The 72089-nt window shown below is 47.4% G+C and overlaps 1 long non-coding RNA gene across 1 annotated transcript; it reads right to left on the bottom strand.

The window, feature by feature from the left end:
- Window positions 1-6565: 6565 nt before the first annotated feature.
- LOC146058708 (uncharacterized) lies at window positions 6566-40606 on the bottom strand. The gene is made up of 3 exons (XR_014469908.1): window positions 40246-40606; window positions 40119-40154; window positions 6566-10172 (listed from the first exon to the last, which is right to left on the bottom strand). It is a non-coding gene; the product is annotated as an uncharacterized LOC146058708 (long non-coding RNA).
- Window positions 40607-72089: the final 31483 nt, after the last annotated feature.

The following is a 72089-nucleotide window of genomic DNA, read 5'->3' on the forward strand; positions in this document are numbered from 1 at the left end:
GTGAGATTCCCATTCTCGCTTATGTGTCTGATAATTCCTGGGGTTTCCTAACCTACAATGAGCTGAGTAGTGACCTTCCCCATTGCAGTTGTAACAGATAATTGGTTTTCTACCTGTGTCCCTGGTGTTTCGTTGGTATGCAGTTTTGTTTGGGGCATTAGTAAGGGCTTGGATGCTAACCATCATCAGTTTGTCAGTTTGCAGTTCCCTGTTCTTTGATATGTTTTTGTCATGGGCTACGGCAGATTCCCGTAGGGCATCTACTGTCATTCCTCGCCAATTTGGGAATGATGTTTGGACCCTGTTCTTCAATTTCTCTCTCAGCCCCTCCACTAACACAGAGACAACCATCTCCCTCAGGTGTGGGTTATCCTTAAGATCGGCGACACCAGTGTGTTTTGATACCGTCATCAAACCCCGGTTGAAATATTCGCTAGCTGATTCACTATCTTTTTGTTTGATAGTGAATATCTTGCTATATTCCACTGCTGCGGGAAAATACACTCCCAACTGCAAGTTGATTAGGCGTATATTTTCCTGGTTGATCTCATCATTTATCTCCTTGTCCACCTTCAATCCACTATCCTGAATGAATTTCGGGATATCGATGTGAGTGGGGAGACAGGCCCTCAACATGATTCTCCAATCCTTGTTGGTGGGCTCATCAGGGTTTCCCAGATCCCTTACAAATTTCTGACATAATGTCAGATCTTTCCTAGGATCAGGGAAATCTGAAATGATGGACCGCAGCTCTAACCGTGTCCATGGGTTTAGCATGGTCATCTTTCTGGTAGGTATCACACCCTCTCTGTCTGCCTTACCATAGGGAACTTCCAGTGTGCGCATAGGATATGTTTGTACCACATCCGCATTACTGGGACCTGCTTGGGAGTCGTCTGTGTCCGTGCTGTGTAGTGCCTTCTTACCTGGGTCCAAGACTATGCTGTTGGCATCAGCCGTCTCCTCTTCCTGTGCTAGAGCCCCAGCAGCAGGTTTAGCCGGTTCAGCCTTTCCTTTAATCATATTAATTGCATGGGAGACGGCTAGTGCCAACAGCTGCTCGTTTTCCTCTCGGGTTTCCTTATAAGGGGATAAGACAGGGTACAAGTTAGCAACAGGTAAATTACTACTCAGGTCTCGCTTATTAGTCATTAACCCCTTCGGCACATATGGGGGTGGGGGAGCGGTTGCGGCTACGGTTGCATTTTTATTGTGGCTGATTGTATCTGGCACTGCCAGACATTTGATTCCCCATTGTTCCTGCCCTTCCTTCTGCCACAATTTAAGAATTTCTATGTGCTTAACTCTCTTCTTACGATTGGAGAGCAGACATATTTCATCTTTTACTGCCGATAAGATTTCCGGATCGAAGCTACCAACACTGGGAAATTCTAATTTGCTGCCTTGTGTCATTCTTCTCCATTTATTTTGGTAAACAACTGCGCGTTCACCGTGCTTACAGCACATTATGAAAGCCGCCGACCCTTTGGGTCGACTAGATTCCTCCCTAACTGACTCGGTATCCCTGTGTGAACCGTTATTACCCATAATTACAGGAATAAACGTTCACAGCTAGCAGAAACCGGAGGGCCGTTTATCAGTGAGTCACTCCCAAATCACTCCTTCTCCACAAAATGGCACTATTCCGCAATCAAGCGTGAAGCCCACTATGCGAGGTAATGTACTCAATCACCAAGTCTTTCAACTAGTAGCGAACTGCTAGCCAACTTGCAAGGTGCGGCAGTTTTTCCAGGGCACAGCAAAACTTGTTTTTCCTGTACCCCCAAAAACTGGTATTTCTAAAGTAGCTGATCGGATCACTGGGTTCCGATTTAGCCTCTTGTACCCTCCCAGTGGATCAAAATAGGTAGTTCCACGGAAGGGGCAGTTCCTATGGGCACGTCGTCACGTGAACCCGGTCCTAACTGGACTGTCCTACACTGGCTACACTGCGCTTGAGTCGTGTCGTCACACACCCGTTCGCCTCAGTTATTTTTCACACTGGGCGCTGGTTACACCTTGGTCTTATGCATATATTTGAAATATTTCTGTACAGAAAAATCTTCCCAGGCTGGTAGCTTTTCACTAGATACTTATGCAGGTATAAATCCCTTATAATACGCTATAGGAATCTATTAAAATAATGCTTGAGTTGCTTGCTTAATGAGAAAATGAACAAAAAGAAAAAAAACTTATTTTCTCTTTATTTAATCACCACCTTATCCACAGTATATTGCTATACTGTTTAAATAAAGCTAGTGGTTCAATACTGTTCACCTTTGAGTTCCTATGTGTGCTGCATGTGCAGTACCAATGAACAGCCACGTGTGTACATGCGCTGTTCACAGGCCGCCGATGAATCGGCCACCCACGTGTTCTATAGTATATTTGCAAGGTTGCACTCGGGTTTCGCTATACGCAGTAATTGCGCCTAAATGTGGAATAAATCCCTTAACTCCGTCCGAAAGTTACGTATCAAGATGCAAAATAAATCCCGCACTTAATTCGTAAATCACGTACAAAGATGCGAAAATTTCCCGATATGGGCACGTGCGCGCGCACCTTGCGTAATACACAATAGACGCTTTACGTTACTGCAAAAAGGCCCAGGGCTTGTCGCCACGTGGCGGAGTCTCTGGTTTTGCAGTAACTAACAATAAAAGTTATAGTTTTGCACAGAGGGGATCCTCTATGTACTATAATAAACACAGACTCCACGTGTGCGAACCTTATCGCACGTGGTACTTATACTGTAATAAACAAGCAACCCAAGACACTATACCCCGTTAAACTACTTGTGGCAGGCAGAAGTACAGTTTACTAAACACTCAGGTATGATATGCTTTAAAACACGTGGCTTTCACTTATTGTGCTCCGGGTTCAGCGCTAGCACTTCCCGAACCCCGCACCGCCGCGGACTCGGCCTATCCAGCAATGGAAACAAATAAATACTTCCACCCTTTTGCTGGTATAGGTCGAGTCGCACGCCTGGTACTGAGTTCTGGAATGTGGAGCGGACGGACGAGCCCTCAATTGTTAATGACGATTAAATATGACCAGAGAGACAATAAGTGAAAAGCGCTGGTTACGTAATAAGTCCGCAACCAATGTACCCTTTATACCTAACTACGTGCGGACAAAGCGTAGCGCAGCGTAGCGTACCTTTTACTGTATTATGTATACCAAGAACCAATACCTTAATCAGAGATTCTTTCGCAGTACTTTGTCTCTAATCTGCGAATATACCTTAAAGGACAGTGTCCGTAATATACCTTATCGCTATTATGCGAATAAACAGACACGACCACTGTATAGAAATAAGGAGATAAGAACTCCGTAAAAAGGTTGTATTTAAGTCCTTAATGGACAAAAGGGGGTTACAGAAATAAGAATAAACAGGTATAACAAGTAATACAATATACTAACAATGAATACTAAACAGACTCTGCTAAGGGGAAAGAAAACAGATACAAGACACAATCAGCCAATCAATACAATAAGAATAAATACCGTTAATGCAACCGTTACCGTTCTCATCAAATATGCGAAGTGTAGTCCGGTCAGAGCTCGCTATCGTTCAGGAATGAACTATAGCCCGGTGGACAGTCAGGGAAAGGTAGATGTGCCGAAGAGACTTTGGCTGCTCTGGGTCGTCTATCTTATAGGGTCAGAAAGGGGAGGTCAAAGGCCGTTCTCATTGGTCAGAGGTCGAATGTCAGGTCAGCTGTGATTGGGAGGTAAGATGATACACCTGGTTTGGCTAGGTCCAGGGGAGTGAACTTTAAGAGTCCTTTGTTTGGTGGTTTCGGCGTCAGCAGTGATAAGAACCGGTTTCATCTAGATTCCTTTGTTACATACTTTTAACAGAAACTGTCCCTGGAATATGGATTATGTCCATAACTGTCGAGCCGTGTATATTGCGGAATATTCGCAATGACCGGAATACTTCGCACAATGAACGGAACGGAACGGTACTAAACATGATACAGACAGATGTATGCAGGGCTAACTAAGCTATGTGTGGCGTTCTAAACCTTTAACTATATTTTACTTAGTGTCAGTATGTATTTATGAATTTATGTGTGATAGTATGGCTACTCTTCTGGTCCACTTTGTCACACATACTCGGGTATGGAAACTTTATTTGCGCAACTCTGCGAACCAAAATGGCGGCCATACTATCTTAAAATGGCGTGTGTGTAACTCGACTTCCATAAAGGAGCACTACTACTGTGGGCATTATGTGTATAAGGAGCACTACTACTGTGGGCATTATGTGTATAAGGAGCACTACTACCATGGATGTTATGGGCCAGATGGACTAAGCTGTAAAAGTGATAAAGTGTAGAGAGATAAAATAACAACCAGCTCCTAACTACCATTTACCATATCAGCCTGTAACAGGGCAGTTAGGTGCTGGTTGGCTGGTTTTTTAATCATTCTCCACTTTATCACTCTTTAGAAGCGTAGTACATCTGGCCCTATGTGTATATAGGGGCAATACTGCGGAGATTGTGTATAAGGGGTACTATACTTTGTGGTGTAATGTGAAAAAGGGACAACACTGAGGTCATGTGTTCGATTCCCACCATGGCCCTAACTGTGTGGAGTTTGTATATTCTCCCCGTACTTGGGGCAGGGACTGATGTGAATGCTCAAATATTCTCTGTAAAGAGCTGCGGAATATGTGTGCGCTATATAAGAAACTGTTAATAAACAAATAAAGGGACATTATGGCGGTCATTCTGATCAACAAACATCTCTGCATTCACACGGGGGTTCAATGTTGAAGCTCTGTGTATGCGCATATTCGATTATGCGCATGTGGAGGGCTTCAATGTGGGCCACCTATGTAGATTTGCATACTCTCCATGGCGCTCGCAAAGTGGGGGGCAGAACGGGGCATTCTCATGTGAACGCGTCCAGGTACCTGCCTTGCAGGTGCGGATGGCTGACATTTCAGGCCCACGCGCTAGCTGGCGAATGGATGTTTATGCAAAACATCCATTCACAGTGCATCGGGTATATTCCCTGGGCGGGGGACGGGACGTGTTCATTTGTACGCCCAGTGGGCGGGGTTACAAGGCTCACTAAACATTGAACTAACACTGCTTAGAGAGCCAACTAGAATGACCTCCTATGTGCATTCAATTGTGCTGCTGTGTGGTATAATATGCAGTGCCAGATTAAGCCTTCGGGGGGCCCGGGGCACTTTAGAACAGGGGGGCCCCCTTGCACTTGTCATTACTGGCCGCAAACTGCATGGGGGAATATTACACTGTCAAAACACAGAGTAAAGGCAGTATAAACTTGGTCAATGGGTAAATTCAAGGGATATACACACACACACACACACACACACACATACACACACACACACACACACACACACACACACACACACACACACACACACATACACACATACATACACACACACACACACACACACACACACACACACATACACACATACACACATACACACATACACACATACACACATACACACATACACACATACACACACACACACACACACACATGGAAAAAGAGTGCGCCACTGGTAAATATCACCACCACAACCGCTGTAATAATTTACAGAGTCATAAAATTTAGTACATTTTAATACAAAATCAAATAAAAACAATTGGTAAAAGATTTTGTCTTGCAATTCATCAATTTCATATGACGGAAGTGTCTTGTTAGATTTCACATAGGACAGAAAACACCCAACGCGTTTCGTCAACAAGTGACTTCCTCAGGGGTAACAGTTCAATATGCAGATCTTTTTAGCACTGGATGCGCAATTAGCGTATACCAGTGTCCTATCGATATTACAAGTACAGGGATCCCCAGTGGATCCTAATGGAATGCACAATAAGCAGTATCCAAATGGAATCAAAATTTTTTCTAAAAAAATCAGGTAATCCGGCAGGAACAAGAGCAGGCAAGATTTTCCCAAACGCCTTCAGTGTAGTTAGCAGGATGCCAGTCTGTCATCCCGTGGATGACATGCTAACTACACTGAAGGCGTTTGGGAAAATCTTGCCTGCTCTTGTTCCTGCCGGATTACCTGATTTTTTTAGAAAATTTTTTGATTCCATTTGGATACTGCTTATTGTGCATTCCATTAGGATCCACTGGGGATCCCTGTACTTGTAATATCGATAGGACACTGGTATACGCTAATTGCGCATCCAGTGCTAAAAAGATCTGCATATTGAACTGTTACCCCTGAGGAAGTCACTTGTTGACGAAACGCGTTGGGTGTTTTCTGTCCTATGTGAAATCTAACAAGACACTTCCGTCATATGAAATTGATGAATTGCAAGACAAAATCTTTTACCAATTGTTTTTATTTGATTTTGTATTAAAATGTACTAAATTTTATGACTCTGTAAATTATTACAGCGGTTGTGGTGGTGATATTTACCAGTGGCGCACTCTTTTTCCACTTTTTTCCATTCCCCTCTCTTTCCTCCACTAACAGGGAGGACAAATTGAGTTGCTGCCGTATCATATAGTCATTAGCGCATTGAAGGGGTACCCCATTTTTCTATACATACATACATACATACATACATACATACATACCACATGAAAAGCCTGTGTTTGTCCCTCTGCATCTTACTCTGTGGTAGACCTCACAGCCCCAGTGCTGCCTCTGATTAAAAACCCTCCCATGACTAGGCTGCTGCTGCTGCTGTTATCCATGGGCCTGAGAAGCATGTAATGAGCTCCACCAATCAGAGCTCAGCACAAACGTCTCAGCCTCTGCCCTCTGGTGCAAAGTGTCATGGGACTTAGTCAACTCCCAGTAATGCACTGCACACTTGGCTCCCGATGCTCAGCACCATTAATCATTGTCACATTGGCAGATAGGTGAAGCTACAGCACTACCCCACTCCCATGCACAAAACCTTTAACTAAAAAAAAAAAAAAACATGCCAACCACAGGGGGCCCCTAGCTAGAGGGGGGGTCCAGGGGCACTGAACCCTTGTGCCCCCATTATAATCCGGCCCTGATAATATGAATTGGGGATATTACTGTGTGGCTTTGAGAGAGCATGGATGGGGCAACAGCCAATCACCAGCACCGATTATGATTACATCACCCAGAAGCTATTTTGTAGTATGTTATGTTGATGTAGTAAGATCTGCTAAAACAGTTCCCCATCTTGCGTCTCTATCCCCAGTGATCCCTTCAATAAAATATTTTGGATTCTTTATGACTCAGTCAATGTGGCGAAAGAGATTAGGAGAGTCGGAATTACACTTTATTGCCATGACTTTAGTCTATATTTTATTCTAAATCATGTCCAGGTTCCCATGGCAACTGCCATGCTTACAACCTCTGCTTTCTGAAGGCAGCAATTTATGTAAATTAATTCAATCACTTTATTACCTTTTCACTGATTTAGTGATCAGTTACTAGGCAAAGTTTAATTCAGCTAAAACATAATGTAGCCTCATGCCGCGAGCGTGCAGCTTGTCGTCGGTGGAATGAATGAAGGGCAAAGCTTAAATACAGTATGGAAATTGCTATGCTTTAATATAGTTGGAGCCAGCTGCCAAGATGTTGTTCCTGCCAATGTAACAATATTAGTAGCAATATATGGAGAAACCCGGGGTCTGCATTCTGAAAGAGCTGTCTGGTCGGGTCAAATGAAAGCGCTTGGGAGTTAATGAAAGCTTCTGGGTACGAAATCCCTTGAAAATCAGATTAATATTCATCTGTTTTAAATGGGATTAAAAAGAGCAATGTTCTGTCACTTTGGGGGTCGCCACTTCTCAAAACAGAAACTATGAGGTCCACCTTCTGGATGGCAAAGGTTTATAGGAATTACCCCTGATGAAGTCATACCGACAGCTCATTGTCATAGACGAAACGCTTTCATAGTTTCATAGTTACATAGTTACATAGTAGGTAAGGCTGAAAAAAGACTTGCGTCTAGTTCAACTTGGTATAGATATCCATTGCTGATTTGGTAGGTTCTGATATTTTACAGACAGATTATATTTCTTATTTGTACCCATGGATGTTTTTATCCAGTAAATGTTTGTCCAACTTTGCCTTGAACGCATGTAATGAGCCAGCCGTTACCACCTCTCTGGGAAAAGAGTTCCAGAGTTTGACTGTTCTGACCGTAAAGAAATTCTTTCTACTAGCTGAATGAAATCTTTTTTTCTTCTAATCTATACTCATGTATGTATACTCGTGTCCTAGATTCCTTTCTAGTAGAAAAGAGGGTGTGTGACAGTTCCTTATATTGGCCCCTGATATATTTGTACATGTTGAGCATGTCCCCCCTTAAACGTCTCTTTTCCAATGTAAATAGTCCCAAATTGCTTAATCTCTCCCCGTAGCTTAAATTCTCCATTCCCCTAATAAGCTTTGTTGCTCGCCTTTGGACTTTTTCTAATTCTATGATGTCCTTTTTATAGTGTGGGGCCCAGAACTGCACTCCGTACTCGAGGTGAGGTCTCACCAATGCTTTATATAGTGGCATAATTACCATTGAGTCCCTAGTTTCCATTCCCCTCTTAATACATGCCAGAATTTTGTTGGCCTTTTTTGTAGCTACATTACAATGGGCACTACATCCTAGATTGCTGTCTATTTGGACTCCTAGATCCTTTTCAAGTATGGAATTACCCAGTTCCTCTCCACTAAGGTTGTAACCTGCACACTGGTTGTGTCTCCCAAGGTGCATAACCTTACATTTATCTACATTGAACCTCATCTTCCATTTTTTTGACCACTCATCTAGAATTGCATTTGGGGAGGTGCATTCGCCGGGGTGCCGAATCAGGCCCTTTGGTACTCTATGATTCAATGGTTTCCATCTCTTTGGGATCTTCCATTAAATAGCTGTAAATATGGTCATCTGCGAGGAAACGTTCTAGGGACTGAGATTGGGAGAGGAGCAGGATGCCGGATGATCTGTGACTATTTTTTTAAGTGCCAATCATGATTGCCGCTTTAAAAAACAAACAAAAACATCTGAGATATCGGACGGATTGCTCCTTCAGCAAACTCAGACCCTAGAGCATTTCCTCACTGGTGTCTCAAAAATGATGATTCAGATAAGTACATCTGTTTTTATGAATGGTAAGTTCAGGGCCTATTTTATGCAAAACCTGGGTACACAACTGACCCCGGAATGCTGGACCAGACACTACAAGCTCCGGAATGCAGAGTTTGATGTCCGGTTTTTACTTAGTCCTGATATGCGTGCCTCAACCATTCTGTGCACACGCAGTGTGATCATACAATTCATGTTCTGCAAAATGACACAGTACTCCCTCTGGATAAGCATGAGTGTGTGCTGCATAGAGGGGCTGGTAGATCAGAGCCGGGCAGGGTACTTATAGGTGTGAAGACCTAGTTTTGGTATTGTGGTATCGTCATGTGGTTTCCTTTATGCCGTAGGTGGTTTAGGAGTTTAACACAGACAGTAAATCTAGGCTCATAACATAAAAAAAAAAAAAGTTTTGGTGCTATAAATGACATTATGTTGTGTAACGGGTTCAAATAACGCACCAAACGGGACTGCGATAAATGTCTTTTTGTCCTATTCTAAATCAGTTGACTCGATGAGATGAGCTGGAACAGAGCGGAAAAATAAATCAATGACATTAATTAACTATTACACATGTTGCAAAAGTCAATAGTGCTCATTTACTAAGATTAAAATAAGATAGTATTAACAACCAATCAAATGCTGGCTTTCAAAGTAAATGCACTACACAGATCAAACGTAAATGCTGATTAGTTGCTTTGGTCCAGTACAAATGTTGCATCTAAATGTAATATTGGTAAAACTTTAATATAATAATATCTAAGTAACTGTAATAAAGGTACTCTTACAGTTTGTCTGTTCTTGACAAATGACATAATAAAGGTGTAAGGTATTGCTTAAAATAAGTCAATGTACAGCTAAAGGGTAGATCACACCCCAGCGGCTAATTATACAGTGACAGGGTGACTGAAAGTGTTCCCAGATCTAGCCCATGTACTAAATATATACAAATGGCTATTGTTCATTTAAGGCTTAAATTGTAACTTAAAATAAGTTCAGCGGTATTTGCAACACTTGCCTGAAATAGCCCTGGAGGCGGCCATCTTGTTCCACTGCTCAAAATGGCTCACAGACTTAAAACATGATCTAAAAAGAAAACAGGTGAAACATCGACAGTAGACAAATATGTATATTCTCAGCATGCAGATTAATAATGTGATGTATTTCTAAAAAATGAGGATTTACTCATTATATAAAATGGTGTAAGCATGCAGCTGAGCCGTCCCCTGGCTTTATTGATATATATGCATACATATGCCAGTGTTCCTACTGGCATGGCCTGTGCACCCAGGCAGGCCTGGCAGCAGCAGCACCTTGCGCCAGTCCTCCTTCCTGCCCACACTAAGGGCATTTCCCCTGGGTGAGCGCACATGGCAGAGGTGACGGCCCTGTACCTCTGCCATGTGGTGCAGCCACCACCACACCTAGCAACACAGCTGACAGGACGTGGCAGGACATTGCAATTGCTGGAGGGAGGGATGGAGACAGAGGGGAGAAAGCAGCATCAATAGCACCAGGAGAGGAGGAGGTGGCTGCGTGCAGCAGTGGAGGCAGGGCCATCTTAACACCATTATGGGCCCTCAGGCAAAGCAGTGCAGTGGGGCCCCTCCAGCAGCCCACACAAATCTAAAACCAAATGCAGGGGGTGGCGCTTCATAGTGGCATATCATTTATTTGTAAAATAAAACTACAGTGTATTTGTCAGCATATAAAAAAATCGGACTCAGAGAGTGTTAGACACAGAGGGAGAGGGTGAGAGGGCGTCAGGGATAGAGAGAGGTCGGTAAGACAGAGAGTTCCCATAAGAGAGAGAAAGGGAAGAGAAATGGGGTAAGATACAGAGAGACAATGGGCAGTATTCAATGAGAATTTTGACCTTTTAGGATTCGCTGCACATTCGCCACTGCCCGCCGCGTTCCAGAGCCTCGCCGGCTCCAGTATTCAAAGAGTCAGGGGCTCACTGCCCCTGACCGGCAAATTTTTACTCCTGCGGCAATGCCGCAGGGAGCCTGAGGACGGCGGCAGGCAGGGAGATGGAAGTCTCCCTGCCTGCCCCAGAACGTTTGTGGGATAGCCAACAGGGGACCGGGTATTCACTGCACCCGATCGTGCATATGTAATGATCGGGTGCAGTAAATATATGAATATTTAATGAGCGGCTCGGCTCCGGCCCCCTGCTGGCTGCTGTGTAAAAAAATATATATATATATTCATGTGCTTACAGCACATGAATAAAAGTAGCATGCCCCTCCTCAGAATAAAATTCCTGATTTTTTTACACCAAATGTAAAAAACAAAACACTTTATTTTAAAAGTTCACATTCCACTTCACCATAAAAAGATAGCGATTGCTACTCGGTGAATCATGGCGATAAAAACCTTGAAATGTATTCGCCATCTGGTCATTGAATAGGGCGATTCACCATTTTAGTCAAAAAAACAAAAACGCTGTACAGCACGAAAATAGCACAAAATCGCCATAAAACATGGCGAATCAGCCTCATTGAATACTGCCCACTGTCAGGAAGAGAGGGAAGCGATAGAAGGGGTTGAGAGAGAAAGGGTGTCAGGGATAGAGAAGGGGTGAGAGAGGGTCAGGAATAGAGAGAGAGAGGGTGAGGGAAAGAGGGTGTCTGGGAGAAAGAAAGAATGTCGGAAATAGAGTGAGAAGGGGGTGATAGGGGGGCAGGCGCAGAGAGAAAGAGACGGTTGAGAGAGAGGGGAATCAAGTACAGAGACAGTGGGGTTGGGTAGAAAGAGAGGGATGAGAGACAGGGATCAGACACATAGAGGGGTATTCAAAGGTTTACTTTTGGGCGTCATATTTTTCACGCCTTTCAAATTCACGCATCTGACATCTTTTGAAGTAATGGTCGGGTGTGCTATTCAAATGTTTCTTCTTTAGATGCCTAATCTGCTGTAGTTGTCTAAATTATCACACCCATTTATTCTCCTGTATTAATCACATGCCCATTTTATCCCTTTTTATTTTTAATATCACGGATTACATATATTTTATTTGTGTGCCATTGTATTCTTTATTTTGTTCCACCCTGTTTTACCCTGCCCAGGCTCTGCCCAGCCATACAAGTTTGTCTCCATTCTAAAAACAAGAAGAAAGGTTTGTGTGTGGTGCGCAATTAGGGGTAGTCAATCCCTGACAAAAAGAAAAAATATAAATAATTTTTTTGTGCTGGCGCTGGCTGAATAATATACACAAGATGGTAGATCAATTAATAGTTTTTACTATACACAATAAAAATGACACCTCACAAATGACACATATAAATGAAAAAAGATTAAAAAAAAAGGAAGAGAAGATTAAATGTATAGGGACTCAGTCTCTCAATTCTAATGGTATATTAGTGGTTAAAAGTCATACAGTATGTCAGTTGTGCGGGGATATATAACATTACCATCCTTGGCCCTCCTCACAGTTGTTAATAGAGGGAATTTGTAATCCAAGGGTTTTTGGTTAGATAGACCAGTGTTTCCCAGGGCTCTATGATTTCAAGAGCTCAGGACTCCCGTGATGCGGCTCACCCTGACCTCTGATTAATTAGGGATTGTGCTTTTATCCCACAGCCTCAGCGTTTCTCAGATGCAGTTCAGCGTGGTGTGCTCTTGGTTGGAAGTGGGTAGGTCTCCAAAATAAAGGTCCATGTCAACTGACAATCAAAGTGCTCAACGCGTTTCCCCAGTCTAGTAAGTGTCCGGCTTCCTCAGGAGCAAGTGAGGAAGCCGGACACTTACTAGACTGGGGAAATGCGTTGAGCACTTTGATTGTCAGTTGATGGTGCAGGGAGCCAGAGCCTGCCGCCCACAGGAGAGAAGAGGAGCTGCTGCGGTGTGCAGGGAGACGGAGCCTGCCACCCGCAGGAGAGAAGAGGAGCCGCTGCACTGTGCAGGGAGCCAGAACCAGCAGCCGCTGACCCATCAGGGATGATCCAACATGCATTGAGCCAACCACTGAAGGTCGATAGGGCTTAGGTCAACATGGAAAAGTTCAACACAAGCATTAGGTCGACAATGGGAAGGTCAATAGTTAGTTAAAGTGTCAACATGGGTTTTTCATGGATTTTCTGAGCTGACATGAGCCGGCAGGTGGTATTTCATGCCCTGCCATCCACTGGAGCAAGATGGGGAACCCTGTCCCGCGGGCCATAAACGGCCCCTGTAGCCAGTCTGACTAGCCTGACAGCTTGCTCGGGAGTCCAGGAAGGGGGAGTTCTCGCGAGAGCCCTCTTATTCAGTGGCAGCCGCCGGAGCAGCATGGGACGGGTGAAGCAGGGGAATTTGTAAGGATTTTTTTTTACATTGCAAGTGGCCCTTGCCAGAAAAAAAGGTTCCCCACCCCTGCACTAGAGCGTGGAGGGAGAATATAAAAGTGTGCTGAGTGCATGGCGAGCACACGCAGGGCACTTTTTTGGTGTCCATGTCGACTACTGTATGTCAACATTAGGGACATGTCAACCTTTTGACTGTCGACCTTCCCATTGTCGACCTAATGCATATGTCGACCTTTTGACCCTGACAATCTTAGCCATGTTGGCCTCTTACAAGTGTCGACCTAAGTCCTGTTGACCTTTAGTGGTCGACCCAATGACCCATGCGCGTTTTGCCGGTGTGCCTATACTCTATAGGGGGGAGGTGTGTCTATACTCTATAGGGGGAGGTGTGCCTATACTCTATAGGGGGAGGTGTGCCTATACCCTATAGGGGGAGGTGTGCCTATACTCTATAGGGGGAGGTGTGCCTATACCCTATAGGGGGAGGTGTGCCTATACCCTATAGGGGGAGGTGTGCCTATACCCTATAGGGGGAGGTGTGCCTATACTCTATAGGGGGATGTGTGCCTATACTCTATAGGGGGATGTGTGCCTATACCCTATAGGGGGATGTGTGCCTATACTCTATAGGGGGATGTGTGCCTATACTCTATAGGGGGAGGTGTGCCTATACCCTATAGGGGGAGGTGTGCCTATGCTCTATAGGGGGAGGTGTGCCTATACCCTATAGGGGGAGGTGTGCCTATGCTCTATAGGGGGATGTGTGCCTATACTCTATAGGGGGAGGTGTGCCTATACTCTATAGGGGGAGGTGTGCCTATACCCTATAGGGGGAGGTGTGCCTATACTCTATAGGGGGATGTGTGCCTATACTCTATAGGGGGAGGTGTGCCTATACCCTATAGGGGGATGTGTGCCTATACTCTATAGGGGGAGGTGTGCCTATACCCTATAGGGGGATGTGTGCCTATACTCTATAGGGGGATGTTTGCCTATACTCTATAGGGGGATGTGTGCCTATACTCTATAGGGGGAGGTGTGCCTATACTCTATAGGGGGAGGTGTGCCTATACCCTATAGGGGGAGGTGTGCCTATACTCTATAGGGGGATGTGTGCCTATACTCTATAGGGGGATGTGTGCCTATACTCTATAGGGGGATGTGTGCCTATACTCTATAGGGGGAGGTGTGCCTATACCCTATAGGGGGAGGTGTGCCTATACTCTATAGGGGGATGTGTGCCTATACTCTATAGGGGGAGGTGTGCCTATACCCTATAGGGGGATGTGTGCCTATACTCTATAGGGGGAGGTGTGCCTATACCCTATAGGGGAGGTGTGCCTATACTCTATAGGGGGATGTGTGCCTATACTCTATAGGGGGATGCAGAGCCGGCCCTAGCCTAAATGATGCCCTAGGCAAGATTTTGGCTGGTGCCCCCTAGCACCGCCACTAGTTCCGCCTCTGACACTGCTCCCCTTTCCCAGCACCATCAACCCTCATCATAGCAGTCATCATTTTGGTGCTCCTACCTGCAATATTTTAAATAGAAACAGTGCACACATTTGGTGCGCAGCCCAAATAGGGGTGCGTTCTTGCTGGGAAGGGGCATGGCCACACAATTTTACCCCAAATTCAAATTATGCCACACAGTAGTGCAACTTTATTCACATTATATTATGTGAGAGTGTCCCTTATTCATGTTACATCACATTGTAGTACCACTTTACCTTATATACATTACTCATCAAATTATACCCTTAGAAAAAAATCCTGAGAAAATATTGTATTTTAACCACCTCCATGGCCACACTGCAACCCAGCACAAAGCAGTGTGTGCTGGGCAGAGGAGAAGAGCTGCAGCTGCTGCTGTCACTTAAGGGGAGGGGGCCTGGGGCCCCCAGTGGGCCCTTCCATCAGACTTTGGCCTGGGTAATTTGTACCCCCTACCCCTTTCTCTCGGCACCCCTGATAATACCACACAGTAATGCCCCTTACACATGACACACATTATTTATGTCCTTATAACCATAATGCCCCTTACACATTATGCCAACCTTTATTAATGCCCTTCATACACATGACACACATAATGCCCCTTACACATATGTTTCACATTATTAATGCCCTTATACACATGAGACACAAAATGCCCATTACACATGTCGCACATTATTAATGCCCTTATACACATGACACACATAATGCTTGTTACACATATGTCGCACATTATTAATGCATTTATACATGACACACATAATGCCCCTTACACATATGCCGAACACTATTGCACAACCAACCCACCTGCAGACCGCACTCGCACAGCCGCTAATACTGTGACCTCTGCCTCTGCTTGGATTCAGATGTTTCCTCATACATCTTGTCTCAATAGGCCATGCAGCTCCTGGCCCTTCTGCTAACGTTGGGTGCCTTTTTTGCTGAAAATTCGTCTTATTTGCATTGTTATGACCAGCACACACAAGGAGCTTCCGATGATTAAAATGATATGCGGCATGCCTATATTGTGTGTGCGACTGTGGCTGTACCTGCATACGGAATGCTATGTTACAGTGATTTCCATGAATACACTATTTCATATGCAGATATAGCCTCACTCACACACACAATATAGGCATGCTGCATATCATTTTAATCAGCAGAAGCTGCTGATGCCCCTAGGAATTCCAAATGCCCTAGGCAATTGCCTAGTGTGCCTATGCCTAAGGCCGGCCCTGGGGGGATGTGTGCCTATACTCTATAGGGGGATGTGTGCCTATACTCTATTGCACAGGTTCTCGACCTGGGTCCACAGGACCCTACACAGTGCATGTTTTGCAGGTCTCCTCACAGAATCACAAGTGAGATAATTAGCTTTAACTGTGGATCTTTTAAAATGTGTTAATGAGTAATGAGTGCACCTGTGAACCTGCTGGGTGACCTGGAAAATGTGAGTTGTGTGGGGTCCGCAGGACCAGGTTTGAGAACCCCTGCTCTATTGCATTTTTTTTTTTAAAGTTTATCCTTAACCCTTTATAAAAAAAATCTCATTAAATAAAACTTTCATTTAAAAAAAATTAAAATAAAAACAATAACATTTTTATCACCACCCGACACCCAGGGGAATAAAATGACGAGAAAATTAAGAAAGTTTAGACAACTAGTAAAATGCGTGAAACTTATCACCAGGGCCGGCGCTACCCACTCAGCAGCTCCTGCAAAGCAGGGAGGCGCCATGCTGAAAAGGCGCTGTCTCACTGCCTGCTCTGCTAAAGCTGCCTCAGCCCTCACTGTCACTGCCTCCTGCATGCCTGTCTGACAGCGGGCGGCAGTATGGAGAGGTTGAGCAGCTCCCTGCACCGCGCACACACTGTCCTCCTCCTGCGACCTGCCCCCTCTTCCTCACAGACACTTGCGCTGAGGCATGTAGTGCTGTCTGAGAATGCCTAGATGACATGTCGGGGGAAAGTTACTAAAGGAAATTTGTAAAAAATAGGTGTACAGTATTTGTATCCAGAAATACACTTATTTTTGACATTTACTATCCCGAAAATACAGCAATTCGTATTCGTATTGATAGTACATCAATACGAATACGAATTGCCGTATACATGTACTGTACATGCACCCGAGATCCTCCATACAGTAGGATCGCATGTTGCATACACTCCCACAATCGGGCTGCAGCTTGTTGCAATGGCAATGTGAAAGGGCGCAAAATGTATGGTTTGCAGGAGGGCGCCGGATACCCTAGCACCGGCCCTGCTTATCACCAAACATTTGAATAGGACGCCCATTGAAAATGACTGTGCAGTAAAAGATGTTCAAAAAAACTGTCAACTTTTAAAAGACGGGGAAGAATTGAATAGCAAACTATATAAATATTGCACGACATATAAATGTTGTGAAAAAAAAAGGGAGAATAGGCCTGAAAAGAAGAACAGACCAACATTTGAATACCCCCCATAGAGAGAGAGGGGGGGTTGAGCAGAGAGAGAGGGATTGTTGGGCAGAGAGAGACGGGGGTCATGCACAGAGTAGGGATGGCCATTGTTGCCTTTGCCATCAATGGTTGCCATCAATGGCAAAAGTGCAACTGGCCATCGATGGTGTATAAGTATGCAATGAATGACCATCAATGTTTTTACATATCAATGGTCATCCATTTGCTTCGAAAGATTGGCCTGTGGGCCAATCAAAACATGGGGGCGGGGCTTTGCATTGTTGGGGGCGGAGCTATGCTCCGCATCCCGGCCCCTTGATGAAAAAATAAAAACAAAACTATTCAGTTAATTCTGATATCGATGGTGAGAAACCATCTGGTTCTCCCCCATCAATGTCAAAACTATTAGACAGTGGCCATAAACCAATGATTTCTAATCATCGATGGTCGATGGCCATCCCTAGCACAGAGAGAAAGGGAGAGAGGGGGTCAGGCAGAGAGAGAGAGGGATGAGAGGGAAGGGGGTTAGGCACACAAAGAGGGGATCAGACAGAGGAAGAGGGGTGAGAGAGGGGGGGGTCAGGCAGACAGAGAGGGGGAGTGTGGGGGTGGGGTCAGGCACAGAGAGTGAGAGAGGTTGAGCAGAGAGACAGGTGAGAGAGAGAGAGAGAGAGAGAGGGGGGGTGGGCGAGCAGAGAGGGGAAGGGGGCCCGCAGGCACAGAGAGAGATGTGTATGAATGAAGACCTTTTTATCCCCCCAACCCCAGATTGCGCCCATGCCTCACGCGGGTTGAGGAGCACCTGGTTCCCTCTATGTATGCCTGCTGGGGATGGGACACACACATCAGAAAATTATTATATAGACAGATGTACGTAGGTCTTTTTATCTGTGGTTGTCAGTTAACAGTCTACAGCAGTGGTCAGGGAACTCGGTCCTCATTACCCCACGCACTGCATGTTTTGCAGGTCTCCTCATAGAATCACAAGTGAGATAATTAACTCCACCTGCGGACCTTATAAAATGTGTCTCTGAGTAATTAGTGCACCTGTGCGCCTGCTGGGTTACCAGCAAAACATGCACTGTGTGGGGTAATGAGGACCGAGTTCCCTGACCACTGGTCTACAGAAATGTGAAAACAGAAAAAGTCCCCCACCATGGCTATTATTATGGTGATAGAAATATAAACATTTACATTGTAATACAATCAAAAATGAAAGGGAAAAATATCAGTATTAAAAATGAAGAATAAATATAAGCAAACACCACCAGATGGCGCCAGTGTTTCTGCTAGCAGGCTGGCACTGGAGGCTGCTAAGGAATACAAAGGCAGGATCTGTTACAGTTTACATTTGATTCAAACATACATCTGGATAAACCTGCAATCAGCTGCAACATAAACCATCAAACGTGAATTATTGGCTGATTATGACGCTATAAAAACTCAAAACTAACACTGTAGCACACATCAGATAAACCTGACACCAGTGTAACTGTGATGTAACAGTGTAATGTGGGCTAGGTGACATGAGGGAGATTGCTAGACTAATGAGGGAGAGAGGGAGATTGCTTCTATGTCAGGGAGTCTCCTGCAGAATGCAGGAGGGGAGGTACTGTAACTGTAATGTGGGCTAGGTGACATGAGGGAGATTGCTAGACTAATGAGGGAGAGTGGGAGATTGCTGTTATTTCAGGGAGTCTCCTGCAGAATGCAGTAGGGGAGGTAACTGTGATGTTTAATGTGGGCTAGATGACATGAGGGAGATTGTTAGACTAATGAGGGAGAGAGGGAGATTGCTGCTATGTCAGGGAGTCTCCTGCAGAATGCAGGAGAGGAGGTAACTGTAATTTGGGCTAGGTGACATGAGGGAGATTGCTAGACTAATGAGGGAGAGTGGGAGATTGCTGTTATTTCAGGGGTGGACCCGGACGGAGCATAGTGGCAGAACATTTGCCATGAAAGCATTCTAAAAAGTATGTCTTTTTATTATTATATTGGGTGGTGGGGGCTAACATCTATGTCGCCTCCGAGCACCTGGTAGGAACTAATGCCCCTGCATAAAGTAATTAACATTTGCATTTCTATGGCTAGGATGAATAAAAGCACCCTGATACATAACACCGGAAACTAGCAATGAGGAGATGTACTAAACTGAGAAAGTAAAATGTGTTTCCAGTAGACAGCGAAGCAGAAGAGAGAGGTTACAGAACAGACGCTTCTATCCACCAGCTGATGCATCACTATACGATGGGGCTTACAGATCAATGGGGGAAAAGCAAAAGATCACAATGGTTTTACCACGGAGTAATGTGAAGACAACATATCAGGGCCTGCCATCTACAATCTATATATCTGCACATTTGCAGGCAATTTTATGTAACCTTTCCCTGATGTTAGACTTGAATGGCAACGCAGACCGAGCTTTAACTACCAGGCTGACATTATAAAGATGATAATACAGAGCTTTCATCGCCGTGAGCATGCAATGGAAGCAACGCCAGACGTATTCTGACGAATCCTTCCGGCATGACATACAATGCGGTTGGTGTTCACACACACACACACACACATATATATAGACACTGTCTAAGTGTACTGTGTCCCCTCGTGTTGCTCGCTGCACATCGCCATGCTTCGGGCCAGGTGCCTCACTGCGCTCGGCACACTATTATATTCTCCCGCCACGCCGTAGTGGATGGTAGGGAATGAAATACCGGAAATGGTATTCTTTGAGCCTTGTTTAATGTTTTTTAAGCATATTAAGTATATGTACAACATCAGACTGCCTCCTATGTGACCTAAATACATCGATATTATTCAAAAGATGTATAGAAACTTATTATTACTGTGTATTTAACCTTTTATGATCAATTGGGTAACTACTTCCTGTATGATGATGATGCACTTCCTGATATCAGGTATATAAACCCATAGCATGCTAACAGTGGCATACCTTTGAGAAAGTTGCCAGAGCGCAACGAAACGCGTCAGATTAACCCTTGTCTGCTTTGTGACCACCATTTGGATACTCACCATCACCCCTTGAACCAGCTACCAGCCTATACCCACGGACCCAGCAATTCCACGCTGGCACCCCCAACCTGGATGTACAAATTGGGAACTCTTACCTGCTAACTTCTGGAGCCTTTTTCATCCCTGCAGTGAGGTATTTACATCTTGCCCACCAGTGGAAACAGAGACCAAGGCCTCCAGCAGGACCAACTGGATCCCCAAAAGTACAAGTCAATCCGGACTTCCACCTTCCCCCACCCTACCTTGCCCCGTTTTCAATTTGGGACCTCAAAAAAACCCAAACCAACAAGTAGCAGTATCTTGGAACAAGCGGGACTCACTTTAGTATCCAACACCTATTTCTTACATATTGACAAGTGGTTTACTGTATGCCTTAATTTACCAAAGCATAATTATCAGTCTTTTAGGTGTAAAATTAATGGGCATTGTATTGAATGTGTTTTTTAATTTGTTGTGATAATTAAATGCATTTTTACTTTGTGATACCCAATTGATCAAACCTACTTATTTTAAAAACTATTTAGTGTTTTAATTACACCTTGGCGCTCTACACAAACTTCCTGTTTGTTTTTAGGGAATGAAATTCTGCCTGTCAGCTCGAAAAAAAATAGTGAAAAACTCATGTCGAACTTTTGACTGTCGACCTTGCCATTGTCGAGCTAATTCCTGTGTCGATCCTTCCATCCTTTTCGACCCTAGCCATGTCTACCTATTTCAGGTGTTGACCTAAGCCCTGCCGACCTTCAGTGGTTGACCCAATCAATGTATCTCGACCTTCGTTGAGTCAACCTAGTGACCGTATTCCGCTAGACAATTGGTGAGTTATGATAAGAGAACCGTCATATAGTTTTTAGTCCAGAGTTTTTGATTAGAAAAGTGCATAGAATAATACAGACAATGGATATTTACATACCTCCCAACTGTCCCGTTTATCATGGGAAAGTCCCTTTTTTTTGGACATCCCAACGTCCCTCCCCGGCCGGCAGTGCGGGGGGGGGGGGGGGATGCGGGATGAATGGGGTTCAGTTGGGAGTACATTCCATATTGATAGCACAAAAGAGGTAAGTGAAAAAAAGGGCATATGGTACAGTCTGAAGGCATATAAAGGGCATGTGGAGGGGTCAGGTGGCATATAAGGGGCATGTGGAGGGGTCTGGTGACATATAAAGGGCATGTGGAGGGTCTTATGGCATATAAGGGGCATGTGGATGGATCTGATGGCATGTAGGGGACATGTGGAGGTGTCTGATGGCATATAAGGGGCATGTGGAGGGGTCTGATGGCATGTAGGGGACATGTGGAGGTGTCTGATGGCATATAAGGGACATGTGGAGGGGTCTGATGGCATGTAGGGGACATGTGGAGGTGTCTGATGGCATATAAGGGACATGTGGAGGGGTCTGATGGCATGTAGGGGACATGTGGAGGTGTCTGATGGCATATAAGGGGCATGTGGAGGGGTCTGATGGCATGTAGGGGACATGTGGAGGTGTCTGATGGCATATAAGGGACATGTGGAGGTATCTGATGGAATGTAAGGGACATGTGGAGGGGTCTGATGGCATATAAAGGGCATGTGGTGGGGTCTGATGGCATATAAAGGGAATGTGGTGGGTATAAAGGGCATGTGGAGTCAGTGGCGTAACTACAGAGGGTGCAGCTGCTATGGGGCCCGGGCCTTTGGGGGGCCCCATAGCAGCTGCATCCCCTGCACCCTCTGTGCAGCGTGGGCAGAGGCTGCGCCAGTGTGTCCCCCTTCATTGACGGACACCCGGCAGGAGGTCGGCGTATAGGAGAGCGACGCCTCCCTCTGCCGCTTGCAGACAGGACACACAGCCCAGGGGAGCGGCAGATGCCAGAGCCGCTTGCAGTAGCCCCTGCACACAGAAAACCTGGCGCACTGCCCGCCGCTCCCCTGCACCCAGTCACGCTGATCATGCAGAATGCAGGCCGATACGGGGCACATTACTTAACGTAATGCGGCTTGGTGCTGCTCAGCTGCTGGGACGTCTGTGCAAAGATGTTTATATTATAGTCGTCCCAGCAGCAGTTGATTGGTGGTGGGCGAGTCTCATGTTCCCTCTCGCGGCGGAGCCCGCCCCCGCAAGCGCCGGCCCATTTGACCTGCTGCACTACAGAGCATGCGATGGGGTTACTAGGCTGAGCTTCTCCTGTTCTGCGGAGGACAGGTGAGAGAAGGATGTTCATGCTTTATTGTGCAGGTGAGGGCTGCGCTGGCCGCTGCGGCTTTCCGGTGCATGGGTAAGTGACAGGAGTAAGAGGGTGCAGGACACAGTGTTCAGGGGGAGGAGGGGGACTGGGGGGGGGGGGGGTAATGGCATATTGTGTACTGTATATATATATATATATATATATATATTTATATCTGATATATTTGGCTACATCTGTCACTCAAAGTGTGTCTGGAGATATAACCCTGGGTGGAGCCTCTGACTCACATGACTGACTCACATGACAGAGAACCAGCCCAGTGAGCCCACAGACAGTGCCAGACACCCTCTGCCTCTCCATGTTACACAGCAAAGACACAGCTACACACCAGACAGTGGCGTAACAATAGCACCGCAGCCCCCGCGGTCGCGGGGAGGCGCAGTGTAAGTGCGGGCGCCGGGTGGCTGCGGTGCTATTGTAATGCCTGCCTGCCTGCTCCCCCGCCTCCCCCATATGCACCGCAGCTTTACCTGTCAGCGCTGCGGTGGTCCCGGCTCCCGTCCTGGCTTCATTCTGAGCCTATGGAGACGGACCATTAAAAAATGTCCGCCCCCATATAGCGACAGTTCTCTGAAACTGTCTGCTGTATGGGGGCAGACATTTTGTGATGGTCCGTTCTTCATATCAGAATGAACTGAAGCCAGGACGGGAGCCGGGACCACCGCAGCGCTGACAGGCATCCCAGCTCCCACCCGCACGATGACAGCCCGGCTCCCACCCGCTGCCCGCATCGCTGACAGCCGGACTCCTATGTATGTAAGTATGGCTGGTGGGCGGGCGGCCGGGGGGGGGGGGGGCTGGGGGGCGCAAAGAAACTTTTGGCGGGGGGGCTCAAGATTTGAAGTTACGCCACTGACACCAGACACACCAGGTGAGCGCCCCACACCTCCATACCTCCCAACATGACCCTCTCCAGGAGGGACAGAATGCTCTGTTTGTGGACTTCCATCTTAATTTATGATTGTCATCACCATTTTAAACAGGGTAATTGATAAGAAAGGTGTTTAAGCACAGGTGATGGTAATCCATAAATTAAGAAGAAAGTCCAGAAACAGAGCAATGTGTCCCTCCTGGAGAGGGTCATGTTGGGTATGCACCTCCCTCCTCCCCCCCCCATTCACGGCATCCCCACGATTAAATGGCACATGCAAAACACTGACATGGCTATGGTCAACAATGAAAAAGGTTGACAAGATTTATTTTTCACTTTTTCAATATTTTCATATTCATTCTCATGTGTCGACATGGACACCAATGAAGTGCCACACTTATGTCAACATTTACATGTGTTGACCTTTCTGTGTTGATTTTTTTCATGTGGCGATTCGCGGCACCCCCCGCGACCCCCCTCCCGCGATTTGCAGCACACCCCCCGCAATTCGCGGCACCCCCGGGGACTCCCGCGATTCACGGCCCCACCCCGTGACACCCCCCCTCCTGCAATTCGTGCCAACCCCCGGGCCCCCCCTCCCGCGGTTCACGGTGCCCCCCACGACCCCCCCTACCGCGGTTCACGGTGCCCCCCACGATTCCCCTACCGCGATTCCCCACCCCTGACCCCCCTCCTGTCATTGCGGCAACCCACCGCCCCCGCGACCCACCCTCCCGCAATTCACTGTAACCCTCCGCGCCTCCGCGACCCATCCTCCCGCAATTCACGGCATCCACCCACGACCCCTCCTCCCATGATTCGCGGACACCCCTCACCTCGTCCCTCCCCCACCCCCGCGCGTGATTCACGGCAACCCCAGGATTAAATGGCACATGCAAAACACTGGCACGGCTATGGTCGACAATGAAAAAGGTTGACATGAGTTTTTGAAGATTTATTTTTCTTTTTTTTAATTGTTTTCATATTCATTCTCATGTGTCGACATGGACACCGATGAAGTGCCACACTTATGTCAACATTTACATGTGTTGAACTTTCTGTGTTGATTTTTTCTTGTAGCAATTTTTTTCCAGTGACAACTATGAACTATGTGCACGTCAACCTACACATCATCAACCAATTCTTTGTATAATATATAACCTGTTCTGTTTTACTGTAGGTGTTTTAAGTCAGACCTTTTACTGCTACTATTACTGTTTATGTAAATGCATTCTGAATGACAGCAACATCCTACCATCCTTCTACAAGAATATATAACCAACTAGGTGATTCATCGCGCCCCGTGCCCCCCCCCTCCCGCAATTCACGGCCCCCCCGCGCACCCCCCCTCCCGCGATTCGCAACCCCCCCTCACGCAATTCACGCCCCCTCCCACGCTTTGCAGACCCCCGCCCTCTCCCGCGATTCGCTGACACCTGCGTCCCCTCCCTCCCTTGATTTACGGCACCCCCCGCGCCCCTCCCGCAATTCACGGCACCCCTTTAGTCCCCCGTATACTCACACACCCCTATCACTATCCAGCTTCCTGCTCTCCTGAACCGTAACTTCCACCACTGGGGAGTCGCTGACGCTGTTTTGCCCACATGCCCCTATCATGCCTCATAGCCCAGCCTCCTGCTCTCATGCACCCGAACTCCCACCCAGTAGGAGGAGACACTGACTAAGGGCCACCATCCTGTACTCCTGTGCTGCCACGCTGGACCCTCACCCACTGGCAGAAGCAGCACAGTATATCCCACCCTCCTCTTTAGTCCCCCTTATTCCCACACACCCCTATCACTACCCAGCCTCCTGTTTTCCTGTGTCGTGACCTCCGCCAGTGGGGAGCCGCTGACTCAGAAACACCCTACTATACTATTGCACACACACACACCTAAACAACATGCACACACAGTCCCCCCCCACACCCACAAATGTCACTGTACCATCCACACTATCAATGTACATCTTACTCTGTAACCGCTTTTTAATTAAACAAAACAATACACACCCCCTTCCACATCATATGCTCTCTATTTAACACATTTCACCTATAACTGAAGTTGCAATACAGGCATCTGTCATACAATTCTAACCATCTTTCTCATATACAAATGTTCACAAATTAAGGGGGTGCAGCCGACGGTGTGAAGAGCGCCTGTAGGGCGCGATGAATCACCTAGTATATATATACACATACACACACACAGTGTGACAGCTGCTCAATCAAATTTATATAACTTGCACGTCAGTGTCCACTGTGCCCGGTCCTGCCCCTCCACTCCCCTATCAGACACCAAACCAGGGGGCCCCATTTAGAATTTTGCTATGGGGCCCGCAAAGGTCTAGTTACACCCCTGTGTGGAGGTGTCTGATGGCATATAAGGGGCATGTAGATGGATATGATGGCATATAAGGGGCATATGGAGGGGTCTGATGGCATATAAGGGGTATGTGGAGGTGTCTGATGGCATATAAGGGGCATGTGGAGGTGTCTGATGGCTTTATTATTATTATTATTATTATTTTATTCATAAGGCGACACAAGTGTTTTGCAGCGCTGTACAAAGGGACAGTACAGGGAGACAAAACTTAGTATTACATTGAATAAATAACAAAAATAGAGTACAGGTAAAGAGTGCCACAGTTCAATACACATTACAGCTTAAATGTAAGTAGTGAGGACTCAATAAACATACAACTAGAGGCTTGAGGCCAATGATGGAGATGAGTATGCAGACGAAGATGGTCACTGAGTGTTGGAGTATGGGAGAGCTGTGAGTGAAATGTGAAGAGAAGAGGGCTTTGACAACAGGAGGGAAGAGGGCCCTGCTCGGAGGAGCTTACAATCTAGTAGGAAGGGGAGACAGACAGATTACATGAGGTGCAAGCAAGTGGGTGGTGGTTAGATAGCAGGATGTAAACAGGCACGGGGTCGGAGAAGCAGCTGCAGGGATAATTTATGCAGCGGAAGGGTACGCTTTGATCAATAGGTGAGTTTTCAGTGCTCGTTTGAAACTTTGCAGGGTCAGAGAGAGTCTAATGGAGCGAGGGAGTGCATTGCACTGAAGGGGTGCAGCATGGGCAAAGTCCTGAACTCTTGCAGTGATCAGGGTGGAGGAAAGATGACGTTAGCCGACCGTAGAGGGCGGGAGGGTGTATGAATGGAGATGAGGTTAGAGATATATGGAGCAATGGAATTAGAGATGGCCCTGTATGTGAGTGTGAGGTGTTTGAAGAGGATTCTGTAGGGGAATGGAAGCCAGTGCAGATTTTGTTGAAGGGGAGTGGCAGAATTAGAGCGGCGGGAGAGGAAGATAAGCCTGGCTGCAGAGTTGAGGACAGATTGGAGAGGAGCCAGTTGGGATCGAGCGAGGCCGGTGAGGAGAACATTGCAGTAGTCGAGCCGTGAGATGACCAGTGAGTGGATGATGAGCTTAGTTGCACTCTGAGGGAAAAGGCCTGATGCGAGCAATGTTGCATTACTGGAACCGGCAAGAATGGGCCAGAGCTTGGATGTGGGGTGGAAAGGAGAGGGAGGAGTCAAGAGTGACACCCAGGCAGCGGAGTTGGGGAACGGGGGAGATGATGGTGTTGTTAATGGTGATAGAGATATTATTAGGGGGTGTGGCTCTAGGTGGGGGAAATATAATGAGTTCAGTTTTAAGGTTTAGCAAAACACCATACACTTCAGCATCTCCACTATCACATGCATACAATATAGAGAATATACAACCCCTTTGTAATTATTAAGTTTTTCACAGATGAAGCTATTCTTAAGTATCCTCAATTATGTCATCAGTGTGGTCATAAAACAGAGACAAATATATATCATAGCGTAACATAATTTAATACAATAAAACACAAAAGTGATAAGTCCCTCCAGGAATTTCCAAGTAACATGCACAGTTACCGAATAAAAATGGGCCAGAGAACCTTAATGAAAAAGTTCTCTCAAAGGCAATATGAATAAAAACTTTCAGCATTAAGGTCCACCCATATCCTCAAACAGAATGGGGTCTGTAATTACCTAAAAGCGCGGAGAACTAGATGTAATTAGTTCTCAAAACAGCATCTTAAGGAAATAACAGTAAGATGACAGTTCACCAATCCGGGGATCACTGCAGCGGGTTGGGATCATTTGGTCTATTGCATTATGGTCGAAAGTCATTAGGTCGAATCCATTAGGTCGACATGCTAAAAGGTCGACATGACTCTAGGTCGACATGGGAAAAGGTCGACATGATTCTAGGTCGAAAGGTCATTAGTTCGACAGGTCATTAGTTCGACAAGGTCATTAGTTCGACATTGTCTATGTCGACATTCACAAGGTCGACATGGGGTTTTTCACTGTTTTTTTACCTGAATGTCAACACAGTCGACATGGACACAGTTTAAAGTGCACTGCATCCCCTCGCATCGCTCGCTGCGCTCGCTATGCGTCGGGCACGGTGCCTCGCTACGCTCGGCACACTATTTTATTCTCCCACCACGCCCTAGTGGATGGTAGGGCATGAAATACCGCCTGTCGGCACATGTTGGCTCAAAAAACAGTGAAAAACTCCATGTCGACCTTGTGAATGTCGACATAGACAATGTCGAACTAATGACCTTGTCGAACTAATGACCTTTCGAACTAGAATCATGTCGACCTTTTCCCATGTCGACCTAGAGTCATGTCGACCTTTTAGCATGTCGACCTAATGGATTCGACCTAATGACTGTCGACCATAATGCAGTAGACCAAATGACCGCATCCCACTGCAGCAGAGTCCCGGCAAGTGTCTCCTTCTCAGGGATATACTGTATGAAGGTCCTCTTAGCTGATTTAGGCCAACGCGTTCCGACCACAGCCATGGTCTTTATCAAGGCAGTGAATAAAAAGTCCATATTTTCCATCCTTAAAAGGGATTCCTAAATTGCTAACATAAAACACCTGTTTAACACTGAGCGGACGATTAAGCCAATCATCGGCTTTCCCGAAGGTCACATGACCAGAAATCGTAATTTCGTCCAATAGACATTCATGTAACTGCAATATTGGCAGTATTTGCCCTTAATTAAAATGGCGAGATATGTACTTCTGGGCATTCGTAACAATATCATTGCTAGAATGTCTCCTGATTTCTCCGGCTGTCTGTCAGTTCAGTTTTGTCCATATTGAGCTTCAAAGAGCGCTCAGACATCCAGGAGGAGATAGCGGAGAGGCAGTTGGAAACCAGAGAGAGAACAGCGGGGGACTGATCAGGAGAGGAGAGGTAGATTTGTGTGTCATCCGCAAATAGGTGTATTGGAGGCCAAAGGAGTTAATGAGTGCACCCAGAGAAGAGGTGTACAGGGAGAACAGAAGGGGGCCAAGGACGGTACCCTGAGGGACATCGACAGGAAGGATGGAAGGTGGTGAGGTGTTGCCAGAGGCAGATACTGAGAAGGAGCGGTTGGTGAGGTAATAGGAAAACCAGTCGAAGACCTTGCCAGATAGGCCAATGTTTTGGAGTGTATGGAGGAGGAGAGGGTGATGCACAGTGTCAAAGGCAGCAGAAAGGTCCAAAAGGTGCAAGTAGAGAAATCTGATGGCATAAAAGGGGCATGTGGATGGATCTGATGGCATATAAGGGGCATGTGTAGGAATCTGATGCCATATAAGGGGCATGTGGATGGATCTGATGGCATATAAGGTGCATGTGGAGGGATCTGATGGCATAAAAGGGGCATGTGGAAGTGCAAAAATAATGATACTATATTATTTAATATGTAATGGAGGCGAAAGTTCAGTTACGCAAGCAACAAACTAAAATCCTGTATTTGGTTGCAGATCATTAATGGGTTCAAATCTAAATATTTTGTAAATTGACCTTTTAAAAGATTTGGGACAGATATATAAAACCTTGACCATGTCAGAGGCTATGCAAGTCAAATAAGTTCGGAGCTGGTTGGCTGGTACTTTACCAGGGAGACTGAAATAATAGTTGGTAGTTTAAATAGAAGACAATAAAAAAGGGTTTGGTGATTATCCAGTAGTCAACTTTCTAAATAGCTACGGTAGCTTGATACATCTGGCCGTGTATATCTGGATGAAGCGTCTCACAAGCCGATTGCCGCAGGCTGGTTCCCTCAGTGCGGTCATCAGCAATATGAAATACTGCAAACAGAATTTTAAACAAATCTTTGGAAAACCTCGTCACCCTGTTATTTCCGCGCAGCATAAATATTCCGCTGTCTACAAGACAATGCGATGTCGAGGTACACGTGTGAATAAAATTACCATCAGGTATTGGAAGAAATGCATTTCTTACTGTAAATATTCCCAGCAATAGACATTACCAGCCTGAGCTGGGGAAAGTAGGTAACATAACTCACGCCATAATTGCTGAGTACATCACCTTCCCCGCACATGGTAATGCACCGCCGCTCTTCCTGGCACTCGGCAAAGTGCTTTGCATTGAATGTGTGCTTCTCATTAACTTAAATATGTCATAAAAGGGATGACTTTCATTGTACCATCTGTGACTCTGGAAAAATGCTGCATTGCTTATTATTATACTTCTGTGTCTTGGTAAACCTTGCATAAGAGCAGATTTGCAGCTGTGCTGTCCTATATAACTAATGCCAAGATATGGGATCATTTGTATTTCTGAGAAGGAATGGAAAAAAACAAACAAACCTGTGCACATATCTATGTACACACAAGTTCAATGGGACCAGATTGTGGTGTGGTCGGAATCACTACTGATTCCTTGGAAGTTGGGGCATCCGGTGATCACTGTTCAGTGTAGGGATGGGAGCCAGAGGCTGCCCAGTTGTTCGGGGAGCCTCAAATGGGACTACGATAGGGAATCATGTCCTGAGGCCCTGCCCCCTTCATATGAGGTCCCACCCCTTTAGCTGAGTCCCGGCCTCCTTTTCATCCGCAGCTGGGGGGGGAGGTCCAGAGCTGCATCCTTTGACATTTTGGAGATATGCAATGGAGCTTGTGCTCTATATCCATCTATATAATATATGTTTTGTGTGGCACTACTACTGTGGGTGTTGTGTAATGTGCACTATTACTGAGGATGTAATGTGTAAGAGACACTACCACTGTAGGAATTATGTGTGGCACTACTACTGTGGGTGTTGTGTAATATACACTACTACTGTGGATGTAATGTGTAAGAGACACTACCACTGTAGGAATTATGTGTGGCACTACTACTGTGGGTGTTGTGTAATGTACACTACTACTGAGGATGTAATGTGTAAGAGACACTACCACTGTAGGAATTATGTGTGACACTACTACTGTAAGGTGTTATGTATAAAGGGCACTATTAGGTTAAGTGTTATACGGACACTGCTGTTGTTGGGATCCTGGAAAGTGGAGACCTGGCAGTATGGGCAGCGGCAGCCCCCCTCCTATGCTAGACCAGACCCCTTTTTTGCAGTGTGTGCCAAAAACGCACTATCCTGTAATTACTTGTAGGAGGGAGGGTGCAAAAAATTTTTTCCAGGGGGGGGGGGGGGGGGGGGGCGCAGAACATCCTAGCCTTGGCCCATGGGGACAGGCAAACCGCCATTTGTAGAGGCCAGGAAACCTCAATGCAACAACAGAGATCCCTGGCCTCTCCTCCCTCCCCAAACAACGGACCACCCCTACCCCCACTGACAGTCCAATGCAGCCCCTGCATCCTGTGTAGCAAGACTTGAAAAAGAACGGGTCCCGCACAAGCCCAAAGTACTGATAATCTGTACTTTGATGCCCATGATGGAGCTGCAGTGATGAACCTGAATACCCATGTACATATTAATGCCAATGTATACTTCTCAATGTTATTATACATGCTACAGTATATTGTATTTGTTGCAGTCGACAGTCAATAGGTCTACACATGGAAAAGGTCGACACGGTCTAGGTCGACATTGACAAAAGATCGACACATGCAAAAAGTCAACATGGAAATGGTCAATAACCAATCGAATTCCAATTATTGTTACATAGACTGTACTAGACGATAGCGAGCAGCGGATTGGAGGATAACCCCGCTTGTCCTCTTTAGATGGTTCGATACCATTCCCCCTTGGATGATTTGGACCATTCACTGCTCTCTCTCACACCTGCTGGTCCATCTACAGGAGCGGCTGCAGTCAGCAGAATTAAGTATGAATTTAGAATCCGCGTTCAACGGTTTTAAGGCGGCCAATATTTTATTCTCTCCGAGAGATTAATATGAAGAACATCTCATATGCGCGATCATTTTTCCATCTGGTACAAAGCTGAGAAATGCACTTTGTATATTGGCTATGATGTATAACCGGCGCAGTAACCATCCTTTTATTGAACAAAGGAACAATTTTCTCTCCGGTATTTGTTTCTCATTGTTAAATCTGTCACAGCGAGCGAGGTAATTAGATTTATTTGTTTATGCAGAGAACCGGGGTGATCAGGTATTCCACACTGATGCTAAATTTCCATCCAGGCAGCCAGAGAGAACTCTGCTAGGCATCGCTGCTGCTGCTGGGACGCAAATACTTTTATAGTAAATCTTAAAAAAAAATATATATTTATTTTTTAAAAAGGGCCAGAAATACAAATACAATCTGTTCTAATGTAATGTAAGTTCAGCGCTGCTAATAATTTATAGTCTGCATTCAGGGAGAAGCATATTTCACTGTGCCGGGAGTTAGAAGGCCTTGTACTGAGAACAAACTGCAGGGTATCTATCATAACCTCGGATGCAATTATTCCGTTTATTTATTTTTTAAATTATAAGCGATTCATTAAATAAATCAAACCCGTTGCTTTTTGTCTTACTGGTTTCGCTTGTTTAAATATTTTCCAAGCGACTGATTCTTTTTGCAGGTCTTTTAGGGCTTTGGACGGCCTCCCCTTGGCGCTAAGGAACTCATGAGAGTAGGGATGGCTTTCGATGATTCCTAATCATTGATGGTTTAGGGCCGATGTTGAATGCTTTTGCTGTCAGTGGAGAACCAGGCGGTTTACGTTAATCAATGGCCCAGCATAACCAAGTTAATTTTTTTACTAGGTGTCTTGACGCGGAGCATAGATCCACCCCTGACACCCATCATGCCCCACCCCTATGCTCTGTTGTCGAAGAATTGGGATGATCATTGGTTGGTAAAACCATAAATGGTGATTCCTTGCATAGTCATTAAGCATAGATGACGGCTTGTCATATCAATGGTAACCACACTGTACCTACAAGGGAAGTCCTTCCCCTACTGCTCATCAGGGTGGTGCAGTGATTAGGACACTGCAGTATCACCACACTGGGGCGATGGGTGAAATCCCGCCTATCATGTGTGTGGTGTTTGTGTTTTCACCCCATGTTCGCGTGTGTTTGCTCTTAGTGCCCTTGTTGGTTTGCACAATCCCAAAAAATACTGATGCCGGATTACCGATCAACTGGCTTCTAATGAGATTGACACTAGCGTGTATTTCTGGGGTAGACAATATAGACTGTAAACTATGGGGTTGCGGAGCAGACACAACCTGAACACAATGGGAAATGTGTATTGGATGCTACATATTGGTTCCATGGATAAAGACGCAGCAGATGGCTACAGATGCATTGATTAAGGATGGCAGGCTGGGACTGAACAGGTGTATTATTAAATATTATAATCTATTCCCTATATCACTGTTTAGTGGGGAAACCACATGGTGAAACGCGTTTCACCATATCTATAATCAGTTTTGCAACATCTTCAATCCATAGCTGCCAGCCCCGCTAGGCTGACAGATATGAATGATTCCCGTACCTGAGATACATAGGCACCTCCAACCAAGTGACAGATGGGGACATTCTGTCTCTGAATGGCCTGATAGTGTCAGTACATTAGTACAGTACATATGAGTTCTACCACATGTATGTGATTTACTCGCCTCCTCCACTCCTTCATATACATCCGTACTATGCGTGTAATGCAGCTTCCAGTATGACCCATCATCCCACATAGAGGCAGCAGCACCACTAGGGGAACCATGTCTAGTCTCATTGGCATTGTGGGCCTTATTCTTGTTCACTCTTTCTGACAAAATCCTTCTTAGATGGACAAAACCATGTGCACTGCAGGGGGGCAGATGTAAAATGGGTACTTGTTTCCTAGCACGGCCACCCCGATTTACATCGGGGTGGTCGTGTCGGAAAAATCGCGTTAATCGCATTGCATGCGATTTGGTCGCATGCGATGCGATCGACGCGACAGACCCGATTTTTTGATTGAATCCAATGTAAATTATTCCCTAGACCCCCAAATTTTACGACGTAAACCCCAGCCCACGATAGACGCCAACCCGCTCGCCACACTATATATTATCAACTCCACGCCGACGTGGATAGTAGGGGAATGAAAAGGTCGGAGGACGCGCACCGCTGCCCCTCGCAGGCTCGCTGCGCTCGCCACGCTTCGGTTTGGCGTCTATCGTGGGGTGATGACGGGGCCATATATAATGTGAAATGGGTCATATTGGCCCATTTCACATTTTTTTCAATGTGAGATGGACTTAATTAAGTCCATCTCATCTTGTGCCATTATAATGGCACAAGACCGACGCGATGCTCACGATTTCAATGTTACAAAATATTTTAACATTGAAGCCTATGGCAAAATCGGGGGCATCGCGTCGGTCGCGTCGGGACCAATGTTAATGGTCCCGACCGACGCGATGCCCCCCGATTTTGTACCTTTGCCGGCAAAATGGACCTGATTTCAAAGTAAATCGGGTCCATCGTGGGGATCGTGTACCTTAACTTAAAGGTACACGATCCCCACGATTGTGGCCGTGCTAGGAAACAAGTACCGTAAAATGTGCAGAGAGAATTAGATTTGGGTGAGTTATTTTGTTTCTGTGCAGGGAAAATACTGACTGCTTTATTTTTACACTGCAATATAGATCTCACTTTGAAGTAAAACCCCACCCAAATCTAATTCTCTCTGCACAAGTAACATCTGCCCCACCTGCAGTGCACATGGTTTTGTCCATCTAAGAAGGAATTTGCCTCTAAGAGTGAACTAGAATAAGGCCCTAAGTGAGCAAATCCTAATATATCACTAAATTACCGCCAGACTAATGCCAGAAAGTATGACTGTGGTAGGTAGATCTGTGATTATCATTTTATCATCAAGTCATTGTTAGCTCGGTGTACGCCGTTATTCTCATACAATCACGTTGTATACAGCATTAGGGGAATTGCTAGCTACTGGGATTAAGGCCTCAAGGATGTAATAATAATGTGCCAGGTAATCAAGATCGTACGTAAAACAACTTTTTAACCTTTCGTATCACCTGTCTAAGTGGAAAGTCTGTGTATGCAATATGGCATTATATTATGCACTCGCCTACCATTTACTGTCCTAAATCTCTGCTAGCACTGCTCACTGCCTGAGAGTTGGGATCACAGAATTTATGACTTTCAATTAATTCCAGGCTAGGCTTGCACTCTTGTAAAAACAGGTCTGAGTGACCCACAGTTTGCTTTATCTATGAAATTCATAGTATGAATCAAGTGATCAGGATGCAGAGAAAGTGCAGACTTTGGGAAAGAAATGCATCAGGGACTGATTAGGGTTTTGGACATCCTAGGCTGACAAACTTGTTGCAGGGCACCAGGGCCAGGGCTGGGGTGCTCGACGCCCCTGGAAACTATAAATGTGTGCCCTTCAATACCTTATATAGGGACAGCATGTGTCAAAGTCCTACGCCAGAAGAACAGGGTGTGGTCTTACAAGGAAAGGGCATGGTCACACAATATCACCCCCATTTCAAATTATGGCACAGTAAGCACCTTATTCACATTCCACCGCATGTAGTACCCTTGATCCATACTACACCATATAGTACTGCCCCTTATTCATGTTACACTACACAGTAGCTCCCCTTTTATATAATGCTACAGAAGTAGCATCCCTTACGTAATGCCCACATATAATACTAGTGTACCTTATACATAATGCCCATAGTAGTAGCACCTCTTATACACAACACACACACACACATATACACAAGCAACAATAGACTTCAGCAGGGTACAGAGCAGGGAGAGCACCTCTGCAGCCCGGCGCTTTCCTGCTTTGCATGCCTTTGCTGATCGGTTTGTACCCCGGCCCTGCTTGACGTAGCAAACCCTGTATTACTGCTAACTACAGGGAATGGTTGGTATGCATGCTCAGGAAATCAATACTCACAATGGGTCTGGGGTGAATTTAAGCGATTATCGAATGACTGCGCATGCCCTTGGTACATGGTGTGCATGCACGGGGTCCCCTTGCAAATGAAGCCAGCGATGGCTTTCGATAGTGAGTAATTGCAAATGGTTTTCCCCCATGTGTGAAAGGCTACAAACATGTTTGCAGCCATGCACAGGTGCATCGGAGGCTCAGGCAGGGTGTCGTTTACATGATTGCTAGGGTCCGAACTTTTGGAGCCCAGCGAACAGGTCTGACACGTGCCCATACTGAAAATGTGTAGGTAACAAAAGTTATACAGCTGAGATTTGTCTTGGCATCCAATGATACTGGTGGAGTGTAAAGGAGAGAGGAAGAGTCTATATAGAAATCGCACACAGCTCAACAGGATGCACAGATGGCGCTGCAGCACAATGTGCATGATGTAACAGTTCTAGCAATAAGCATCATGGTTACATAGGCACAGCCAGCTTGCAGTCACGTTAAAACTTTCCTCTCAACACCACCCAGCAGCGGCTGGCTAATGATCAAGCTTTTTTTTCTTAATCAAGCTCTACAATTACCGCCAACATGGACGGAACATGGTCTTTCATTCCTTGTCTTCCAAAAGTGTGGTGCCCCAAACTTCCGGAGCCCTAGCCTGGAGCCTGTACTGCCTAAAGGTTGTCAGACACTGAATGCATGGTCCTGTTACATACATACATGACAATTGAATGCGCGCAAATGGCAAGTGTGACCTTGCTTTACGTTGCATTGTTGAAATCAAGATGACCTTCCACAGCTGACAATGGGCCAGATGTACTAAGCTTAAAAGGTGATAAAATGGAGCCAATCAGCTCCTACCTGTCATTTTTCAAAACAGCCTGTGACCTGGCAGTTAGGAGCTGATGGGTGGCTTATCACTCCACATTTTATAATTTTTCAAGCTTAGTACATCTGGCCCTATGTGTTATGTGAGCTAGGCCAAAGCGGAGTTGGATATGTAAGCAGGGCCGGTGTAAGGCTTATCAACACCCTAGGCAAAACTTCAACCTGCTGCCCCCCATACTGCCACCAATAACCATTTTCCAACCCCTTAATTCATACTTGCCTAACATTCTGGAATGGCAGGGAGCCTCCCAAAATTGAGTGGTCCTCCCAGCCCCCCAGGTAGTTGGGCAAGACCCCTGCTTTCTCTGGAGGCCCCCAGCACCCTCCCCTTTGCCACCCACAACAGAGTACAGGGCAAAATAGGGAAGTATGCCTCAAGAGAAAGTATGGAGGTGAGGTCATAGAGATTCCACAGCAAACACCCTCATTAAGTACAACAAGGATCCTCACAGACATCCTTGATTTTTTGATAGGCAGACTTGGTGGCGCCCCCCTAGATCCTGGCGCCCTAGACAGCTGCCTAGTGGTAGAGCCGGCCCTGCACGTAAGCCGTAATCAACCATAAGTCAGCCGCTTCATAGACATCACCATAATTAGTGTGCACCCCCAGCACCAGCCTTTTAGTTGAATGTCCCATTACCCCCAATAACGCTCCATCAGCTGCTAGTGGAGATTGGAAACGGCAAGTCAGGCACAAGTGAACATTGCACCAGAACATTGCACTGAAGTACGAGGCACACTGGGGGGGGGGGGGGGGGGGGGGCGATTCTCTAAGACAGAAATGCGGTAAAAGCCCCGTTATCGGGTTATTACCGCATTTCTGTATGCTCTGACCTCCCTCCGCAGTGGTAGCGCTGCGGAGTGAATCGCCAGAAAAAGCCACAGTTCGGCCAGGCCTGAGCGACTGCATGACCTGGCCCCGGACTAGTGGCTTTTACTTACACCATAGAACACAATATCCCTATAGCCCGGCACTCAGCCTGACCTATAGTCAGAAGCTCATATAATAATACGCTGCATTAATTGGTTATTACAAAGCACAAGAGGCAAAGGCTGTCAGCAGCCTGCTCGGGTCCTCTGATAGATACACAGGCATAATACTTTATAACACACAGCTGTCATGGTAATGGCCTAGGTCCATTCTGGGACAGCGTATCCTGATCACATCAGCTGGGCAGATGGCGCCAGCGCACTGGCTGAGGACAAAGCGCTAGTCTATTAAACTATATTTTCTTCAATTTCATTTAATGACATTTTAGCAGCAGAACGAAAATGGTTCATCATTTAATATTCGCATTCGGCTCAGTACAATACATCCCGCGGCCGCTCATTGTACACTAATATTTTTTTTTTTTTAAATAAGTGAATGTGAGTATTGGGAAGGGTGAGTGATCCTGTATTCCGATAGATGGCTGAGGGGCAGAATCAAATACTCGAACAGCCACTTATTATATCTAAATTTAACGGAGCTTCACGGAAAATCAAGAACATCATTAGGAGAAACCGCAATACTTTGCTCACTGAGGGCCAGATTCTCTAAGCTTCAAAAGTGATAAAATGAAGAGCGATAAACAGCCAGCCAATCAGCTCCTACCTGCCATGTCACAGACTGTGTTTGAAAAATGTCAGAGAGGAGCTGATTGGCTGGCTCCATTTTATCACCTTTGAAGCCTAGGGAATCTGGCCCTGATCCTTTTCAATATACACCGCTTTCTAAAAAACCTGCTGTAATATTTAAAATATCTGAGAACCTGAGTCATTGGTTCTCTCCGAGATTTTTTAAAGACAGAAAGGTGATCAATCAGTCCGATCCTAAAGGAAGTCCTCCAGATGCTGCCCAGTTAATGCCAGGTTGCCCCCTCGCATGCTGCATACGCTTGCATGGGCTGCGAATGGATTTTTTACATAAATATCCAATCACAGGCCGTGGGGACACACCCACATCATTCGATGGTTGCTGACCATCGAATGATGTGGAAGGCACATGCACATATTAGGTTACTCTGAGATGACCTTAGATGTGCGTGGGCATTCAGAAGGAAGTGGGCAGGTAGCTGTCACATCTATTGATGTCAGCTGCCCGCCCCCGGCGCCCACGTCACCGGGCATTTTCCATGGGAACGTCCAGCACTTTCATGGGAATGCCCATGAGACGCTGGGCGTTCCCATGGTCGTGACTATCCGCCACCGCCCCCCACCTGCAATGTTGGGTGTGTGTAGTGTTCACCGTGGCTGCACACACCCAGCATATGCACACGCACAGAAATGCGGCTGCGCATGCGCCGGACATTGGTCCCCGTGCGAATGTACAGTCCGTGCGAGCGGACCAGAACAACCACCCAGCAGTCTTCCACAGGAATCACATAAGACCCCACTAATGATGTCACTCATACAGTATGGGATCAATCTAATGATGGGGTTTATTCACTAAGATGTGAGTTCTGCTTAAGCTGGGATGTTGCCTGTAGCAACATATCAGATTCTACTATTTATTTAGCACAAATGATCAGTGGCTGAGGATTTATAGGTAAAGTGAGTGACAGGTAGTCAGCGTTTGGGGGAGGTAACAGGGGAGTGGCTAGAATAACGCATGCATGTTAGGACGGGTTTCTGAGCATTCCCTACTTGGCCACTGAGGACTCATTTGCATCTGGACATTGGCTGAGCCAATGAAATTGCAGCTGTGCATGCATCTGCCTGCACTGGCCGCTGTCTGATCAGATGTAATTTGGTACTGGCTAGCTAGCCTTTTGGCCTGCTCTGCGGTTCAGTACCAGTTTCCCCATTTATCGCCTGTGAAGGACACTTTAATTCTTTCCTTAGGCAGTAATGGTAATAATCAGAGAGAGGCTCTTGTATAAGGCAACACTCAGCAATGGAGGATTGTGAAACCTCAGATCACGGTTATCAGAGCTGGGGCTACAACATGCAGTATATGGGGCAGATAAGCAAAGCGGCACATACCCAGAGGCAGCAGCTTCTGCTGTATTTATTATTACCATTTATATAGCGCACACATATTCCACATCGCTGTACAGAGTATGTTTTGTCAGTGACATCTGTCTCTGTCCAGTGGAGCTTACAATATATATTCCCTACCACATTTACACACTCATTCATACTAGGTTTAATTTTGTTGGGAGCCAATTAACCTACCAATATATTTAGGGACTGTGGAAAACCGGAGCACCCAGAGGAAACACATGCAAGCATTGGGAAGAATATGCAAACACCAGTTAGGGCCATGGTGGGAATCAAACTCATGACCTCAGTGCTGTGAGGCAGTAATGCTAATGCAATCAGCACAATGGACAAGAGGGCAGCTGCCAGGAAGAACAAAAAGGCATGAGGTGGGAGAATGTGTGCTTAGAAAGCTCAGTTCTGTCTCCTATTAAAATCTTAAATTATTAAGTGTGTTTCAGGTCCAATCCTGAATAGAATGCAAATCCATTGGCAAAAACTATGTGAGCTTAGCCTACATGAACAAAAAAGATAAGATGGAAACTATTCAGCTCCTAACTGCCAGTCTGTGTTTGATAAAACACAGCAGCTGATTGGTTGGTTGTTTATTTTCTCCACTTTATCTCTCTCCAAGTTCTGATAAATCTCACCTTTAGTGTTATTATCACAGTGTCAGAATGTTCTTCCTGGGAGTTAAAGATAAATCTTATGTTAGCGGCTTAGTGGTTCCATGATAGCTTAGAAACATTACTGAGGCCTTAATTGCTCTTTACTCACTGAAATGTTCCCACTGGCTGTGGAAAAGCCCTGGAACCATAGGAGGAAGCTCTCCGACCCCAGAGCCGGCAGCAGGAGAGAGAGCTGGACGTGTTCTCTGCAGGTTTGCAGCTTTGCCTGGTTGATCTGATCTATTGCAGCGTGAAGTGTAACGTTGTTTGGTACGGAACATTAATAGAATCAAAAGCTTACCTAAGCTTGAGATGAAATAAGCACCCTGTTTTTGTAGTAAGAATTAGTAGAGCAGTTGTCATTGGTGGTTTAGTGCTAGGTGCTGGTTGGTTGCAGGTCAGGTGGGTTAGCCAGTAGTGACAGAGTAGGGGGAGGAGTTTGAAAGGTTATATAAGTGTTAGCTGAGGTAAATTATCCCTCTTGCCATTTTTGGATTCCCTGGAGATTGCGGTCCCTCTGGAGTCTGGATAGGCTAAGTATCGCTTTATTTACTATTTTTCTATATTCTATTCGCTCTAAGCTTTCTATTTCTTATTCTGTCTATCTCCGTGTATAAATTCTTCTTTTCAATTTTGAGTGTTTTATTTTTCTGTCATTCTCCCCTTTTTCAGTGTCTGGCTGCTGGCCGCAGTCATTTGCTGCACCTGCTGGCTTTCAGCGCATAAGTGTGGTAAAAGTTTTCTGTAGGTAGTGGGATGTCTCGCCCTCGCCGCAATGCGCCCCCTCCCCGGCGGCTGGTGGAAGCGGCTAGGCCGTTACAGGCCGCCGCGTCCTCCCAGGTCTCCAGGGGAGCACGCTTGTCAGCGGCGGCGGCGGTGGGGGGTTCGCGCCTGGCCCCCGCTCCCCCAGTTAACATGGCGGGAGTAAGAGGGAGGGCGCGCGGACGCAGTGGGTCGGCAGGGCGGGCGGCTGCTCGCTCTGCCGGGGGACAGGACTCTGTAATGGCGGCCGCGGTAGTAGGCACGCCGCGCCCGGCCCCCTCGCCTTCCGGCCTGCAGGCTTGGTTGGCTAGGGGGGCGCAGGGCAGGGGGTCACCTTCGGTGGTCAGCAATACGCAGGGGGGGGGGCCCAGGTCGGACAGTGGGGGTACAGAGGTGGCGACTAGCCCCGCCCCCTTATCTCAGGCGGACATTTTGTCCACTGAATATTATCAGGCAAGGGGCAGTCCTACAGCTTTAGGAGCTGGGGACATGCAGCAGCGGGGGCAGCCAAGTAACTTGTCCCCTGTCAGCAGGCAGCAGGATTTTAGGATAAATGATTGGCAGTCACCTCAGTCAGTGAGAGGTGCGTTTTCACCTATTGTTAGGGTTAGATCCTCTCCTTTGCCAAGCTTCGCCCAGCCCCCACCTGCACCAGTGTTAGTGCAGGGGCCGGTGCCAGTAGTGCAGCCTGCAGGGCTGCAGGCAGTGGGTGGGGTAGTGAACAATGTAGCAGCGGTCCAGGCAGCTCAGTTCAGGAGTTGGTCCCCCTATTTTAACACTGCAGCCCAGCAGCAAGGGATGCAGGGGCAGTGGCCAGTGGGGCCGCAGTGGGGTAGCATGCAGCAGCCATTTTATCAACCACAGGGTCAGGCTTGGCTGAGCACGGTGCCTGGTAACCAGGGCCAGCAGTTTTGGGCAATAAATCAGGGATTTGGGCAAGCTCCAGGTGGGTTTTATGGGGTTAGTGGACAGCAGGGTGTAATCACCTCAGCGCAGCAAAGCAATTTTCAATTGCCACCCCCACCACCACCCCCGCCCCCGCCCATGCCAGAGGCCGCACCCCCCATGGTAACTGCAGCGCTTCAGCAGGTTGGGCAGGGAGGGGAGCCTGTCAGGGAGCATGGTGGCAGTGAAGAGGTTATTACATTAGATGCTGATGAAGAGAATGTTATGAGCTCTGTTCCTGTTAGTATTCCTTTGCAGGCGGTTTCGGAAGGCGTAGGGCCTGGAAGCGTATCTGAAGTCCTGGAGTCATCGAGTCAAGTCGCGGTGGGCGCACTGCGCGGCGCGGGACAGTCGGTTAGAGCTGAAGAGCAGGCGGGGCCGTCAACATCGGGAGCAGGTGAGATCTCACACACAGCGCAGCAGCAAGCGGAAGGGTCGCATTCAGACAGTTCATCTGATTCATCCAGCTCAGATGGTAGGCCGCGCAAGCTGATGAAGTACTTTGCGCAGAAAATTAGGGGTAAGAAAAAGGGAGCAGGGGGTTCGAGGAGCGTAGCTAGCAGCGCAGCCAGGGTAGGTCCGGATGCATCGGGTGACGCGGTGCATTGTTCTAACACGGCCATATTGAGGGGTGTGAGGTCAAAAATTAGAGACAAAATAAAGAAAGGACGTTTCGTGGACATGTTTGCTATAACACATGAAGCAAAGAAAGAATTGGATGCGGCCAAGGCAAAAGGCCCGGCAGCAGAGGAGGCTAGGAGGTCTTATACCAACTGGCTGGCAGGGGCTTATGTGTTTGCAGCATGCTACACGGAAACCAGGCCATCGGAGCATATGAATATGTTTAAGTATTTTCATCAAATACATAACATGTATTCAACAGGCAGGGTTAATGCATGGAGGCAGTACGATGAGCTTTTTAGGAAAAAGCAGGATGGGCAAAAAGTTTTTAGTTTAGGGTTTAAGGACGTGGAAGTGTGGTTGGAAGTTACCCAACAAATGAGGGGGTCAAGTGAAGCAGGGGGGGGGCGAAGGCAGCTTTTTCTTAACAAGCCCGGGTACAGTGTGCCCGGGAGGGGAAAATGCTATGCGTTTAACAACGGGCAGTGCTCAAAAGGAGCAGGGTGTAGGTACAGGCACGTGTGCTTGCAATGCAGCGGGGCCCACCCAGCAAAGGAGTGTGCAAGACCAAGGGGGCAAGCAGCTGGGAGAGGTGAGGCTGGGCCTGGCAATAGGCAAGGCGGAGTCGCCAGTTAGGATTGAGGAGTTAAAGAGGTGGTTAAGGCTCTATCCTCTTAGGGAGGAAGCAGCCTTTTTATTGCAGGGTTTTTCAGAGGGTTTTCGTTTACCGGTTATAGATAGGGTTATTGCATCGGCAAATAGGAACTTGAAGTCGGCTAGGGATTTCCCAGAGGTGGTTCGGAAAAAAGTGCAGAGCGAGGTAAACTTAGGCAGAATGGTAGGACCATACAAGGAGCCCCCAATCGCGGATCTATGTATCTCTCCGCTGGGGGTGGTGCCTAAGAGAGAGCCTGGGAAATATAGGTTGATTCAGCATTTATCTTATCCAGAGGGGGGCTCAGTGAATGAGGCATTGGATCAGGAGGTTTGTAGCGTCAGCTATGAATTGTTTGAGCATGCGTTAAGTTTGGTGCAGGGGTATGGTAAGAGAGCCCTGATGGCTAAGGTAGATGTGGAGTCAGCTTTTAGGATTTTGCCTTTGCACCCGGAATCGTTCAAGTATATGGGTTTTAAGTTAGGAGGGGAGTTTTATATAGACAGATGTTTACCGATGGGTTGTTCGGTTTCATGCTCATTCTTTGAGCGTTTTAGCAGCTTCCTGCAGTGGTGTATTAAGGCGGGTTGCAAGCAGCAAGGGGTTACCCACTACCTGGATGACTTTTTGTTAATAGGTCCGGCGGATAGTGAGGTGTGTAGTGAGTTATTTTTTTCAACCAGTGCATTGTTTTGGGTACTGGGGGTGCCAATTGCAAAGGAAAAGACGGAGGGGCCTGTTAGTAGGCTATCTTACTTAGGTATTGAGATAGACACAGGATTGGGTATTTGCAGGCTTCCAGAGGAAAAGGTGTCGAGGTTGAAAGGGCAGTTGGAAGAGTTCTTAGAGGTGAAAAGGGTCACGTTGAAGCAGTTGCAGTCATTGCTGGGGTTGTTAAATTTTGCCTGTAGGGTGATCCCAATGGGCAGAGTTTTTTGTAGAAGGTTGGAGAGAGCTACGGCGGGGGTCGGGAAGCCTCATCATCAAGTAAGAATCTCCGCGGAGTTGAAAGAAGATCTGAAAGTTTGGTTAGTTTTTGTGCAGGATTTTAATGGAGTTAGGATTTGGCAGGAGGCGGTGGCAAATGACGAACTGCAATTATTCACGGATGCATCTGGGGCAGTAGGTTTTGGAGCGTATTTTAAGGGGCACTGGTGCGTGGAAGCGTGGCCGGAGGATTGGAGGGTGAAAGGATTTACTGCTAGTATGTTGCTGTTAGAGCTTTTTCCAATAATCGTGGCAGTGGAACTATGGGCTAGGCAGATTGCTAACAAGAACATTGTTTTTTGGTGTGATAATTTGGGAGTAGTTCATTAAGTTAACAATCAGAGGTCGGATTGTCCAAGGGTAATGCGTTTACTTAGGCATCTCATTCTGCGATGTTTGCAGGAGAATATTTCTTTCTCAGCAAGGCATGTTCCAGGGGTAAAGAATGAAATAGCGGATGCATTATCGAGGTTCCAATGGGATAGGTTCAGGAGGCTGGCGCCAACAGCAGATATTGACGGTGTGTCATGTCCTTCTCAATTATGGCAGATCATCGAGCCGGCATCGAGAGTCTAGCCATGAAGGCTTTGGCCCCAGGTACGCTGAGAAGTTACTCGGCGGCTTGGAATGAATGGTCGGTTTTTTCAGCAAGGTGGGGTGAGGGTAAGTGCCAAGAGGAAGTCATGTTGGAATTCGTGTGGGCTTGCCACCAGGAAGGTAGATCTAGGGCAGCAATGTCCGGGGCTTTGGCGGGAATCGCTTATTTCGCTAAATTGAAGGGTCAAAAAGATCCTACCAAGTCATTCTTGTTGTCTAAGGCATTGAAGGGGTGGGCCAGAGAACAGAGGGTGGAAGGAGATTCGAGAAGGCCAATAGATCAGGGTTTGCTGCAGGATTTAGTCACGGCAGTTTCGGGGGTGGCAGTGGATGAGTATGAATCAACCCTTTTTGGTGTGGCATTTGTGCTTGCGTTTTTTGGGGCGTTTAGGATTGGGGAGTTAGTGGCAAAAAACAAATTGTGTGTGGTCTCTGGGGTTTTGAAGGAGAATGTGGTGATTAAAAAAGATTTAGCGTTGATAAAGATTCAGAGATCAAAAACGGATCAGCTGGGTAAGGGGCGCTGGATTTCTTTGAAGGCAGAGGAGAATAAGGGGATCTGTCCGGTGGAATTAGCAAACAAATTCAATTTGGTTAGGCCAAAGGGGGGGGGTTCAGTGGTTAGTGCATAGGGATGGTACGCCGTTAACTAAATTTCAATTTTCTAGTGTGTTTGGTAAATGTTTGGTGGCCTTGGGCATCCCGGAGGAAGAATATGGTACTCATTCCTTTAGAATAGGAGCAGCAACTTGCGCAGCGGTAGCAGGCAGTTCAGAGGAGGCAATAAAGAGGCTGGGTAGGTGGAGATCGTCAGCTTTTAAGGCGTATATAAGAGGGGATAAGTTATAGAGAGCGCGCTCCTGGCGAGTTTGTTTTTTAGGTAACCCAGGGCCATAAGCCGCCTGCCTTTTATGAAGGGGGATTGGATGGCGTTTCACTTTTTTCCTCTTAAAATCTGAGGTTTTGTGTTGTTCACATCCATCTGGGTAGCCTAAACAACTCAGTTTACCTTACCTTGGCTAGTTGCTTTAGATATGTAAAGTAATTTAATTTTCTGTTGGTTATTTTGTATAATTTTATTTTAGGTTCGGCTGATGTGGTAGGTAGGGTGTGGATTGTAGGACACTCATATGTTTATTGGGCAGGAAAGCACGAGAACAGGACCAAAGGGGCTGGTAGGGTAAAGTGGATTGGTGTGAGAGGTCTTTGCTGGTTCAGATTATGGGACATATTATTGAATTCAGAGAAGAAGTGGGGTGCTCCAGATGTGCTGATCATTCACGCAGGTGGTAACGACTTAGGGTCGTGCAAAGGCGTTGAATTGATTATAGCGATTAAGATTGATCTTCAGGGCATAAAAGAGAGATGGCCCGAAGTGAGGTTGTATTGGTCGGAGATGATTCCGAGGAGGGTATGGAGAGGGACACAAGGAGGAGCTGCATTGGATAAGGTGAGGAGAAAGCTCAATGCAGCAGTGTCCAAGTTTATCTGGAGCATTGGAGGTTTTGTAATTAAGCACCCGGGGATCAAATATGAGCAGGCGGAGCTTTATAGAGCAGATGGAGTGCATCTTAATAGAGAAGGGATGAAGTTATTTGTCACAGCCTTGTTGGGAGCGCTGGGTATGTGAGGATTTCTGCTGGGTGGCGGACTCTGGCCTGCGGTGGCGGCCTTCGTTTTGGCGGAGAGCATGGCTCCTCGGTTGAAAGAGATTAGCGTGACAGAAATTGGCTAGCATTTTCCCTGGGAGAGAGGCGAGTCGGTCACTACCTTAGGGGAGGACCAGGTCACCATCTTAGGGAGGGACCAGTGCTCTGCCAGTTAAGGGAAAATTGAGCTACTCAGTTAGGTTACGCAGGGCGTGGCTATGGCCACGCCCATTTTTGCATTGATACATAGGCGATTGCCGAGGGCCATGCTTCTTGGGCCACTTTTGATTAATCCTTAAATTTCCAGCCATTCGTTTAAATAAATTTTGGCTGTGACCTTAATTTTCCAATTTACACAGTTGTCTGAGTCATTATTTATTGTCTACGAGTCAAATTATTTGTGTCCGAGTCTTTATTTCATTAGCGTAGAATTCTGAATGAATAAAACATATGGGTGACTTACAGGCATCACCCATGCAATTATCAGCGTGTCATCTCCAATTATATTCGTCATGCAGTATTTTACCTGGATTACCATGTATGTTCTTATAATGGGATTTGCCGCTGGTGTGTGGAGTAGCGCACAGGAGTGTTAGTGAATACAAATGAGATGGAGGCGTCAAGTGTTCAGTAGCTGATGTCATGTTATTGTTTGTGTTCTCTGCATAGGAAACTGATTGTATTGTGGATCCTGTAGATCCCAAAGTCACTGGTACAATTTGCTTTCTTAAAACTATAAATATTAATATTTATAGTTGTGTGTATGTAATGGTATGTGTACACACACACACACACACACACACACACACACACACGGCACGTGCAGTCAGGGGAGGCAGAGCCTCCCCTGTCATAATGATGAATATAATAAAAAGAAGATATTTATATATCTTCTTTTATTATTTTCATCATTTCTACCTCTCCGGCTGCCTCCCACTGCTGCATGTGAGGGTGGGAGGCAGCGGGAGAGGTGCCTCCCGCTGTTAACATTAGAACTCCGGGCAGCGTGGGGTGGGCAGGGGGCAGGGTGCAGCAATGGGCTATAAAAGCCCATTGAAAATGAATGGGGAAGCGGCACTTATACTGATGCCGCAATGGCACGGGCACCAGTATAAACGCACGCCCCCAGATGTGATTGGGCCAGCAGATCCAGTGCTGGATCCACTGTCCAATCACATACATGCAGGGCCCTGGAGAGGATGCAGCAGCGCGGGCAGCGGGGAGTTCGGCGCCTGCAGGGAGAAAGCAGATGTCACTCACCCGTCTCACCGCCGAGAGGACTGGCCGCCGCCGAGGACAGGTTAGTCCTCCGGGTGGTGGGAGGGGAGGGGGCGCATGTACCGGCGGCCGCTGCATATGTAGCACCGCCATGTCCGGGGGGGGGGGGGGGGTGGGGGTGGTGGTGAGGTCAGTGCCTCCCCAGGCAATGACCTCACCGCACGTCACTGACACACACACACACACACACCGGAATCAAGGTGTCTTAAAAAGCCTCCAGCCCTCCATTCACGCATTTCCCCTGTCCACAGAGTCCTGCCACCACAGAAATGGCTGCTGCGCCTGCCAGGCCTGCCTCCACAGCCTGACAGATGCAATGACATCATCATTTGCAGCCCGCCCACTGCTGGTCTGGTGATCAGTGTCCCAGACTCCCAGCTTTCCCTGCCTCCGCCCTCCACTGCAGGACCCCGTGCTGCCTGCCGGCCACCATCGCCGTGACGCACTGACGACGAATGTGGTGGTGAGTCACGAACTGGAGTCTCTCTGTGCTTTCCCCCGGCCTGCCTGCTTGCTGTGCTGCCCCCCCGGCCTGCCAGCAGCCCAAGCCCAGCCTTAAATCAGGGCCGAAACTAGGGTTTCCGGCGCCCGGGGCAAGGCAGTCTTTTGGTGCCCCTCCCCCGCACCCTAGTGATGCTGCGCGCCGGAGGCGCGCCGAAATTTTCGGGGGGCGTGGCCTAATTTGGGGGCGTGGCCTATAATCGCTGCTCCCCATTTTGCCGCTATGGGGGCATGACCCAGAGGCTCTGTGAGCCTCTAGCCATGCCCCCAGCCCCCATGCCCCCAGCCACACCGTAATGCCCATTACATACTATACAACACTGCAATGCCCATTACATACTATATAACACTACGCAATGCCCATGACATACTATATAACACCGCAATGCCCATTACAAATAAATACTCCGTAATGCCCATGTCATACTTTATAACACTAAGCAATGCCCATGTAATACTATATAACACGACGCAATGCCCATGACATACTGTATAACACACCATACACATTTGACACATAAGTGCCACTTACCTATATGCTCAATGCCAGGGGCTTCATGCCGATGCCAAGGTGGACTGAATTTGCTTGTTGCCGAGGGGGATAGATCTGTGCCTCTGTGCTCGTTGCCGAGGGGGATAGATCTGTGCCTCTGCTCGTTGCCAAGGGGGATAGATCTGTGCCTCTGCTCGTTGCCAAGGGGGATAGATATGTGCCAGTGTGCTCGTTGCCGAGGGGGATTGATCTGTGCCAGTGTGCTCGTTGCCGAGGGGGATTGATCTGTGCCTCTGTGCTCGTTGCCGAGGGGGATTGATCTGTGCCTCTGTGCTCGTTGCCGAGGGGGATTGATCTGTGCCTCTGTGCTCGTTGCCGAGGGGGATAGATCTGTGCCTCTGTGCTCGTTGCCGAGGGGGATTGATCTGTGCCAGTGTGCTCGTTGCCGAGGGGGATTGATCTGTGCCAGTGTGCTCGTTGCCAAGGGGGATAGAATGCCAGTGTGCTCGTTGCCAAGGGGGATAGAACCCCCCCCCCTCCCCCGCCTGCGGGAGGCAGACAGGCAGGCAGGCTTGTCAGTGTGCCTGTGCCTGCCTGCCCGTCCCCTCACGTCTCCCCCGCTGTATTCGCGGGAGAGACGTGCTGCTGCTGTGCTGTATGATTTTAACATTTCTAACTCCCGCTGCTGGACCGCTAGCCAATGGCCGTTCGCGGTCCAGCAGCCAATCAACTGGTGGCTGCTGGACCGCGAGCGGCCATTGGCTAGCGGTCCAGCAGCATATGCAGCACCGCAGCAGCACGTCTCTCCCGTATACACAGCGGGGGAGACGTGAGGGGACGGGAGCAGGGCAGCCAGCGGGGGAGCGGGGAGACTAGGGGGCGGCGGCGGGCGGCCATCTTTGATGTGGCAGCGGCTGCGGCGCTAGCTCCCCGCTGCTGCCGCTGGTCACACCAGCGTCCCCCTGCCTCCAGCGCCCCCTGCCTCCAGCGCCCGGTGCGCGTGCCCCCCCAGCCCCCCCCTAGTTACGGCCCTGCTTAAATTTAACTAATTTCAAGTGATCAAAGTTCAGCTTTATCTCTTATATATTTGGCTACATCTGTCACTCAAAGTGTGTCTGACTCTAACGCTGGGTGGAGCCTCTGACTCACATGACTGACTCACATGACAGAGAACCAGCTAAGTGAGACACCATCTGCCTCCCCATGTTACCCAGCAAAGACACAGCTACTCACAATACACACCAGGTGAGCGCCCCCCGCGACCCCCCTCCTCCCGCGATTCGCGGCACCCCCGGCGCGACCCCCCCTCCCGCGATTCGCGGCAAAAAAAACCCCTCCCTCGATTCGCGGCCCCCAGCCCTCCCGCTACCACCCCTCCCGCGATTTGCTGGGCCCCTCCCGCGATTCGCGCGCTCCCCCGCCCCCGTAAACCCCCCCTACCGCAATTCGCGGAAACCCCCCCCCCCACGATTTGCGGCAACCCCAGCCCCCACGACTCCCCATCCGGCGATTCGGGGCACCGCACCCCCACCCCCCCGCGACCCCCCTCCTCCCGCGATTCACGGCAGCCCGCCCCCCGCGTCCCCCTTCTGCGATTCGCTGCAACCCCCCGCGCCCATCCCCCCTGCATCCCCCGCGACCCTCCCGCGATTCCCGGCACCCCCCCCCCTGACCCCCCCTCCCGCAATTCGCAGCACCCACCCCCGCGACCCCCCCTCCCGCAATTCATGGCACAGCCCCCCCATGACACCCCCTCCCGCGGACACCCCCCCCACCCCCCCCAGCTGCCGCGATTCACAGCAACCCCAGGATCAGATGGCACATGCAAAACACTGACACGGCTATGGTCGACGATGAAAAAGGTTGACATCAGTTTTTGAAGATTTATTTTTCATTTTAAGATTGTTTTCATATTCATTCTCATGTGTCGACATGGTCACCAATGAAGTGCCACACTTATGTCAACATTTAATGTGTTGACCTTTCTGTGTTGATTTTTCTTGTGGCGATTTGCGGCACCCCAGCGACCCCCTCCTGCAATTCGCGGTACCCCCCTCGCGCGATTCGCGTCACCCACCCCCCACGACCCCCCCCCTCCAGCAATTCACGGCACCCCCCACCTCCCGCCCCCCATTCACGGCAACCCCACGATTAAATGGCACATGCAAAACACTGACATGGCTATGGTCGACAATGAAAAAGGTTGACATGAGTTTTTGAAGATTTATTTTTCACTTTTCGAATGTTTTCATATTCATTCTCATGTGTCGACATGGACACCAATGAAGTGCCACACATGTCAACATTTACATGTGTTGACCTTTCTGTGTTGATTTTTTCTTGTGGCGATTCCCGACACCCCCTCCCCCCGCGACCCCCCTCCCGCGATTCGCAGCACACTCCCCGCAATTCGCGGCACCCCCCGCAACTCCCAAGATTCACAGTGACACCCCCTCCTGCGATTAGCGGCACCCCGCGACCCCCCCTCCCACGATTCGCGCCAACCCCCCGGCCCCCCCATCCCGCGGTTCGCGGTACCCTCCACCCCCCGCGACCCCCCCTACCGCGATTCCCCCCCCCCCTGACCCCCCCTCCTGTCATTGCGGCAACCCCCCCGCCCCCGCGACCCACCCTCCCATGATTCACTGCAACCCCCGCGCCCCCCCCTCCCACGATTCGCGGCATCCACACCCCCCCGCAACCCCCCCTCCCGCAATTCACGGCATCCACCCACGACCCGTCCTCCCGTGATTCGCGGACACCCCTCACCTCCTCCCCCCCTTCCCCGCGCGCAACCCCAGGATTAAATGGCACATGCAAAACACTGACACGGCTATGGTCGACAATGAAAAAGGTTGACATGAGTTTTTGAAGATTTATTTTTCACTTTTTGAATGTTTTCATATTCATTCTCATGTGTCGACATGGACACCAATGAAGTGCCACACTTATGTCAACATTTACATGTGTTGACCTTTCTGTGTTGTTTTTTCTTGTGGCAATTTTTTTCCAGTGACTATGGCCCTTATTCAGATCTGATCGCAGAACAAATTTGTTTGGAAAATTAGCAAAACCATGTGCACTGCAGGTGGGACAGATGTAACATGTGCAGAGAGAATTAAATTTGGGTGGGGTGTGTTGAAACTGAACTCTAAATTGCAGTGTAATAATAATGTAGCCAGTATTTACCCTGCACAGAAACAAAATAACTCACACAAATCTAACTCTCTCTGCACATGTTACATCTGCCCCACCTGCAGTGCACATGGTTTTGCTAATTTTCCAAACAAATTTGTTCTGCGATCAGATCTGAATAAGGGTCTATGTGCATGTCAACCTACACATCATCAACCAATTCTTTGTATAATATATAACACCTGTTCTGTTTTACTGTAGGTGTTTTAAGTCAGATCTTTTACTGCTACTATTTCTGTTTATGTAAATGCATTCTGACTGACAGCAACATCCTACCATCCTTCTACAAGAATATATAACCAACTAGGTGATTCATCGCGCCCCGAGTCGCTGACGCTGTTTTGCCCACATGCCCCTATCATGCCTCATAGCCCAGCCTCCTGCTCTCATGCACCCTAACTCCCACCCAGTAGGAGGAGACACTGGCTCAGGGCCACCATCCTGTACTTCTGTACTGCCACGCTGGACCCACCCACTGGCAGAAGCTGCACAGTATCTCCCACCCTCCTATTTAGTCCCCCTTATGCCCACACACCCCTATCACTACCCAGCCTCCTGTTTTCCTGTGTCGTGACCTCCGCCAGTGGGGAGCCAAACACCCTACTATACTATTGCACACACACACCTAAACAACATGCACACACAGCCCCCCCCCACCCACAAATGTCACTGTACCATCCACACTATCAATGTACATCTTACTCTGTAACCGCTTTTTAATTAAACAAAACAATACACACCCCCTTCCACATCATGGGTGAAATGTAATAGGATGAGAGATTCAGAAAGTGAGAGACTTGGTAAGAAATCTCCAGTTTTTTTAAAGTGGCAATCATTTACACTGCAAAACCAGTTTGATGTTGCAGTGTAAATGATTGCCGCTTTAAAAAACTGGAGATTTCTCACAAAATCTCTCACTTTCTGAATCTCTCATCCTATTACATTTCCCCCCAAATGCTCTCTATTTAACACATTTCACCTATAACTCAAGTTGCAATACAGGCATCTTTCATACAATTCTAACCATCTTTCTCATATACAAATGTTCACAAATTAAGGGGGCGCAGCCCCTTACGACGGTGTGAAGAGCGCTCGTAGGGCGCGATGAATCACCTAGTATATGTGTATGTATGTATGTATATATATATATATATATATATATATATATGTGTGTTATCCTTGGACGAGTGGCGCATTTAATAGATATATTCAAAAAACAACAATATTCCCTTATTGATGTAGGGTGTCAGCCCGTCTTATAGAAACAAAGTACCGGTATAATACTTATAGAACAATGTGCAGGTAAGAAATAAGACCTTGGCGACTAATTGTTGTAAGAAGTAATAAATAATATATAAAAATCAAATATTAAAAATTAATTTATTATGACAGTATAAGACAAATATATAAAACGACCAGAGAGGGGCGGACTGCTATAAGATCAGACTTAAAATATTTGGGAGTCACGGATACATAAAACCATATATATATATATAAAAAAAAAAATATTTTTATATATAAAAAGGGGGGGGGGGAGGTATATGTCGAAAAGGTAGAAATGGGATATATAAAAAAATGCAAAATACAAAATACAATGGATAAAAAGTAGAAGTAGTAATAGCAGCAAATTCAATAAAGAACGCTTATCTTTTTGAGAAGGTAGGAGGTCAGATACCTGACGCGTTTCGTCACATAGACGAAACGCGTCGGTATCTGACCTCCTACCTTCTCAAAAAGATAAGCGTTCTTTATTGAATTTGCTGCTATTACTACTTCTACTTTTTATCCATTGTATTTTGCATTTTTTTATATATCCCATTTCTACCTTTTCAACATATACCTCCCCCCCTTTTTTTTATATATAAAAATATATATATATTTTTTTATATATGCTTTTATGTATCCGTGACTCCCAAATATTTTAAGTCTGATCTTATAGCAGTCCGCCCCTCTCTGGTCGTTTTATATATTTGTCTTATACTGACATAATATTGGCCCTTATTCTAAATGACGCGGACTTTACCGCATTCTTACGGATCGCGTCTTTTCGCCGTCTGCGCATGCGTGGAGAACGCAACGCGCATGTGCCACGCCTAGACTCCGTACCAGTTCGGCCAAATCCCGTCCAAAACTGTTGGCCGCAATCAGTCGGGAAATATGGGCGTATTATGGGCGTCATGCGGAATGGCACATGGGCGTAGTTTCAAAGTGGGCAAAACGGGGCGGAAACATGGGCGGACACGGGGGAGTACACTTATGTTGGGGGGCGTACATTCGGAAACCACTCCGAATGCACGCGATCAAAAAGGGCAGAAATGTGCGGTGTCCACAAGTGTACTATTGCTTTGCGGACACCACTCGTTCATGCGGTAGGCGAACGTACGCCTAATGACTACAACCATTAACACCTGAACCCAATAGAATCTACTCCTTTACTCATTACTCACTAATAGGACGCTTGTCAGTGCTTTAATTGAAACCATTGCACTTCAATTGCTGTAAGGGTTAATGTGTGCAATGCATGTGTTAGGCATGCTTGTAAGGATATATTGGCATCTAATTGATTCCAATTCCAAATAAGCAGTTTTTTATGAGGATAGGTAATTGAATAAGTGGGTCATGTGATGTATAGCAGAAGATACTTCATAGTGGGTTGTTTGGCGTAAATACTCCGCTTACGTGCGGTAGCACCGCTTGGCTCCCGTTCGGATGCGGTATTCCCGAGCATACTCTGTAATACTCTGTAATACCGTGCCGAATCGGAGTGTTTCTCCCGCACACGCATGGTTTGTATGTCGTCCGTAAACACGCCCTGTTCTTAAAGAGTGAGTCCGTCCGAATGCGGAGGACACGTGGGCGTTTCTACGGACGATGGCCGCACGCGGCAAAACACCGTGGCGTGCGGACCGCACCGTAAGAATGCGGGAATATCCGCACCGATCAGAATAAGGGCCAAATTAAGGTACTTGTTTCCTAGCACGGCCACACCGATTTACATCGGGGTGGTCGTGTCGGAAAAATCGGGTCGATCGCATCGCATGCGATTTGGTCGCATGCGATGCGATCGTCGCGACCGACCGATTTTGGACCCGATTTTTTTTTTTTAATTAAATGTAAATCGGGTCCCTGGGACCCGATTTTACATTGGATTCAATGTAAAATATTCCCAACCCCCCCAAATGTCACGGCGTACACCCCACCCCACGATAGACGCCAACCCGAAGCGTGGCGAGCGCAGCGAGCCCGCGAGGGGCGGCGGTGCGCGTCCTCCGACCTTTTCATTCCCCTACTATCCACGTCGGCGTGGAGTTGAGAATAGAATAGTGTGGCGAGTGCAGCGAGCCACCGAGCCCGAAGCGTGGCGAGCCCCGCGAGGGGACGCGGATACCTTCACAGGTAAACGCGTCCCTTCGCGGACTTCACAGGTGTCCGCGTCGCCACGGACACCTGTGAAGCCCGCGAGGGGACGCGTATAACTGTGAAGGTATCCGCGTCCCCTCGCGGGGCTCGCTGCGCTCGCCACGCTTCGGGCTCGGTGGCTCGCTGCGCTCGCCACACTATTCTATTCTCAACTCCACGCCGACGTGGATAGTAGGGGAATGAAAAGGTCGGAGGACGCGCACCGCCGCCCCTCGTGGGCTTGCTGCGCTCGCCACGCTTCGGGTTGGCGTCTATCGTGGGGTGACGACGGGGACATCTAAAATGTGAAATGGGTCATATTGGCCCATTTCACATTTTTCACATTTTTTCAGGATTTCAATGTTAAAAAAATCTTTTAACATTGAAGCCAATGTAAAAATCGGGGGCATCGCGTCGGGACCTATGTTAATGGTATCGACCGATGCAATGCCCCCGATATTTTACCTTTCCCGACACGATTTCAATGTTAAAATATTTTTTAACATTGAAGCCTATGGGGAAATCGCGGGCATCGCGTCGGTCGCGTCGGGACCATTGTTAACGGTCCCGACCGACGCGATGCCCCCGATATTTTGTCCTAGCCGGCCAAATGGACCTGATTTCAAAGGAAATCGGGTCCATCTTATGGATCGTGTACCTTAACTAAAGGTACACGATCCATAAGATATGTGGCCGTGCTAGGAAACAAGTACCTAAATTAATTTTTTATATTTGATTTTTATATATTATTTATTACTTCTTACAACAATTAGTCGCCAAGGTCTTATTCCCTGCACATATATATATATATATGTGTATATATATATATATTAGACACCACGCCCACTTGTGAATAGACCACACCCATTTTAATAGGCCACACCCACTTTCCCGGAGAACGCGCCTTTGGGTTGGAGGTGGGAATCTCCAGGAATCGAAGAAGAGTGAGGGGGCAACCGTAGGTGCTATGGATGTCTTACCCCCACAGTGTTTGTGCACACATAGGAAGTAATATGTGTACCAAGTTTGGTGTGAATTGCTGCAGTCATTCCGGAGTTATGCTGGAACATACATATGAGTGTACAGCAAAAAAAATTTAAGTAAAAAAAACGTGAATTAATTTTGATTTGGAATTTTTCTAGCTGCCTCGGCCATGTTTTAATATGCTTGGATGTAAAATTTCACGATCTTCCCTTGTAAACTGGATTTGTATAGAAAGACAGAAGGACAGACACAATTTCAGTTTGAGAGAGAGACCCCTGAATTTGGTTCAATTCAGAGATTATTGGTAATACTGTATGTGCATCTGTGTGAGTCACACTGAGTATATGTAGGTTTTGTATCAGTGGGTGTGATCTGTGATCTTGGTAATCGGAATGTGCGTAAAACAAAAATTGGTACTTATGTATTATCTGGGCTCCCATGTTAAATGCACCCCATTTTTTCATACCCCTACTATCCAACTACGCATGTCCCCACGGCGGCAAGTATGCTCCCACAGCACTAAGTATGCCCCCACAGCACCCAGGGCCGCCGAGAGGCAGGGGGGGCGGGTACATTTTACCTGGGCCCGGGCCTGCCAGGGGGGCCCGGGTCCCGACACACAAAAAAAAAAAACCGGGTTTTTTTTTAAAGGGGGCGTGGCCACGGGTCCGCGATTAGGCCACGCCCCCAAATTTGCCTAAGCCCGGTCAGAGATGGCTGTCCTGCTCCGAGTCCTGCTCCAAGTTCCTGTTTCAAAAGGTAATGCCGCCCGCAATGCATGGCTATGGACAGGGGGAACAGACAAAAAGTGTGTGTGTGTGTGTGTGTGTGTATGTAACAGGCTGTGTATGTATGGATATATGTGTGTGTAACAGGCTGTGTGTGTGTGTGTGTGTGTGTGTAACAGGCTTTGTATATATGTGTGTGTGTGTGTGTGTGTGTGTGTGTAACAGGGTATGTGTGTGTGTGTGTGTGTGTGTGTGTGTGTGTGTAACAGGCTTTGTATATGTGTGTGTGTGTGTGTGTGTGTGTGTAACAGGCTGTGTATGTATGTATATATGTGTGTGTGACAGGCTATGTGTGTGTCTGTGTGTGTGTGTGTGTGTGTGTGTGTGTGTGTGTAACAGGCTATGTATGTATGTCTATATATGTGTGTGTGTGTGTGTGTGTGTAACAGGCTATGTATGTATGTATGTATGTATGTATGTGTGTGTGTGAGAGTGAGTGTGTGTGTGTGTGTGTGTAACAGGCTTTGTATGTATGTATGTATGTATGTATATATGTGTGTGTGTGTGTGTGTGTGTGTGTGTGTAAAAGGCTATGTGTGTGTGTGTAACAGGCTTTGTATGTATGTATATGTGTGTGTGTAACAGGCTGTGTATGTATATATGTGTGTGTAACAGGCTATGTGTGTGTGTGTGTGTGTGTGTGTGTGTGTGTGTAACAGGCTATGTATGTATGTATGTATGTCTATATGTGTGTGTGTGTGTGTGTGTGTGTGTGTGTGTGTAACAGGCTATGTGTGTGTGTGTAACAGGCTTTGTATATATATGTGTGTGTGTGTGTGTGTGTGTGTGTGTGTGTGTAACACAGGCTATGTTCTGTATGTGTGAAGGAACAGGCTGTGTATGTATATATATGTGTGTGTGTGTGTGTGTGTGTGTAACAGGCTATGTGTGTGTGTGTGTGTAACAGGCTATGTGTGTGTGTGTGTGTGTGTGTGTAACAGGCTATGTGTGTGTGTGTGTGTTAACAGGCTATGTATGTGTGTGTGTGTGTGTGTGTGTGTGTAACAGGCTATGTACTGTATGTGTGAAGGAACAGGCTATGTGTGTGTGTGTGTAACAGGCTATGTATGTATATATGTGTGTGTGTGTGTGTGTGTGTGTGTGTGTGTGACAGGCTATGTACTGTATGTGTGAAGGAACAGGCTATGTGTGTGTGTAACAGGCTATGGCCCTCATTCAGGTTGGTTCGCTCCCCCGCACGGTCACACAGGGGAGCGATGTTGTGCATGTGCAGCCACTTTGTGTGAGCGGGCGCGGCAAACCGATTATTTGCCGCCCCGATCGCATGCAGCAGTGTGGACGGAAGCGTGGGGTGGTGGATATGGGTTGCGCTGATGGGAACTCCCATGACGTGGGTGCCGGGGGAGGGCAGCTGATGTCACCGGATGTCAGCTGCCCACCTCTTCTCGTACAGGAGCGCCACAGATCTAAGACAGCAGAGACTGACTTAGATCTGCGAGCGCTTGAGAAATCATTTGATGGTCGGCGACCGCACTGCCCTGCACACAAGCTGCAAATCGATGATGATGTAAAACATCCGTTCGCATGCGTGAAATCTGAGGTATTTAGATAACCCGCAAAGCTGCAAATTTTGCAGCTTTGTGGTCAATCAGAATGACCTCCAATGTGTGTGAAGGGAACAGGCTACATGGGGCCTATTTATGACGGATCATATATGGAATGCGATCTGGGTGGGACCATGCTGCCCAGGATCACATGAGATTAAAGAGGTTTAATGGACACAATCCCCCCTCTCCCTCCAGGTGCACATACCGCTGGCCATCACAATGCAGCTGCTCTTGGCGCCGGATCTGTAGCTTTGGGGGACACAGCAGATACCGGCAGCTCAGCTCGGCGATACTGCAAGTAGTGGCATCTGCTGCTTCTTGCCAGAACTGTTGCCGCTTTCCCTGCTGCGTGTGTGAGCTTGGGATCCTTATACTCCAGAGGCGGCGCTTCAAATGGGGATGATCGTGCCAGTCACAGATCTTGGGGAGAGGAGCCGTGGGCTGGCCACCCCTGCTGTATGGCATAGGGGTCTGGGCAGCGCAGGGGGGCAGAGGGTCCCTGTGACGGATGGGCAGACAGCAGTGGGGTCCTTGCGGAGGATGGGAGCTATTACCTAGTTCCCATCCTCCGTAGGGACCCTGCCGCTATCTGCCCATCCATGGCCACCACCCCACGCTTTTGTCCACACTGCTGCATACGAACGGGGCGGCAAGTAATCGATTTGAATTTTGTGTAGCATAATGTGTAAGGGGCAAGTATAAGGGGTCTACTATTGTGTTGCATAAAGGGTATATGGTGTGGTACACACCCCTATATCCTTTAATGGCCACACCTCTTTTCTGTTGCTCGCCACTCCAGGGGGGCCCCGTGACGCTGTTGTACCGGGGCCCAGGATTTCTCTTGGCAGCCCTGACAGCACCAAGTATGCCTTTACAGTGCCAGATAGTGCCAGGTATCCCCCCCCCAGTGTCTGGTATGCCCCCAGTGTCTGGTATGCTCCCACAGTGTCTGGTATGCTCCCAGTGTAAGGTATGCCCACACAGCGCCAAGTATGCCCCCACAGCGCCAAGTATGCACCCACAGCACCAAGTATGCCCCCACAGTGCCAGGTATGCCCCCCCAGTGTCTGGTATGCCCCCACAGTGTCTGGTATGCCCCCACAGTGTCAGGTATGCCCCCACAGCGCCAAGTATGCCCCCACAGCGCCAAGTATGCCCCCACAGCACCAAGTATGCCCCCACAGTGCCAGGTATGCCCCCACAGTGTCTGGTATGCCCCCACAGTGTCTGGTATGCCCCCACAGTGTCAGGTATGCCCCCCACAGTGCCTGAAACAATAATGCCCCCAATGTGCCATAATTGCCCCAGCAGCAGCACCACTCACCATTGTTGCTGCTGCCAGGGAGGGGAGAGTCCGGTGTTCCTGGACTCCGCCATCGCCGATGCTTCCCTGAGGGGAGGAGAGCACAGCATATGGCGTGTCTCTCCTTCCCCTCACTGTGTCACTGTGACTGGGCCGTCAGCCAATCAAAGCTCTGATTGGCTGACAGCCCAGTCACAGTGACATGAGGGAAAGGGCAGACGTGCAATATGCTCTCCTCCCCTCAGGATGAAAGCAGCGGTGGCAGATGGAAGGAGGAACGGGCGGCAGATGGAGGGATGGACGGCGGCGGATGGAGGGACGGGCGGGCGGCTGCAAAGTGGTCGAGCCATCTGGATCGCCACCGCGAGCTACTGGAGCGACAGGTTGGCGACCACTGCCCTAGCCTATTTCCCATCCACTAACTGGCATTGGGAACCCTGACCCTCTGCTCTGAACAGACTTTTAACAGGTAACCACAGGTGGTTGTATTTAGCCAAATCATGATTCCAGCAGATTTGTTTGGACAACCTGTACTGGAAATAATCAGTCCTGCTGCTGCTGCTGCTGCTCTCAGTCTTGATCAGGGTTGCCTATCCTCCCAGAATGGCAGAGGTTCCGCGGGTAAAATTACGTGAATTGTGCGTTTTATCCCTGCCCACTGCAGTGCAATGCCTTAAAAATGGCTTTCCACATCAGGGGGGCGTGGTAAGAATGGTGTGATCGCTCTGGCCATGCCCCAAAACAAGTAGCCACTCATGTGGCTCTGCCCCTGCCCACCCCTTTTCACTCCCAACGGCCCCGCCCCCCTGAGCTGACTGTCCTCTCCTGGAAAGGGCAGCCAGAAAGTATGTAAGTATGGTCTTGATCCTTGTTGTGGAACTATGCTGTCCCTGCCACTATATTATACATATATATATATATATATATATATATATATATATATATACACAGTACATACATTACATACTGTATATCATACTTATGGGACCTCACCCTTTATTACCCCAGTGAGTAAAGAAAAAAAAGACAATCATTTGTTTTATATGTTTTAAATCTTCCTGATTAGACCTAATCTCCAATTAGCAAACACATAAAGTCTGGTATTTGATATACTCTAATATGGGGAGACACAGCATAAAAAGCAGATTGATTTTTGGGCAAAATAACTTTTTAATTTAAAAATGATTGAATCTTTGTTAGAAAACCAATTACTTTGATAAGGTATTTAAAAATTTCATTTTTACATGATCTAGAACTGTGTCTGTTTTATGTATTATCAGTTTCCAATTCCTACTTATCTTCTGGGTGCTGGAATCCCATTTACTGCCCTGTGTGTGCCGCTCTCTATCTCTGACAGAGAGGTGATAATTAAACCTCAGTGTGTCTGTTATCCACCCTCCTGGCACAGGGAAATATATTCTGCCGCACTTAGCAAAAACCTCCTAAAACAGTGACTGTAGGTGTGTGTTTGTGGTGCCTTAGTAAATGGAAACTGTCAGAGTGCCTGATGCATTTAATCAGGTCTATTTCTGCCTTGTGTTTTATCTTTTCTAAGGCGCAAGTTGTTCATGGTTATTTATTGATGGGTATTTACAGTTCTCTATCTTTCTCTCTCTCTCTTCCCTCCCACGGAGAGAGATAACGTAACCAATAAGCCAATAACTGTCATTCTACAAGCTGTGTTTGAAAAATGACAAGAGTTGATTGGTACAGAGGTTAATACATCTGCCCCTTCCCTGTCTATTTTCCTTCTGTCTTTTTTCCTTCCTCCACTATTTCTCTCCCCTTTTTCTTGTTTTCGATTCCCTTCTATCTTTTCCCACACCCTGGGGACCATTTATCACCATCCGCATCTGAAGACGTGATAATATCGTCCAAACTCGCAATGCGATAATTGAATATACATCACATCAATGTATAAATGATCACACGCAGGGACAGAACTTGTGATACAGCTCTGTCCCTGCGATGGGTCTCTGCAGCACCACTGGGATATTTTTCACGAAAAAATACCCCAATGCTGTACTCACATGCGCTATAGCTGCAGCTGGTGTTATTATCACGGGGACAAATGCAATCTTTATTTAAAGCAAATTTGTCCAGAGCACGTTTCTCATTATAAGTATTGGAAATGCCATCTGTTTCCGAAACAAATATGACCATCACTAGTTATAATCAGCGATGGTCATACATCACTTAGTATGCTAACATTGGTGGTTGTTTTCTCTATAGCTCAGGGGCGTCAACAGATCGGCCGGATCTTGGTAAATTAAGCAGGGGGCGTAGCTACTTGGAGGGGCATGGCTTCCAGAGGGGGCGGGGCCACATCCCCATGGGAAAAAGAGGAAGATGACAAGCTGCTGCTGCAGTTGTCTCTCTCCCCAGCACAACATATGCTGCTCGAGGCTGTGCTGCATCTGAAGACTGTCATCTCTCCCCCACTGCCCGGCTCCCTGCAAAGGGGGAAGGGGGAGTGGGCCCCGGGGCCTGGGTAAAAAGTACCCCTCCAGTTTTAATACTTACCGCTGGAGTCCTGTAATGAAGGCAGCAGTGCTGTCAGAATTGCCAGAAAAATGGACACGACGACCATTTTTCCTGAGTTCTTGCCCTCTAGTGCTCAGACTCTACTATGCACTAGAGCGGCGGTGCAGCGTTGCAGTTGCGATTCTGGAAGAGAGAGGAGGCCCCAAACGGAGGAGGAGGCTGCACACGGGCCTCAACCTCTTAAAGCGCCTCTGCTCATGGAGTATACTCATTCTCATTATACAATGGCCACACCCAGAAATGATGAGAAGGCGGGGTCTTTGTTACTTGTGGTTGTTATTAATGTAATGTCCCTATCAGAAATGAATAAAATGAAATCAGTAATGAAAGCGTCTCAGAGTGTTAAGGGCCCCATACATCAGCAATTAATTATGACAATCCTCAGATCTGGAGATGATTGTCACAAGTAATCTTTAATGTGTGGGCTCCCCCTTTTGCCAATCCCAATCAACAATTAATAGGGATCACCAATCGATTGCTGAATCAGATTTTTAAACATGTTTAATAATCTGGTATTATCTGCGGTTGTTTTTTATATGTGTTCGTCTTCTTCTTCTATTTAAATTATGAAAAGAGGTAACATCTGAAATGACAATCGATTGAGGTGTGGGGTATGGGCAATTTCCAGATATGAAGATGCAATCTTTAGATGGGAAAAATATGCTAATCACTGAAATTAATCTGTAATGTGTGGGCAAGTCAAATAGATTGTAGAAACCATTTATCTGGGGGGGAAAAATCACTGGATCTGGAAAACCATTATTTGTGATTGCTGATGTATGGGGCCCATTACTGTCACCACTCTTGTCTGCCTTGTGGGCTACCACAGCATTTAAAATATACGGCCAGATGCACTAAACTTGTGATAAAAATAGAGAGTGATAAACAACCAGCCAATCACATCCTAACTGCCATTTTTCAAATACAGCATGTAGGATGGCAGTTAGCAATAATCTCTACATTTAAACATAAAAATGTGTACGGTAATTAAAAGCCCATTGTTTAATAACTCACCGCACGCGGCTATTCACCTTTCTATGCCACCAAGGGATGCGCACATTTAAATATTTTGTTATTATCTCTCCTTCATTAAAGACAAGTGATAAGATGGAAGCATCCAGACAGTAATTAAGATCATTAGAGCGAAAAACATAAAGAATAACGCTAATTGCTTGTTCTTGTTTCGCTGTGGCCGGCTGGTTTGTAGGAACTTTTCGGAACACAATGTATTCCCTTAATGACTAGTAACTTTCTGCTTTACATTTTTTATTTGAAACATTTATGTTACACGTTATTATCTTTATAGCAATACCAGGTTGTGTTTTTGCTCCTGATTGCTTAGGCTGGGCACACGTGACAGATATGTTGGCGCCGGTCTAATGTCTGATTGGAGTAAGCGTACACACTTACCGATCACGGATCACCCATATCAATATATCAGTCCCTGTCCTGAATATGGGCGGGATCGCGTAGCTGCGGTGTCAACCCCGCAGTAAGGACCTTATTCTGGTTGACTTGCAAGGCTGCAAATTTTGCAGCCTTGTGAGTCCACCAAACGACGCCCGCACGGCCACCCCCCTCGCACGCCACAATCCCCCACACGTGTGATTGCCGAATTACCATGGGAACGCCCATGAAACGCTGGGCACTCCCATGGGTGCGACGACGGCCCACCACCCCATACCCCACGTTCGCTGTGTCCACAAACATCAGGCGCCTGCATATGCGTATAAATGTGCATGCGCAGATGCCAAACATCGCTTCCCCATGCGAATGCATGGGGGAGCAAATGAATCAGAATAACCCCCTAAGTGTACCCAGCGGTATAGCTGCTGATATATCAGTCAATATATATCAGTCAATGAAAGATACATTGATACCAGTTGCCTGGTTTGTGTTGTCCATTGTCTCTCAGATTACAGCCAGTCTAGCAAAACCAATGTCGTATTCAGAATTAGCACCAGGCAGTTACCCCAAAATACGACTGGCAAAGATATGAGTGATGATCAGTGTGATATAATAATATGCAAACTATAAATGTGCCTATTGGGCCTGATTCAGATGTGGGCGGAGCAAGCATAACTCGTAATGCAGCAGGTGGTGGTATGCAGGCGGGGGGGGGGAGGTATGCAGGCAGGGGTTGGTATGCAGGCATGGAGACGGTATGTAGGCAGGGGGTATGCAGGGACAGTGTGGTATGCAGGCAGGGGGGGTGGTATGTAAATGGAGAGTGGTTTGCAGGCAGGGGGTGGATTGCAGGCAGGGGGCGGTATGAAGACAGGGGGGTGATATACAGGCAGGGGGCGGTATGCAAGTAGAGGGTAGAGGGCGGTATGCAGAAAGGGGGGCGGTATTCAGGAAGGGGGTGATATGCAGGCAGGGGGGTGGTACGCAGGCAGGGGGGTGGTATGCAGGCAGGGAGGTGGTATGCAGGCAGGGGGGGGTGGTATGCAGGCAGGGAGGCGGTATGCAGGCAGGGAGGCGGTATGCAGGCAGGGGGGGCGGCATGCAGGCAGGAGGGCGGTATGCAGGCAGGGGGGGCGGTATGCAGGTAGGGGGCGGTATGCAGGCAGGGGGTGATATGCAGGCAGGGGGGCGGTATGCAGACGGGGGCGGTATGCAGACAGGGGGGTGGCATGCAGGCAGGGGGCGGTATGCAGGCACGGGGGCGGTATGCAGGCAGGGGGGGTGGTATGCGGGCAGGGGGGGTGGTATGCAGGCAGGGGGGGGGTATGCAGGCAGGGGGGTGGTATGCAGGCAGGGGGGGAGTATGCAGGCAGGGGGGTGTATGCAGGTAGGGGGATGGTATTCAAGCAGGGGGGTTTATGCTGGTAAGGGGGTGTTATGCAGGTAGGGGGGTGGTGGTATGCAGGTAGGGAGGTGGTTTGCAGGCAGGGGGTGGTATGCAGGCAGGGGGCGGTATGTAGGTAGGGGGTGGTATGCAGGTAGGGGGCGGTATGCAGGCAGGGGGGTGGTATGCAGGTGTGTGTGTGTGTGGGGGTGATATACAGGCAGGGGGGTAGTATGCAGGCAGGGGGTGGTATACACCTCCTCCTACATTCGCATTGCTATGGATCGCATATACTAAGCTGCTGTGAACAGTTATCTTATGCAATCCATTCTAACCAGGCGGCACAGTGTAAGGTGCTACAGAACCTTTGTGATGTCATATAAATAAGATAATATTAATAATCATTTCCTCCGTATCTGGCAAAGCAAAATACAAATTAATTGCAGCATAATCTGGTGTCAAATATCCCCCATTAGTGAATACAAAACCCTCAGCATGTAGAACACTCTCTATAATCGAAAACCTTTTTGTTTGGAAAAATGTATCTACATGGCGATAAGCCCACTCTTATTGCCCCCCGCAGCATGGCCTCAATGCTGTAACACTAAACAGTGTCATTAATGCTTTTGCCATAAATGACAGTAATGAAGGAACAGAGCCACACCGCTTGTTTGTAGCTCAGACCATGATGTCTGGGAACAGCAGCGTTTCACCTCCAAATTACTACCATGGGAAGAGAGCACCACAATAACCGCTGCAGGTTCCTGTAATAGACACTTCATTTGCTGATGTAAGTTACAGCGGAAGTAAAAACAATTTATGAAAATACCCATATTGTAGCAATAAGGGATTCAAATAAGATTTCCAGCAGGAAATTAGAAAGAAGAAACAAGAACAAGTCACTATATGACGTTATTATGTATCACAGACAGAGTGGAATAATACAATACAATACAAATACAAATCGGTACAATAGTATACATACTGGGCCTGGTTCAGTAAGAATCGCTTGTACATACAGATGGAGCGCCTCTTGTCCTTGCCCTGCAAGGATGTCCCCTCTGGCGAACGCTGGCAGACAGGGACTCCATTAAACTGGGACGTGCGTTCATCTCACGCACACACGCGTCCCAGTCTCTCGGCGGCTGGGCAGCGGGTTCCTGCCTACCTCCGCTTCAGGGAGACGGGCAGGGTTGGGGGGGTCAGGGTGGTGGTGGGGACCGGCTCTGTCGGCAGGGGATGGTGGTGGGGAGCTCTGTTGCCACGGTGAGCGCAAGTGTCTCGTGCGTGCACACCCCCTGGCGAGAGCTGGCAGCTGGCGGGTCTGGCGATAGTTTCACCAGCCCTTGCAGTGATGGAGCCAGCTCCATCTGTACACCGCTAAGCGGCCCATAAACGTCGTCCAACGCCGCGTAGCTCAGGACAGTGCGATGGAGATAGGCATATCCCGCCTGGAGCTGACATCACAAACACTCCCCTAAAAAGATTAAATACAAAATTATTTTACTTACACACAAAGCCATAAACCAAACTACACCAACATACATATATTTTCTTATCTCAAAATATCATCCAACACGACCTCTACGCTCCTCCCAAGATCTGCGTCTCGCATCGACACTCATTACTCGCTCCCATTCCCGACTGCAGTACTTTCTTCGGGCTGCACCCACTCTGTGGAATGCCCTCCCAAGCACAATAAGACTCTCCCCCAGTCTTCAAACCTATAAGCGTTCCCTACAAACTCATCTCTTTAGGCAAGCTTATCAAATTCCAGAACCAGTCACTTAACCTTCATTTACTGTTCCTATGTAATCACATCCCCACTGTACAGTCCACACATATCCACTCTCTTTCTTTTTCAGACTAGATGGGCCAAGTGGTTCTTATCTGCCGTCAAATTCTATGTTTCTATTTTTCACTAGAGGTACTGCCATACCTCTAGTGTCTGTCAGTGCAGCCAGCGCTACCCGGAAGTGCGGATTCGGGTAGCGCTGGTGCTCTGTTTAAGGAACTGTTTATAGTTCCCCTTCAGTTACTGTATTGTGTAATAGTGCTTTTTCATTATCCCAGCTAGTTCCTCGTCTGCAAATGTAACAAATGTATGTACCCTGGCTCCCCCATGCAAAAAAAAATATCACTCCCCCTGGCAGCAAGCACTCCCCCTATGGAGTGCTACATACCCCTTCCTCCAGCAATGAGCATGTAGCACTCCATAGCAACAAGCATGTAATTTCCCCTAGCAATGAGCATGTAACGTCTTCCCTGGCAATGAACATGTAAATCCCCCATGGCAACAAAAATGAAACCCCTGGCAAGAAGCATGTAACCCCTGGCAATGAGCAATATACAACAGTAAGCATGTAGGTAAGCAGCAGTTATGTGGTATAATATGTAATAGGCATTATAGAATAGAATAGAATTCCTTTATTCGTCTCACAATGGAGAAATTTACAAATTTACAAATTTATTATGTTTAATGGGTATTACAGTGTTGGCTTTATGTGTAATGGGCATTACGGAGTGTGGCATTATGTGTAATGGGCATTACAGTGTGTGGCATTATGTTTATTGGGCATTACATTGTTGGCATTATGTGTAATGGCATTACTGTGTTGGCATTATGTGTAATGGGTATTACGGTGTGTGGCATTATGTTTAATGGGCATTACATTGTTGGCATTATGTGTAATGGGCATTATGGTGTTGCCATTATGTGTAATGGGCATTACGGTGTGCGGCATTATGTGTAATGGGCATTAGTGTGTGGCATTATGTGTAATGGCATTACTGTGTTGGCATTATGTGTAATGGGCATTACGGTGTGTGGCATTATGTTTAATGGGCATTACGGTGTTGGCTTTATGTGTAATGGGCCTTATGGTGTGTGGCATTATGTGTAATGGGCATTACAGTGTGTGGCATTATGTTTATTGGGCATTACATTGTTGGCATTATGTGTAATGGGCATTACGGTGTTGCCACTATGTGTAATGGGCATTACGGTGTGCGGCATTATAGTGTGTGGCATCATGTTGGCATTATGTGTAATGGCATTACTGTGTTGGCATTATGTTTAATGGGCATTACGGTGTGTGGCATTATGTTTAATGGGCATTATGGTGTTGGCTTTAGGTGTAATGGGCCTTATGGTGTGTGGCATTATGTGTATTGTGCATTACGGTGTTGGCATTATGTGTAATGGACATTACGGTATGGCATGTGTAATGGGCATTACGGTGTGTGGCATTATGTTTGATGGGCATTACAGTGTAAATGTTTGCAACGTGCCTTCGGCGTGCACTGTCCCGGTTTCTGGTGTGTGTGTTGGAATGATTGTTTAATCCTTGCTGCATACTAGAGGGGAGAAGGGAGAGGGTAGGGTGGTGAAACGATTGCGATGGTGGTGGGCCACTTGCTTGTGTTGCCCCCCAGGCTGAAAGTTGCCTGCCCCTGGATATCGTTGTGAAATCCATGTAAGATCGATCTCCAGTCAGTTTTTTTTTCTCTTCATTGTTTGCTTATTCATTGACGGTTTGTGGGATCTTCTGTCCCTGCAGCAGCTTCTGCCCTGCTGTGGTAGGGAAGGTGGATAGTCAGGGCCGCCTTAACTTCAGAGTGGGCCCCTGGGCAAAATAATTCCCCCCTCCACACACACACACACCCTCCCCATCTATACGCAGCAGAGAATTGCATAAGCATAAACTTTCGCCCGTCCAACGGCCTTAAGACTAGTATATGATAAAACAATTCTGCACTGCAATTCCAAAGAAGCATCAGTTAACAAAAATATAGAGAACAAAGGAAAGGCTGACTGATCTAAGGGACATTTGACAGAACATCACAGAAGTCATTAGAATAGAAGTCACATGTTCTCTTCAGAACCAATGTCTGCCACTGTACTACAATGGCTTTGTTACATATGGTAACATTCGCATATAGCTGTACAATTCTTATAACATAATACAGTGAAGAGAGAAATCTGCAGTTTTATAAGGTTTTATAAGGTTTCCTTGAATTCCCTGCACTGTCTAGTTCTGCGTATATATAATTACTAGTAAGCCCGCTCAAAGTTAAAGCTTCGAAAACTAGTCCGTTACCTTCTGTGTTTGTGCATGTGTGAGAAAGAGATGCAGTTTCCCACTCTGCCAGCAGATGGCAGTGTTTCAGAGACTCATGGACACTAGACATATATCTACTGTAGATGATAGTTACTATTGATGTTGGAATAACAGCATAAAATACAGATGTTGCCACAGCATCCATCTTTGTAGGAACTTTGTCTGCATAATAGCAAACTCCACCTTCAACATCACCTAGGCGCTGCAAGCTTCTCCATGTTATAGTGTGTAGGCACGGCCAGAGGCGTAACTAGATATTCGGAGGCCCCATAGCAAAAGTTTGTAAGGGCCCCCTGTTTAGCAACTGATGGTGATAAATGTATGAAAAACATATTAGTTTGACAGCAAAGATGGGCCCCCTTCAGCTCTGGGCCCCATAGCAGCTGCACCCCCTGCACCTATGGTAGTTACGCCTCTGCGCACGGCAGATGCTGCCGTGAGATGCAGGTCCCGACGCGATCAGATCCCATCGGGACTCAGATCTCACAGCATGCTAGAGGGGCACAATTTACACTATATAGTGCAGATCTGCAGATAGTGTTGCCTGCCCTCACTATATCGCTGCCGATTTGCATTCACTCGGGAGCGCGCATCGAGCTCGTTAGCCCTAAAAAGCCGACAATTAATATGCGATATGGCTTCCGATGTTCACTATATTGGGAACATCAGAAGCCATATCGCCCCCGTGTGCACACACCATTACACAAACATTAAAAATAAAGAAGCTTTCTCGTAGTGACCCCATGCAGGAAACAGGGAGAAGCACATAAGGAAATATTAACATATCATGTATCTTTGAGTCGTTCTTCTTGATGGACACATCAGCAAAAGTCCTCTCACAGCTCGGGACCACTACGGCAGTCTCTCGACTCACAAATTCTCTCCCACTATTCTGGAAGTCTATCCTATCTTATGAGGCTTACCCACGGGGCAATTTCCTTATACCTCTTATGTGGCTTGCTGATATTTGTTCTTGAACAAGACCTGTTCTGTGGCTTATACATGTCACTGATTTTGAATCCAGCTTATATCTTCTTTTGTTTGGTGTTTGCACAAAAGCAGTGTTTCCAAAAGTCTGGAGATGTTTCAATAGGCGTCATCACTTTAGGCAGCTGTAGTAGAGCGGCCAGGGCCAGATTAAGGTCTGTGGGGGCCCTGGACAACAAATGTGGGGGCCCCCCACAGATCACGCCGACGATGCGCCCCCCCCCCCCACACACATTTATTTACTTACATGGGAGGGTGGGAGTGTGGCCGGGAGCAGGGCAGACATCAACGGGAGCAGGGCAGACAGGAGCGGGTGTGTGGTGGCGGCAACAGCAGCAGCAGAGCCGGCCGCAGCTGGAACAGGAGTCAGGACTGGTAGCGAGGGCTGAGGCGGGATCACTCTGGAGCCGATATGGGCGGTGCGGCCTGCGCAGCGTGATGGTCAGAGGTGACGCTGCGCAGGTTGGACTGCCTATACCCACTTCAGACTGCAGGCCGGGGATCGGGAACTCCTGGGCAGCGTCTGAGCACTTGCTCAGATGCTGCCCGGCATCATTTGGCAACGGTGCCGTGAGTGTGGGGGCCCCCTGATGTGTGGGGGCCCCGGGCAAACTGCCCCTATCGCCCCTGCCTTAATCCACCACTGAGAGCGGCCTTTGAGTTAAACTGCCGTGGACACGTCTTCTGCCCAAAACTGTGTGCCTAGTCCTGTGCCTATTAGAATGTACCATATTCTTTCCAATAGTGTATGGTTCACATGAGATGCCATGATGCAGTGGATGCCCCTCCCCCATCCCACCCGCATGGGTCCTCTTCTTGCTACTAGCCTGCGGCTGCCACTGCCACCAAGCGGTTAGTAGCAGATGACTGCCCAGCGGCTATAATTAAATCATCTTGCACCTGCTGACTGGCGGCATTAAAGGTTTGTATCAGGCCCCGCCCACCTAAAAAGTGGTTGGAGTCATAAACCAATGGGGCCTACCACTGAATTCCCCAGTCCCCTGCCAGGCCAGTCCGAGCCTCACCTCAAACCTAACATATCACACAAAATCACCATGTCAATATAGTGTAGTGTCAATGTTGGCAGTGTGAATGCTGACATTTTCCTTGATTGACGGCACATTTCACCTGTGCAAATACAGACAAAAACAGTCTGGTGAGAACATCACAGAGCAGGATACATGACTGGGTTGCAGCGTTAGCACCCACCAGAGAAGGCATGGGTGGTTGCTAATTGCTTGGGAATGGTGAAGTAGCAAATGCCCCCATTTACAGTAGGGGTGAAGTCTGGGGTAGATGTATGAAGCAGTGATAAGGGAGGAGAAGTGATAAAGTGCCTGCTACTTTATCACCGGCCAATCAGCTCCTGACTGTTAGGTTACAGGCTGGGTTTAAAAAGGATAGTCAGGAGCTGATTGGCCGGTGATAAAGTACCAGGCACTTTATCATTTCTCCTCCTTTTTTACTGCTTCGAAGTTCATACCCCTCTGTTACAGTACATATTGTTTTTCTGGAGGGGATGTGACCTTGTCCCCCAGATTTTATCACACCACCTCAGTACTACCTGGATCCTGTAGATGCCCAGCAATGGACATTTGAGAGTTAATCCCGAAACTCTATGTTCAAACTTTTTATTTTCTTGAACAGATCCCTGCAGTATGAGTGTAACGTTACTCAGCGTGGCAGTGCGTACAGCGAAATCCAATACTAATTACAGTGCTCTTTATTTAGTGCCAACTTGGAACACAGACCAGAACTGGCAATTACATAGAGGGTGACACATAA

Source organism: Crinia signifera, chromosome 2 (assembly GCF_055691185.1).
Source record: "Crinia signifera chromosome 2, ASM5569118v1, whole genome shotgun sequence".
Lineage (NCBI taxonomy): Eukaryota > Metazoa > Chordata > Amphibia > Anura > Myobatrachidae > Crinia > Crinia signifera.